The sequence below is a fragment of the Erythrolamprus reginae genome, chromosome 2 (assembly GCF_031021105.1).
Source record: "Erythrolamprus reginae isolate rEryReg1 chromosome 2, rEryReg1.hap1, whole genome shotgun sequence".
Classification (NCBI taxonomy): Eukaryota; Metazoa; Chordata; class Lepidosauria; order Squamata; family Dipsadidae; genus Erythrolamprus; species Erythrolamprus reginae.
The window spans coordinates 156,160,554-156,232,401 of NC_091951.1; the positions used below are offsets into that span (position 1 = coordinate 156,160,554).

General features: G+C 39.3%; 3 protein-coding genes across 5 annotated transcripts; all 3 read left to right on the forward strand.

Moving 5' to 3' along the window:
• Nucleotides 1-9,412: 9,412 nt before the first annotated feature.
• P4HB (prolyl 4-hydroxylase subunit beta) lies at nucleotides 9,413-28,391 on the forward strand. Its single transcript, XM_070740096.1, has 11 exons — nucleotides 9,413-9,876; nucleotides 11,220-11,426; nucleotides 14,983-15,116; nucleotides 15,481-15,618; nucleotides 19,052-19,156; nucleotides 19,349-19,474; nucleotides 20,476-20,676; nucleotides 22,424-22,544; nucleotides 22,717-22,898; nucleotides 23,206-23,292; nucleotides 27,375-28,391. The coding sequence occupies exons 1-11, from the start codon at nucleotides 9,717-9,719 to the stop codon at nucleotides 27,456-27,458; spliced, it is 1,545 nt and encodes a 514-aa protein (XP_070596197.1). The 5' UTR covers nucleotides 9,413-9,716; the 3' UTR covers nucleotides 27,459-28,391.
• Nucleotides 28,392-34,336: 5,945 nt separating this feature from the next.
• Nucleotides 34,337-36,655, forward strand: PPP1R27 (protein phosphatase 1 regulatory subunit 27). The gene is made up of 3 exons (XM_070735964.1): nucleotides 34,337-34,514; nucleotides 35,644-35,794; nucleotides 36,532-36,655. Exons 1-3 carry the CDS (start codon nucleotides 34,337-34,339, stop codon nucleotides 36,653-36,655), a joined length of 453 nt encoding a protein of 150 aa, XP_070592065.1.
• A 6,864-nt stretch (nucleotides 36,656-43,519) lies between these two features.
• On the forward strand, nucleotides 43,520-60,395 carry MCRIP1 (MAPK regulated corepressor interacting protein 1). Of its 3 annotated transcripts, none has more exons than XM_070740100.1 (6): nucleotides 43,520-43,685; nucleotides 44,810-44,870; nucleotides 45,365-45,483; nucleotides 45,894-45,995; nucleotides 47,897-48,006; nucleotides 60,311-60,395. In XM_070740100.1, exons 1-5 carry the CDS (start codon nucleotides 43,535-43,537, stop codon nucleotides 47,959-47,961), a joined length of 498 nt encoding a protein of 165 aa, XP_070596201.1. In that variant the 5' UTR covers nucleotides 43,520-43,534; the 3' UTR covers nucleotides 47,962-48,006; nucleotides 60,311-60,395. The 3 variants fall into 3 exon arrangements, with proteins under 3 accessions (XP_070596201.1, XP_070596200.1, XP_070596199.1); XM_070740099.1 differs by lacking the exon at nucleotides 60,311-60,395 and adding an exon at nucleotides 49,852-50,169; XM_070740098.1 differs by lacking the exon at nucleotides 60,311-60,395 and having other exon boundaries at nucleotides 47,897-48,904.
• Nucleotides 60,396-71,848: the final 11,453 nt, after the last annotated feature.

A 71,848-nucleotide genomic window follows, 5' to 3' on the forward strand; every position in this document is an offset into this window, starting at 1 on the left:
ATCTTAAGGTTCTGAGAAAAAGCACTATTTTCACTTACTGCCTAAAACTAGCCAATGTTGAGTCCAATAAACATCAAAAGAAAGGTATTCTGTTGCTAGGTACTACTATGGGGGCAATATGCTGACACTATAAACCACTTAGAAAAGGCTATAAAACATTGTGAAGCTACAGTAAGTGCTATTGCTATTACGAAGGCCCATTAGAAGATCCATAATATTTAGTAAGTAGAGGGTCTTCCAGGAAATCTTGTCATACTCCTGTGATCAGTTATTGATACTCCAGTTATAAAAATCATAGTGAAAATATTCGGGATCCTTCCAGCCCTTTTTAGCATCGTACATGAATTGCCAAATCTAAAAAATAATATTATAATGGGGATAGCAAAGATATTAGGTGATATTTGCTAAAATATTTTTCATTCCTATCTTATAATGCAGTGTTGTGTTATGCAGATATTGTATCTTATGCAATGCTTCTGTTAATTGTAATCGTCTTGTGCTACTTTTCATTCATTCCATTAATTTGGTCACTGAACAGCAAGCAGCAATTCTTTTTCTATATAATACAGGTAGTCCTTGAGTGATGGCCACAATTGAGCCCAAAATGCCTGTTGCTAAGTGAGGCAGTTGTTGAGTTTTGCTCATTTTGCAACTTTTCTTGCCACGGTTGTTAAATGAATTCCTGCAGTTAGTAATATGGTTGTTGTGAATTTGGCTTCCCCTTTGACTTTCCATGTCAGAAAGTCACAAAAGGTGGTCACATGACCCAGGGACAATGCAACAGTCATAAATATAAGTCAGTTGCTAAGTGTCTGAATTTTGATTATGTGACCATGGGGTTCATAAGTATGAAAAACAGTCATAAATAATTTTTTCAGTGCTGTTGTAACTTCATTTTTTATTTTATTTATTTATTTTGTCAAATATGTATTGGTAATATACATAGATATAACACTGTTTATATACATGAGATGGGTACTAACAAGAGGGAAAAAGTAGGACAGGGACAGTAGGCACACTGGTGGACTTATTACGCCTCACCCAATAGTGGATAGTCTAAGAGTAACGTTTTGGGGGTTTGGTGATGAAACCACAGAGACAGGTAGTGAGTTCCAGGCATTAACAACTCTGTTGCTAAAGTCGTATTTTCTACAATCAAGTTTGAACTGGTTCATTTTGAGTTTGTATCTGTTATGTGCTCATATATTGTTATGGTTGAAGCTGAAAAAGTCGTTGACAGGAAGGACATTGTAGCAGATAATTTTATGAGCTATGCTTAGGTCATGCTGAAGGTGATGTAGTTCTAAGCTTTCTAAGCCCACGATTTCAAGTCTGGTTGCATAAGGTATACTGTTGCGGGTAGAGGAGTGGAGGGCTCTTCACGTAAAATATCTCTGGACACTTTCTAATGTATTTATGCCTGATATGCAGTGTGGGTTCCAGACAGTTGTATTCAAGGATTGGTCTGGTGAATGTTTTGTATGCTTTGGTTAGTAGTGTGATATTACCAGAGAAGAAGCTATGTAAGATTAGGTTAATCTTTTTGGCGATGTTGCAGTGGGCTTTGGCAGACGTCAGCAGCGAGCGCAGCAAAGCCACCAGCTTGCCGCCCCATTACCCCAGCGGGTTCTGGGGGTAAGTAAAACCAGGAATGGAGGAGGGAGGGTGAGGAAGGAAGGAAGGGAGCATCTCTACTTCGCGGAAATTTGACTTTCACAAGCGGTCTTGGAACGTATCCCCCGCGAAAGTCAAGGGATCACTGTAGTACTTTCTTCCATCTTGACTTAACTTCCATCTCGATCTTCATCAATGCCTGAAGTAATATAATACAGACCCAAAGAACACAGGGAAATACTGTTTTCTCCCCAATCTATTTTCAGGACTTTTGATCTTAAATTGATTAGTTTTAATTTATCATTACAGTCATAACTGTTGACATTAGGCTACTGAGGCACTAGCCAAAATATCCTCTGTTGCTTACTGGTACTAACATTCACTGACTTAAATTCTCTGAGTTAAGTGGCATCAAATTAAATGATTACCTTCCCATGGATACAACCAAACTAGTTGGGCATTTATGCAGTGATGTCCCACAAGACATATTTCTTTTATTGTTTTTAAGCAAAAATTTTTAAAAATCACTTGAAACTTTTAGCACACTAAAATAGATTCTGCAATAGACGGAAACATACTTCCTGAGTTCAAAAGATCATTACACTTTCCACTTTCACTCTCTGTAGCTTTGCATGCTTCACTTACTAGTTCAGTGTGAGACTCAAGCAATTTTGATTTAGAATGGTTTTAATCACTTGCTTTAATAAAAAGGATAGTGATATCATTCCATGGTAAAAGGCAATGCCTTAAACTTTAATTATTTTTGTTAATGTAATTTCATTAATTGATGGGCTGATGGTGAAATAAATTATACAGAGCTATCAGAGGGGCGGCATACAAATCTAATAAATTATTATTAAATTAATATTGCTTGCTTACAGCAGCCTGGCTGTGAGGTGAGTTTACATCTGAATATTAAAAATTAAAAAGCAATACTTAAGACATTCAACCTTGAACGCCTACTTAAAAATACAGCACTGCAGTTTCTCAATTATTAGTTAAAACTAGAAACCTTTAAATAACAGAATGTGACCTATTCACATTGCTAGAAAAGATAGTTGTATGCAAATTATGGCTATTAATATCTTTTTCCTGTTACAAAGTTTAGTTGTTGACATAGCAGCATGAATAAGTTACAATGAGATTGATTTATACCTGTATTTTAATAAAATACAGTAAGACTCTTTTTTCATTATAGAATCTTCTAAAATCTCATTTAATTACCATACCTGGATTATTTTCTTATATTGTAAACAGTACAATACTGAAGTCAATCATTCTGAATGTGGATTAACATGGTTAACATCAGCATTACCTCATCATTGTTATTCTACAGATAAAATTGTTTTCGGTTGTTCAAAAGTGTGTCATACTTTTGCCTTCAAAGGATTTTTTCACTGTCAAATTATTCCAGCCACAAATTATAGATTTAAACAAGCCAGAGACAATCATGATTCAAGTAACTGACTACAGCCAAGCTTCCTACTGTACATACTTCTGTACAAATGACAATACAAATTACTGTAACATAATTTATAATTTCATATAAGAGTTTTTAATGCTTAAAGAAGACTGTTTTCATCTGTAACACTTTACAAGTGATGAAAATTTAACTTAGACGGCCAAATTTAAAAGCATGCGTGTTCTAAAATATTGCACAAATGTTTCACATTTATGGTTGTTGCAATCTTTGGAGTTGTCAGTTGACCACTGTAGTTAAACTGTTTGCTAAAAAAAAACCTCCCCATGTTTTATTAACAGTTATTGCAATACCACATGCACAGCTGTTAATTTCACCATCTCATGAACCACATAACTATTGAACTATCTTATATTGAACTATCTTATATAGAATTTTACAGGAACAGAATTTGAAAATACAGAATGTTCATAAATAATTTATAGTTATCCTGAAGAAAATATTCTCGAGACAAAAAACTAAAATATGCCTGGATTTGGTAACTTAGTGCCTGAATTCACACTGGAATAAACTATAAAACTGTCTTTTAGAATAGAATAGAATTCTTTATTGGCCAAGTGTGATAGGACAAAAAGAATTTCTCTTTGGTGCATATGCTCAGTGTACATAAAAGAAAAGATACATTTCTCAAGAATTAAGATTAATGATACTCATAGGGTACAAATAATCAATAAACAAATTTAAAAGCATGTGTGTTCTAAAATATTGCACAAATGTTTCCCATTTATGGTTGTTGCAATCTTCAGAGTTGTCAGTTGACCACTGTAGTTAAACTGTTTGTTAAAAAAACCCCATGTTTTATTAACAGTTATTGCAATACCACACGCACAGCTGTTAATTTCACCATCTCATGAACCACATAACTGTTGAACTATCTTATATAGTTGTGTCTAATATATAAAATTTTACAGGAACAGAATTTGAAAATGCAGAATGTTCATAAATAATTTATAGTTATCCTAAGAAAATATTCTCTTGAGACAAAAAACTAAAATATGTCTGGATTTGGTAACTTAGTGCTTGAATTCACACTGGAATAAACTATAGAACTGTTTTTTAGTATACAATAGAATTTGTTATTGGTGAAGTGTGATAGGACACAAAGAATTTCTCTTTGGTGCATATGCTCAGTGTACATAAAAGAAAAGATACATTTCTCAAGAATTAAGATTAATGATTGTCATAGGGTACAAATAAGCAATCAGGAAACAATCTTATTAATATAAATCGTAAGGATACAAGCAACAAGTTACAGCCATACAGTCATAAGTGGGAGGAGATGCGTGATAGGAATGATGAGAAGAGTAATAGTAATGCAATCTTAGTGAATAGTTCAACAGTGGTCAGGGAATTATTTGTTTAGCAAAGTACAGTAATGGCATTTGGGGGAAAACTGTTCTTGTGTCTACTTGTCTTGGTGTGCAGTGCTCTATAGCGTCATTTTGAGGGTAGGAGTTGAAACAATTTATGTCCAGGATGCGAGGGGGCAGTTAATATTTTCACCGCCCTTTTTTTGACTCATGCAATATACAGGTCCTCAATGGAAGGCAGGTTGGCAGTAATTGTTTTTTCCCCCTACAGTTCTGATTATCCTTTGAAGTCTGTCTGTCTTTCTTCTTCTTCTTCTTATTTATTAGATTTGTATGCCGCCCCTCTCCGCAAACTCGGGGCGGCTCACAACAACAATAAAACAATGTAGAACAAATCTAATAATTTAAAAATCACCAAAAAAACCCTTATTAAAAAGCAAACATACACACAAACATACCATGCATAAACTGTATAGGCCCGGGGGAGATGTCTCAATTCCCCCATGCCTGACAGCAGAGGTGGGTTTTAAGGAGTTTATGAAAGGCAAGGAGGGTGGGGGCAGTTCTAATCTCCAGAGGGAGATGGTTCCAGAGGGTCGGGACCGCCACAGAGAAGGCTCTTCCCCTGGGTCCCGCCAAACGACATTGTTTAGTTGACGGGACCTGGAGAAGGCCAACTCTGTGGGACCTAATCGGTCACAGGGATTTGTGCGGCAGAAGGCGGTCTTGGAGATATTCTGGTCCGATGCCATGAAGGGCTTTATAGGTCATAACCAACACTTTGAATTGTGACCGGAAACTGATCGGCAACCAATGCAGACTGTGGAGTGTTGGTGTAACATGGGCATACCTAAGGAAGCCCATGATTGCTCTCGCAGCTGCATTCTGCACGATCTGAAGTTTCCGAACATTCTTCAGAGGTAGCCCCATGTAGAGAGCATTACAGTAGTCTAACCTCGAGGTGATGAGGGCATGAGTGACTGTGAGCAGTGAGTCCCGGTCCAGACAGGGCCGCAACTGGTGCACCAGGCGAACCTGGGCAAACGCCCCCCTCACCACAGCTGAAAGATGGTTCTCTAATGTGAGCTGTGGAACGAGGAGGACGCCCAACTTGCAGACCCTCTCTGAGGGAGTCAATAATCCCCCCCAGGGTTAGGGACAGACAGATGGAATTGTCCCTGGGAGGCAAAACCCACAGCCACTCCGTTTTATCAGGATTGAGTTTGAGTCTGTTGACACCCATCCAGACCCTAACAGCTTCCAGGCGCCGGCACATCACATCCACTGCTTCATTGACTGGACATGGGGTGGAGATGTACAGCTGGGTATCATCAGCGTACTGATGATACCTCATCCCATGCCCCTGGATGATCTCACCCAGCGGTTTCATGTAGATATTGAATAGCAGGGGGGAGAGGACCAATCCCTGAGGCACCCCACAAGGGAGTAACCCCTCCAGCCGGTGCAGAAGGATACCATGGTCGATGGTATTGAAAGCCGCTGAGAGGTCAAGAAGCACCAGGACAGAGGATAAACCCCTGTCCCGGGCCCGCTAGAGATCATCCATCTACGCGACCAAAGCAGTTGGGATACAGAACCAAACCAGACAGTTATAGAGGTGCAGAAGACAAATAATTCCTCTGTAGAAGTATATTAGCAGCTCATTGAGCAGCTTGAGTTTCCTGAATTGGCGCAGAAAGAACATTCTTTGTTGTGCTTTTTTGATAACATTTGATGTTAGGTGACCATTTTAGGTCTTGAGATATGATAGAAGCTAGAAATCTGAAGGTCTCTATTGTTGATATTGTATTGTCTAGTATTGTAAGAGGTGGTAGAATAGGAGGGTTTCTCCTAAAGTCTACTACAATTTCTATAGTTTGAGTGTATTCCATATTGTTCCGGTCATACCACGAGGCTAGTTGTTCAACCTCCCGTCTGTATGTGGCTTCATAGTTGTCTTAAATGAGACCAATCACTGTTGTATTATCTGCAAACCTCAGTAGTTTAACAGAAGGATCGTTTGAGATGCAGTCATTGGTATATATAAAGAAGTGGTGAGAGTACACAGCCTTAAGGGGAGGGCTGTGCTAACTGTACAGGTATATGATGTGATTTTGCCTAGCCTCACTTGCTGCACCCTGTCTGTTAGGAAGCTTGTGATCCACTTACGAGAGTGTTCAGGTACCGCTAGCTAATTTAATTTAGTTAGAAGAATGTTCGGTACCATGGTATTTTGTTTTTTAGTACTATTAGTACAATGTATGAACCAACTCAGATTGCTTAATAGTAGATACAAAACCATTATGGCCTATTCAGAAAACTATATTACTGTACTTTACATTTAACTACCAACAAATAATTTATGTTTAGAATACAGTATGCAATCTTAGCCAATATTATTTATTTATTTATTGGATTTCTATGCCACCCCTCTCCGAGGACTTGGGACGGCTCACAACATATCAAAACAATAAACAATATACAGTAACTCTACTTGCGAATTTAATTCGTTCTGTGACCAGGTTCTTAAGTAAAAAAGTTTGTAAGAAGAAACATTTTTTCCCATAGGAATCAATGTAAAAGCAAATAATGCTTGCGATTGGGGAAACCACAGGGAGGGTGGGGGCCCTTTTTCCTCCCAGGAGATTCCTAGAGAGGCCCCACGGAGGCTTCTCCCCACCTTTTCTGGCCCTGTTTCCTCTCAGGAGATTCCTAGAGAGGCCCCATGGAGGCTTCTCCCTGCCTTTTCCGATTACAGTTTGGGAGGCTCGGGTTTGTAAGTGGAAAATGGTTCTTGAGAAGAGGCAAACATTTTTTGAACACCCGGTTCTTATCTAGAAAAGTTCATAAGTAGAAGCGTTCATAGATAGCCGTACCACTGTACATATCTAAAAAATCCAATTAATATAGCTAAAAAACTTTAAAAACTCTAATAACATATAAAATCATTCATTCCCATTCACACAGCAAGACATACTACACTTATCGGCCAGGGGGATAGGGTCTAATGGCTCCAAGCCTAGCGGTACAGATAGGTCTTTAAACTTTTACAGAAGGTGAGGAGGGTGGGGGAAGTGCAAATCTTTTGGTTATCGGGAAAAGCTGGCAGCCCAGGTTTGATAGCCGAGCACCATATAATAGGGCTAGCTCCTGCCAACCTAGCAGTATGAAAGCATGCAAATAGGTACCATTTTGGTGGGAAAATAATGACCATTGAAATGTCTCCGGAAAGTTGGCTCAATGGCCTTGAAATGGAGATGAGCTAACTTAAATAACGGGAAAAAAGAGAGGATTGGTTGAATATAACAATAAAAGAGATACTGATGTAAGACCTATGTAAAATAAAATGCATATAGTATTAAAATATTAAATTATAATATAGAAATATCATTATAGAAAATAACAAACAGGACTGCCACCCATCACCCAATGTTTTTGTTTTGTTTATGTTTGTTTTTGTATGTATACTGCTCAAAAAAAATAACGGGAACACTCAAATAACACATCCTAGACGTGAATGAATGAAATATTCTCAATGAATATTTGGAGTTATATTCTGTTGTTTAAGTGTTCCCTTTATTTTTTTGAGCAGTGTATATATATAAAAAACTTTTTGCATAAAATAAAAAAAGGAATGGAGATGAACACCATCACTCCCAGAACTGGCAATGACTAGAGAACCAACTCCCCCCGGAGATTAGGACTGCCCCTACTCTTCCTGCCTTCCGAAAACTCCTTAAAACCCACCTTTGCCGTCAGGCATGGGGGAACTGAAACATCTTCCCCTGGGCATGTTTAATTTATATATGGTATGCCTGAGTGTATGTCTGTTAGTATATGGGGTCTTTTTTAAATCGTTAAATATTTTAAATCTGTTTAGATTATTTATGATTTGTTTCCACGTGTTGTGAGCCGCCCCGAGTCTTCGGAGAGGGGCGGCATACAAATCTAAGTAATAAATAAATAAATAAATAATAAGCAAAATCCACAGGGATCTCTTTACCTTGAAAGTATGCAGTATGTTGCAATATGTATCACACCGGTTTCACATATTCATCATTTTTATGCAAGGCAGAAAAGGATTGTACTGATATGAAAAGTGCTCAGATTTTCATAAAAAATAGCCAAATACCGTTTATGCTTATTCCTTTTATTAGTTTTGTTAAATCATTTTGATTTGTACAGGTCTGTTCTGTGTATAGTAGCATACATCAGTGTTTCCCAACCTTGGCCACTTGAAGATATCTGGACTTCAACTCCCAGAATTCCCCAGACAGCAAATGCTGGCTGAGGAATTCTGGGAGTTGAAGTCCAGATATCTTCAAGTAGCCAAGGTTGGGAAATACTGTACATAATAAATGCATGATGAGCTGCTTTGGAGAATGCCCGTTCTTTTTAGGCCACACAGTAAAGTGGTTAATACGCTAATATTTTTATTCTTTCCCTGGAAGGCGAGACTTTTGAAGACTTTACTTAAGAAGCAAAGAAAAGTTCACTCTATCTTCAGCCTACATTCTTTATTCCAGGCAATTACATTACCAAGTATCCTCGACCCCGCCCCCCTGTAATTTTCCAACCAGCCCAGTTCCCGCTCGTACATTCTCTTTATAGGCAATTTTGACATACTACACAACATTGATCTCCAGAGTTCCTATTTCCCACCACTCAGCCAATTTCCTTCCTTCTAAAATCTCAACGGAATCTCCCTCAGAAAACGCCTACATGTGTTCAATTTCTTCTGACCCGGAAATACTTTTCGGTTATTATTCCGGAGCGTCTTATAAAACGCGGCCCAGTCAGAATGAAACACGAACGAGACCCCTCCAACGCGCATGCGTATTGCAAAAGGGGCAGCCTTCCGAGTTGCCACGTTCCAAAGGCGAGAGGTGAAATGCAATGGAGGAAGAGGTAAACCTCTGTTTAAGCTTCGCCAAGCGACCAATCAAAGGCGGCCGAGCAACGGAACCAGAGCGGCGCCGTTATCCAATGGCAACCAACCAAGAAGTCCGATGAGCCAATCCGAGTTGACGGAACGCAGCAAACACTCAGGGTTGTTCGGAAGTGGAAGGAAAGGTGACGTTAGGTTTCTCGGCGGCCAATCAAGAAAAGCGGGCGGGCCCGGGGCTCGACGCCGGTTCAATGAGAAGTTAACTCGGAGGAGGCCGGAAGTGGCCAATAGGCGGTAGCCAAGGGCGGGTTTATAAGTGGGAGGCGGGGTTGGACCGTTCTCTTTCGCGGTGCTTTCTTGTTGCTCGGTCTCTTTTCCTGGAGATCCCGTCCCTGTCGTCGCCTTCGCCGCCGCTGCCGTCGCCATGAAGTTCCTCCGCTTTTGCGCTCCGGTGCTGTGTTTGCTGTGGCTGGGTCAGGTCTCCCTCGCCGTAGACATCGAGGAAGAGGAGGGCGTGCTGGTGCTCAAGTCGGCCAACTTCGAGCAAGCGCTGGAGCAGCACCCGAACATCCTGGTGGAGTTCTGTGAGTGGAGGAGGGACGCGGTGGCGCCGGGGCTACCCTGGGGTGTCTGTGTGTATCTGGGAGAGGGGGGTCCCTCGGCAACCCTTGCGCGGCTTTAAGGCGAAGCCCCCTCCCGCCTCTCTATCATGGAAGGGGCTCCGACGTCTTTCCGCCAGTCTTGGCTGAAGACAGTGGGATAGCTGTCGGCCGCCGGGGGTTGGGTTGGCGTAGGCTGCAAAACGGGGCTTGCACTGATTCTGGCCTCTTGGCTGGCCCCCAAGGCGCCGGCTGAGAGTTTAGTCTGCAAATACCCCGGCAACCTTGGCCGTGAGGAGCTTTGCAAGCCCGAGATGAAAATCAATCAAAATCAAACCGGAGACAGGTGTAGCAAGGCCTGCGCGTAGTACCGTCTACAGTATGAGGAAAAGGGAGGAGAAGGGGTGTGCCGCTTGAGAAGAGGCGTCAGGCGTGTCTCGCAGAACTTTTATTGTGTGCTGTTGACGGACAAAAAATAAAATAAAATAAATTACCAGTACAACTAAATATACGACACCGGAATGTCTTTTAGAAAGAGACTTACAAATTCTGGTTTTAAAGTGTGGAGAGAGAGCAATTTCCCCCCTTATTTTCTTAATACTGACTTAGTTGCAAGAAAACTTTATTGTTGTAAGTTCCTTTGGGAGTTGGGCGGCATATAAATTAAATAAACTGCCTTTTCTTGCTGCTCTAAGCACAGGTCTTAATTTTGTGAGGCGTGACTCTCCACATGTGGAAGGCGGGAGGGGGATGGCGTAATTCCTAACTCACGCCTGCTTATTTCCTTCATAAAATAGTTTCGCTTTTTCCTGCTTACTTTTGAAAAGGGAGGCGGGGAGAGTAAAGTAGCCCATCCCCCCCCCCCCATTCACTAAAGCTCACAGTAGTTTTTAAAAGCCTAGTTTATCAAATATTTGTCACAGCCAATGATTTCTGGAATACTTTTAATTTTGGCACACAACTTTAGCAGGAATTATTTACAGTGTGAGAGCTAGAATACCAAGCGCTTTGTATTTAGGGTCTGTTGTGGCCTTCTAAAGTTGAATTAAGTACCTCAAACATTCTTTTTGGCATTATAAGGGTAATTTCCCTGTAGGAGAATAATGCACTTTTACTGTTGGAAATTCATGGTCCTAGGCAATCTTATAGGCAGTATATAAATTAAACACTTTTTGAATAAAATTCTGATATAATTCTGTCTATTGAAGAATAATTATTGAGAAATATTTAGTAATGAAGGTGCATTCTTAGGAATAGAAGGTATCAGTAGAAAATACACAATTCATTTGATGCTATGTTTTCTAGTATTTCGATTTTCTTTTCCACAGATGCACCATGGTGTGGTCACTGTAAAGCTTTGGCACCTGAATATGTGAAAGCAGCGGCAAAATTGAAAAGTGAAAACTCTGAAATCAGATTGGCTAAGGTAGATGCTACAGAAGAGTCCGAACTCGCCCAACAATTCGGTGTTCGAGGTTATCCTACTATCAAATTCTTCAAGAATGGAGATAAGTCTTCTCCTAAGGAATACACAGGTGAGAGCACCATGAAGCTATTATGAAGAATTGTAATTTTCCTTAAAAGAATAACAGTGGACAATCAAATTAAAGATTAACTGGGTTTTCTATAGTAGAACAACTAATAAACATTTGTTGCATCAGAAAAACTGTCCAGTGCTTTAGATTTGAAGGAAACGGATGCATCTTTTTCCAGGATCATGATCTAACTCCTGGGAAAAGAAACATCAAGTATAAAGAGTTGTAGATATTCTGTTTATTCCAAACATCATTTTTATTATTGAATCTGAAGGTTAACAGTGCTATAGTTTGAAACTGTGTTAAAATATTGGCTTTTAGTTTTAATTTTTTCATATCGGACTTTGGTCAGAAAGTCCCAAAAGCATGCCGTAACTTTTATGCCCTTTGTCCTTGCATGTTGAGCTTTCAAATATTTTGTCCATTAGTCATCTTCTTTACTATAATTAGTATATCTATAATTACTATCTCTTGTAGATTGCTACAGGATACTTATGCAGCTGTTTTGGGTCTCTTGTTATAATTCTGCGTTACAACCTGACATGTTATTGACAAAACGTTTGCTTCCAAAATATTTTATGTTTGGCTTTGTGTAATTAAACAAAGTATAGTCCTTTATTAGTAAGTCACTGTTGACAGTGATGGTGGCATAACTATAAAATGCTATCTATTACACTTACTGTATTAGTACACTGGTCTGCTATTGAATTTGTAATAGGTGTTCCCTAGAAACAGAATTTCAGTCACAGATTCCCTAAGAAATAGCTATCAAAATATTTGGCCCCTTGAAACAAATACAGATTTTGAATTTTGGGGCTTATAGGCAGCAAATATGGTATTCATTTAAGGAGACTTGTATATTGTTCTGATATTCAACCAACCCTGACAAATAAGATTAAATAATTGGAAACAGCAAACCATAATTAAAATGATAGCCCAGAAATGTTTAAAATATAGGTCACCTAAATGCGTCTTAGACTACAATTGAACCCAATTTTTTTTTGCTAAGAGACATTTGTTTTTCTTATTTTATGATCTTTCTGGTCAAGCTAAGTGAATACTGTAATTGAAATTAAGTTAGTAAAATGGTTGTTAGTGAATTTTGCTTCTCTATTGACTTTGTTTGTCAGAAGGTGGTCACATGACCCAGAAAACTCAACCGTCATAACTGAATTAGTTGCCAAGCATCTGAATTTTGATCACGTGACCATGGGGATGCTATAATAGTTATAAATATGAAAAGTGATGTCACTTTTTCAGTGTCATTGTAACTGGTTACTAAGCAAACTGTTGTAAGTTGAGGACTACCTGTAAAAAGATTTCTATGTTGACATTTTCACAGGTGTTTCAAGCCTGGTAAATAAATTAATCTCAACTTGTGTCCCTTTCATAAATCTTGTTTAACGCGGTTGTGAATCATTACTGTGGGAGTGATACACAGCACATATTTCAACTGTAGAGGGAGGAAAAGGCTGTAGGGAGTTGGATCACTGTTTTTCCAAGCTGTTGTAAGAACACTAGACAAACGAAATGTCATAATTTCAACTATGAACAATAATAAGAGTTTGCTTTGCCTTTAGGCTTTGAGCTTGCTTTTTTAGCTTAGGACTGGAATGGTGTGAACGATTTGAGAGCTTCTGAAATGCAGAAAGACTGGATATTCCTTCTGTGAAGTTAAGAACAAGGCACTTCTTACTTACTATTTGGAGATGCTTCCAGTTAGTTATGAAAGCTGTCATATTGTTGGCTATAAGGTCTGACTTGAAAGTACAGTACAGTATAGCATTAGCAAATTCTCTGAGAGAACTTTATTTCCTGCTACTGTAGTACACAGCACATCACTGTGAATTATTTACACACCACAGCTTCACAAGACTGTAAGATAAAGCCAATAATATTGTTTGTCTTCTAATTTATGAACATAGCTGTAGATTCATGTGTAGACGCACCTAATTTTGACTGCAGGGTTCCACTAACTGAAATAAGAGTGTTGGCCTTACGCATTTTATAGCATACTATATATTAATGGGAAAATCCTGAAAATCTCAGAATCATGGTATTTGGAAAGAACTACTTTAGTTAACCATATTCTCAGTGCAGGAATACAAATCAAAGTTTTCCCAGTAGAGGGCTGTCCTGTCTTTGCTTAAACACATCCAGTGCTGGAGTAGACACTTTTTCCAGGTGGATTGTTTGCCTGTTACCCTTAATGTTATCTGTATGTTTTTCCTAACATTGTATTAGAATCTTCCTTCCTGTGGTTAAATCTCCTGAGCTCTGGAGTGATAGAGAACATGTTTTAGCTTTCTTTTGTGTTGCATTCTCCATATACATTTTTATTTCCTGATGTAGAGTACAGGTACAACCTCTGTCTTCTATGTGAGATCGCCAATCCTGTGCTTTTGGGAGAAATAATGTAGTTGATACTTGGGTTAATCACATATACATGTAAGAATAGATTGTTACGGGCAAATAGACAGAAAATGATGTAGAAGAAAAGGACATAGTAGTTCCACCCTATTTTGCCTTTAGGTTGGAGCAGGGGTAGGTAAAGTTGGCTCTTCTATGACATGTGGACTTCAACTCCCAGAATTCCCGAGTGAGCATGATTGGCTCAGGAATTCTGGGAGTTGAAGTCCATAAGTCATAGAAGAGCCAACTTTGCCTATCCCTGGGTTGGAGGATACATAAAATGTGGCCCTTGTGGATTCTGATCACTTTGGTGACCAGAATCCACATGGGCGGGGTGGAGAAGAGGAATGAAGGTTGAGCTGAGGTCTATCACAGAACTGTATTTGAAGGGAATATTTGCAGCTCAGGGTTGAACTCTGGTCCTGGGTGCTCTCAGCTCGGAGAGCATCAAGAGACTCCAAAAGCCAGTAATGGAAGGGGTTTTGTTTTACTTTGTTTTCTGCAAAAATGGACAGAAATTCTGATCCAGACTTGTATCACAGCACTGTAAAAATGATATTTAAGTAAGTCCTATTTTGGCCTAAATTTTAAAGGATGCCCCTTGCTAGTTTTCAAAGATTTGATCATATTAGTGTGGAAGAGTACTTCCAATCTCAAGTAGAATGCCCGTAGCAAAAAAGACAAGGTAGCCTCAAACAGTAATGCTAATAGACAGACAACTCCATGTCTCAACAACTGGACAGTGTGAAGTCTTCCAGGTTTTTTTTCTAATGATATACTATTGTGCTGTTCTTACTGAGCGGAGAAAGTAGATGCTTTTCTTAATAGTGCCTCCTAGTTCTTAATGTTTCTTTTTAAAAAAGTGGCGTTATACCACTGTAAATGCCTAGACTGTTTTAATAATAAGGATTCTGTCACAACTACAGTAATCACTTACAATACAGTACCCAGTATAGAAACTTTTAATTGTTTCTGCTTTAGAGCACTTAGGGTTTGGTTTAAGGTAAGTGAAGATTACAGGGAGGATATAGGAGCACATAAGTAGAACTGAGCCTTGGGGGGGAGTTAAGATTTATTCTCTATATAGTCTTCAAAGACAAAAGAAAGTACGATGCCTGATAAGTAAGTTTTTCCTCCAATCTAGCTGGCAGAGAAGCAGATGACATTCTAAATTGGTTAAAGAAACGCACAGGACCTGCAGCCACCATCCTGGCAGGTGTAGCTGCTGCAGAAGAGCTAGTGGAATCCAGTGAAGTTGCTGTGATTGGATTCTTTAAGGTATTTTTTTCATTCATAAATTAGAGTGAAGGATTTAAAAATAAAACAATGGCAGAATTCCTGGGATGGAGGAGGAGAATGACATTATAAAACAAACACAAACTAATCAGTTGCAGAGCTATTAGGCGGTGAACAGTTTGGAATTTGGCCTTGTTGTCAAATCTGTATATGCAGATATGTGGTTATTTCTTGTAAGACTGTTTGCCTAAATAGAGGAAAAAATAATACCTAGCTACTACTTTTTTAGCTACTTGTAATTTTGAGATAGCCTTTATAGTATGCATTAAAATCACGACAAAAAGGATGGCTATACTAATTGAAATAATTATGCAGGGTTTTTTATTTTTATTTTTTTTAAATGTAGGATGCAGAATCTGATGCTGCCAAAGAGTTTCTGTTGGCAGCAGAGGCCATTGATGACGTTCCTTTCGGGATCACTTCTAACAGTGATATATTTGCCAAATATCAGCTCAAAAAAGATGGTGTTGCTCTTTTTAAGAAGGTGAGTGGGGCTATGAGGAAAATAAATCCTGATTCCTCGGAATATATTGTCATAATCTGCATGTTTTCCACTGCTTTAGAAACAGTCAAAAAGTCCTGCTGCTCACAGCACATATTGAACAAATATTTGTATAATCTGTTTTGACTTTAAAAAAAATCATGCACCATATGCCGCCAAATCCTTCCATTTTGAGCCAAACTGGTTTGAAATTAACAGGGCTTCAGCAAAAGTTTCATGAAGAATCTTGATTATAATGGCTATAACATTCTGGCGTAATTACAGATTCTTCAGTTTTACATACATTTTTTTCTGTCATGCATCAATTGCAAAATAATATTTTTCTCTCAGTAGAGAATCTGTATGACCAGTAGAGACCATGAACCAAAATATTTCCCAATTGACATTTTTAAAGTCAACATAACTGTCTGTAAAATGCTTCCCTCTTCAACCTAGTCCTCTTCCAGTGTGTTGGACTGAAGCTCACAAGGCTGGCCAATGGTTTTAAACTCTGTAACACATCCAGACAACAACATCAAGTTGAGGGAAGCCTCCTTACTTGCTTATTCATTCCTAGTGGGCTTTCCTCCTCTCTCAAATCTCTTGATTCCTCATCCCTGGTTTTCAAGAGTGTTCATATCATTAAATGAGGGCATGCAACCTTGGACTGTAGGGGGAGTAAAAGCAGAAGCTTCCAGCCTTTGAAGGGAGAACATCCAACCCCCAATAAGGCTGTAATCCTCTATGTGTTTGTTTGCTTCCCATCACCTCTCAAGGGCTTGGAAAGGTTATGAGAAAAAAGGTCAACAGTGGATGTTACTCTGCAATAAGAGACTTCCTGGTGCTAGAGCTGTACATCTGTTCCTTTGTAGCTAACAATAGCCCCGCATGGGTTCATTGTCTCTGAATAAGCTGCTCTCTGTTTAGGGCAGGGGTCGGGAACCTATGGCTCGCGAGCCAGATATGGCTCTTTTGATGGCCGTATCTGGCTCGCAGACAGGGCTCCTAGCACTGAGCTCCCGCTCGCAGCTGTCCCCTGGCTCCTGCTCGATGCCACGGTTTTCGGCGCTGTCCTGCTGGGCCCCAAAGACGGAAGGCAGGAAGAAGGAGAGCTCCATTCTTCTCGCCTTTTTCCCGCCTTCCGTCTTTGGGGCACAGCAGGACAGTGCCGAAAACCGCGGCATCGAGCAGAAGCCGGGGGACAGCTGCGAGCGGGAGCCCCAGGAGGGAAGTACCGGCAGCGCCCCGCCCAGCTGAAGCTTCACTGGCGTCGGCGGCAAATGTCCTTTGTGGCCCGGTGGGAGGGGGGGCTGTAGCGGCCGCAGGCAGTCGCAGGGAGATGGCGGCGGCGAGAGGGAGCTCCAGCTGGGCTGGGGGTTCGGGGGGGCCATGAACGCCGCCCGGAGCCAATGGCTTCTTTTGGGCTTACTTGAATTCCTGCTGCTGGTAAGCGCGCGCGGGTGGCCGGGTGGGAAGGGCGAGGCGCGAGGGGGAGGCAAGTGGAGAAGCGGAGAGAGAGAGAAGTGGACCAAAAGAAAGAAAAGGGAAAGAGAGGGAGGGAAAGAGAAATGGAGAGGAAGGAAGGAGGGAGGGAGGGGAGGGAGGGAGAGAAGGAAGGAAGAGAAAGGAGGGTAGAAAGAGAGGGAGAGAGAGAGGAGAGAGAAAGGAAGAGGAGAGATAGAAAGGAAGAGAGAGAAAGAAAGAGGGATAGAAAGAGAGAGTGAGAGATGCTCAGTGAGCCTTTCTTTGAAGTTGCCTTTCTTTCTTTCTTTCTTTCTTTCTTTCTCTCTTTCTCTCTTGCTCTCTTGCTCTTTCATTCTTTTTTCTTTCTCTTGCTTTCTTTCTTTCTCTTTCTTTCTCTCCTTCCTTCCCTCCTTCCATTTCTTTCATTCCCCCTCTCTATTTTTATTTCTCTTTCATTCTTTCTTTCTCTCTTTCTTTCTTGCTTTCTTTCTTGCTCTTTTTCTTTCTCTCTTTTACCTTCCCTTCCTCTATTTCTTCTTTTCTTTCTCCTTCCTACCTTATTCCCTCCCTCCCTTCCTTCAGTCCTTCCTCTCTTACTCTCCCCTTTCATAAGTTTCCTTGCTTCCTTCCTCTGTTCCTGTCCCTTCCCCCTTTCTTTCTTTCTTTCTTTCTTTCTTTCCTTCCTTCCCTCCCTCCATTTCTTGCTTTCCTTCTCCTTCCTCCCTTGTTTCCTCCCTCATTCCCTTCTTTCACTCCTTCTTCTCTTACTCTCCCCTTTCACACCTTTCCTTGCTTTCTTTGCACCCTTCCTCTGTTCCTGTCCCTTCCCTCTTTCCTTCCTTCCTTCCCACCCTCCGTCCATTCATTCACCCATTCCTCTCTTGATCGCCCCTTTTACCATTCCTTCCTTCCTTCCTTCCGATGTGGGCCTGGGCCAGCAGAGTAGTTTGCTTTTGCACCCCGTCTCGAGCTCCCTTGGTGCCAACCCGGCCCTCCCCACTTCAGAGAGAAGGGGGAGAAAGAGAGAGAGAGAAAGAGAAAGAGAGAGATAAAAAGAGAAAGATAGAGGGAGGGAGAGAAAGAGATAGAAAGAGACAAAGAGAGGGGGAGAGAAAGAGAGAGAGAAAGAAAGAGAGAAAGGGAGATACGTACGGCTCTCGCGGAATTATATTTCAAAATATGTGGCGTTTACGGCTCTCTTAGCCAAAAAGGTTCCTGACCCCTGGTTTAGGGGCTTAATAGTATGCAATTCTGCCTCTTAATGGTTCTATTGATTGGATACTTTTGTCCAATTCAAGCAAGCCCTATAATTTTACCTCTATAAAATAGGGAGTGTCTAACATCTACAGTGCTGAGATCTAAAGCATTCAGATTACTTTTTTAAATTTTTAAAAGAATAATAAATGGGGGCAGATCTTTTTCAGCAATATTTACTTTGAGAATCTAGCTTCTTAATGTGCTCAGGTTTCCCTTTGCTTGCTGCTTGAATCCACTTGGGTGGTAAGATAAGAATTTTGGTTGAGTTTCTACCCTGGGCATTAAGCATTTTGTGTCATGCTTGCAACTTGAAATATGTTACAGTGGGTTAAATGTTTCAATATCTACTTGCTTCTTACATTTTTAAAATCATCTGCCAGTAAAAGGTTGAATTATTGGGCACTTCACATTTACTGCATAATTTGGCTGAGCAAAGATCAAGGAATCACACTACGTTGCCCTTGTCCTTTCCTCAAGCTTTTGGCAGTTGTATTTTACCACCTTCCACTGCACACGTGTTTGCAGTGTCACATAGCCTAGAAACCTCAATGAATACTGAGGCTCTTTGGAAACTGGATACTACACTAAGAGAGTGTATACTTCTGTATCACTATGGCACAGAGGTTGACCCACTCTTGCTTTATTATTCTGCTAAAGGTCTTGCATGATTAGTCCATTTACTGGATGTAAACTGAATTCTTGTATATTTTTCCAGTTTGATGAAGGTCGTAACAATTTTGATGGGGAAATAACAAAAGAGAATCTGTTGAATTTCATCAAATCAAACCAGTTACCCTTGGTGATTGAATTTACTGAACAGGTAAAGAAATAGATCACAAATTTTACATGTTCTGAGTGATATGTAATGATAATCATTTGTTCTGCAGCTATGGCAGGGCAAATGGTAGTGAATCCCACAGGCTAGAGGCAGGAGGTGGAATGGTCTGGAAAAATAATCTTGGGTTATTACTTAATATAATTGCCTTCAATAATGCAACTGTTCCTCTTCCAGACTGCACCTAAAATTTTTGGCGGAGAGATTAAGACACACATCCTGCTATTCTTGCCTAAGAGTGTTGAGGAATACCAGGCTAAACTGGATAACTTCAAAAAGGCAGCTGAAGGCTTCAAAGGAAAGGTAAATAAAAGAAAGTAACTGAATAATTACTTGCTCCTAAGCAAACTTCCATACAGTTTATTATACACTCCATTTCTCATATGGTTACACATCATCAAGAATTAAAATGGTAAGACCAGATTGTTTGGAGCAATATGCTGACTCTGTAACCCGTTTAGATGAGCACTATAAAGTGGTATACAGTATAAGTGCTATCGCTATCTTGTTCATACAGGTATTGAACCAAGAATAGAATTGGGGTTTTCCTAATGTCTAGATTTTGTTATTGGGGTTTCCCGAGTCCCCTGGCCCTCAAAAAGTTATAGTTATGCAATTGGAATGTAAGTTATAGATTCTCATTTTTATTTCTGTTCTTTCTGTTCTGTAATGTTAAAGGGTTAAATAGGGTTCAGGAGGGAAGTGTTTTTAACAGGAAAGTGAACACAAGAACAAGGGGACACAATCTGAAGTTAGTTGGGGGAAAGATCAAAGGCAACATGAGAAAATATTATTTTACTGAAAGAGTAGTAGATCCTTGGAACAAACTTCCAGCAGACGTGGTTGGGAAATCCACAGTAACTGAATTTAAACATGCCTGGGATAAACATATATCCATCCTAAGATAAAATACAGGAAATAGTAAAAGGGCAGACTAGATGGACCAAGAGGTCTTTTTCTGCCGTCAGTCTTCTATGTTTCTATGTTTCTATGTTTAAAGGTTGATTCTTCTCTATAAAAATCTTTGAAAATTTGTGATAATAGTATAAATCCATTGTAACAAAATAAATGCAGTTCATTATAAAGAATCAGGAGTTGTAGCTGTAGAAAGTGTATTTTAAAGAGTTGCGGTGGCACACAGGATTTTAGAGATGCTTAGGTGGGGCATGGGCAAAAAAGGGTTGAAACCACTGAGTTAGAGAGATAGGATAGATCTTGGGGAAATCTTAATTCAGGGTGTCCTTCTGTATGAGATGCTTTTGTCTAAAACATACATTGTCCTATTTTCCCTCCTCTTCCCCAAGATCTTGTTCATTTACATCGACAGCGACCACGGTGACAACCAGAGGATCTTGGAGTTCTTTGGCCTCAAAAAGGAGGAATGCCCTGCCGTACGCCTTATTACTCTGGAGGAAGAAATGACCAAGTACAAACCAGAATCCGATGATCTGAGTCCAGAGAATATTAGGGACTTCTGCAACAGGTTCTTGGATGGCAAAGTGAAGGTAATTGGTTTATTTTTTTAAATGGGGTTTTTGTATCAGGTAGCCATGTGAGTTGATCCTAGTAGCACATGGAAATTGTGACCTGTTTTATGGCACAAGTTCTTAAATTCACGTTGCAGAGTAGTTTGACATTACCCTAGGCGAAGCTTTTGCTGGGAAAGCCAAAGGGCAGAGTCAGTGGAGCATGGCCCCACTGTGCTAGTAAAGTGAGCTGCACGAATTTGGGAACTGCTTTAGAGTGAGTGCGGTGCAGATCCAAGAATTACCTTTCTCAGCATGACAGAAGGAACGTGGCCTTGGCCTCACATTGCACGAATCTTTAGAAGAAGTCTATTTTAATCTGGAGAGGGAAGGGAAGCCTGTAACCAAGATCCAGCTACTGTTTGATGTGTTTTTACGCAGTGCATGTTATTCAGGGCTTTTGAATTGCCTTCTTTGCTTTTTATCATATGCTTTTTTACTTCCATTCCCACCCCCCTTCACCAATTAAGCAGGGTTCATAATGATGTAGTAAATCTGATGGCCTGAAAAAAAAATGTTAGAAATTGCTAATGGCGCTAAAAGTGTAAGAATGTTTTTTAATCAATAAAGCCCAATTCATGATGGGAAAGACATCTAAATTAAACATCTTTTGCTTTAGGTGTCCTATTGAGATTTCTGGCAGTTGGTTTTCAGAATAGATAAGACGGGATACAGGAATAATTATTTGGTTAAAAATGTAGCTTTGGAATAAAAGGCAAAATATTTTTTATCTATATTAAATATGTATTCATACTGAAGATAAACTAAAAATATATCTAGAATTAGGCAGTTATAATTGAAGACATTCAAGGTCAAGCAACACATGGAATAGTAACTTTAAAAACGTGCTTAGGGCTATGTTAAATATATGGCTTGAAAATTTTGACCTGGTCATTTTAAGAGCCTTTCCAACATATAGTTGCCTTTGATCTATATCTTCCATCAGATCTCGATAGAGTGAACAGTGATCAAGAAAAATGGAAACACATCCAAAACAATGAGGGTATTAGTGTCTTTGAAGTGTACTGTAAAAAAAAAGAAGAAAGTAACTAGACCAGTGATGGTGAACCTATGGCACGGGTGCCACAGGTGACACGCGGAGCAATATCTGCTGGCATGTGAGCCGTTGCCCTAGCTCAGCTCCAATGTGCATATGTGCACCGGCCACCTGATTTTTGGCTCGCACAGAGGCTCCAGGGGGAGCCTTTGGAGCCTGAGGAGGGCGAAATATGAGTGTACTAGGCCTACCAGAAGGTGGGAAACAGGCCATTTCCAGCCTAAAGAGGGCTTCTGGGGGAGTGGGAAAAGCTTTTTTTGCCTTCCCCAGGCATTGAATTATGGGTGTGGGCACTCATGCATGTGCGATAGCACGCACACACACTCTTTCGGCACCCGAGGAAAAAAAGGTTCACCATCACTGAACTAGACCATCATACTCACTTCATTTTTGTATCTCTGCTATGCAGTATGTTTTATAATTTTAAGAGTATTGATTGGACAGTAATGGTTTAATATACACAGACCTACTCTGTCATCCTTCATGCAAAAACTCACAGAGGATAAATTTGGGTCATGGGGTGGGGGTGTGTGACCTTGATATTAACTTGCCTTTTTATAGTCTGGCTTACCAGTTGCTTTGTACTTTGGAGCAGTGGGTGTGGGGATTTCCTATTGACACATTCCATGCAGTTGCTGTCATGTTGTTGCTTTTGTATGTATATTTTAGCCCCACCTGATGACCCAAGAGGTTTCTGATGACTGGGACAAACAACCTGTCAAAGTTCTGGTTGGAAAGAACTTTGAGGAAGTGGCTTTTGATGAAAATAAGAATGTCTTTGTGGAATTCTGTAAGTATTTTACCGATAGCAATGTATGTGCACACATAGAGGTTTATCTTGTTTGAAATTATATATGATTAATGAGAGGAAAGTTTCTCAGCAGCCAAATTAAAAAAGACAGGGGGGAGAGTTGTGGATGCTGAACAGCTGTTAAAATAATTTATCATCCTTTGTTTCACAGATGCTCCTTGGTGTGGCCACTGCAAACAGTTAGCTCCCATTTGGGATAAACTTGGAGAAACTTACAAGGACCATGAAAACATAATTATTGCTAAGATGGACTCTACAGCGAATGAAGTTGAGGTTGTGAAGGTCCACAGTTTCCCTACCCTCAAGTATTTCCCTGCTGGTCCTGATAGAACGGTTAGTGAATTTGTACATTGAAACTTGACAGAGGGGAAAATAGTTCCCCCAGCCTGCTTTGGGGTATGCTTGGCTGCATGTGTGCCTTGAAGTGTAGGAAAAAATAGTTTTAATAGAGGATGGAGCTGTATTTTTTCCTTGTAGCATTCATGAGAATTTAGTGGCTGGCTTCCTCTTTGACTCATATGGTGAAGGTGAATTTTCTAACCTCCTCTCTTCTTCTTTTGGCTGTTCAAGAGTGAATCCTTCATCCACCAAGGCCCTAGATTTGTCTCTTGATAATAATTCTTATTACTTTGTTTTATAGGTTGTAGATTACAGTGGAGAAAGGACATTGGAAGGTTTTAAGAAGTTCCTGGAAAGCGGTGGAAAAGATGGTGGTGTAGATGAGAATGTGAGTATTTTAAGATTATGATATTCTGCTTTGATGTTATATACACACACTCACACACACACTCACACACACACACGTGTGTACGTATGTATGTATGCATGCATGTATGTATGTATGTATGTATGTATGTATGTATGTATGTATGTATAGCTCCTGGACATGAGTCAGATCCCTGAGGAAGTGGCAGTTCTATCCTGTAAATGTAGTTAGGGATTATTTTGACAGCAGAGAATGTTAGTCCCATAGCAACCTATAAACAAAACACAGCTGGTAATATCCAGAATGAGCTGGGACGGCGGTATGGGTGTTCAGAATAACTGCAATTCCATGTAGACTGAGGCTATGTAAAATGCAAGAGCCTATAAAAACATTTCTGTGTTCAGAAAAATGCTGGAAAAAACATTGTTTGCATTCCCCTCGGCCTTGGCCCAACCACCTATAGTTGTTGTGAGATTGAATCTTCAGTGGGCAGACAAAATCCCATCAGCAAGTGTGGACGTCCTCTTTCAGTCACAGAGTTGTTGCTTTTAGCCTCCATAACTAGTCTCTGCTTAATGGACTAGCTCTGCTACTATGCTGCTATACTTTTGAGCCTTATTTAAAAGTTAAATATGAAAGGACAAAATTAGAAATGCTGTGTATTTTCTGTTTCTCTTGGCAAGTGAGAATCTGGCAACTCGCTCATGGCATATTGTATCTGACGGTCCTATAGAACAGTGTTTCCCAACCTTGGCAACTTGAAGATATTTGAACTTCAACTCCCAGAATTCCCAGCCAGTGAATGCTGGTTGGGGAATTCTGGGAGTTGAAGTCCAAATATCTTCAAGTTGCCAAGGTTGGGAAACACTGCTATAGAATTCCTGTACATACCCTGTTTCCCCAAAAATAAGACATCCCCTAATGATAAGCCCAATTGGGCTTTTGAGTGCATGGCACACAAAACCACTATCTCAGGGTTCAAAAAAAATATAAGACAGGGTCTTATTTTCGGGGAAACACGGTAGTGGATTCTGTAGTGATTTTAAATTGCTTACTAGGTCTGGGGATATAGGTATCTGTAGTTGATGGAAGACATTAGAGCACATTCTTTACCATTCTTATATGTGTATGGAAACTCCTGGTTTGGTTTGTTATCTACTGTTTTGAGCTCTTTACACCAGTGGCCCCCAGCCTTTGGGGAACCAGGGACCAGAGGGGGTATGGTTTCACATGCTGTCTGCATCCTGCAGATAGAGCTTCACTTGTTTGCGTGGCCCGACTTCTGGCATGCTCTGCAGCCCAGTGTCAGTCCACAGACTATGGGGGTTGGGGATGCCTGCTTTACACCATTAGGGGAAATTAGGAGGGGAAATACTTAGTTCAACTATTGTTTGCTTACTGTATGATTTGGGGGTGCTATTCCTGGCATGATACATAGCTATAGTAAAGCAAAATACCTCCTCCGTGTTTCATTTCAGTTTAGCTTGCTCTCTTTTTCCTTGGTGATAATTGCTTTATTTAAAAAATAGTAATAATAACAATGGACAGCGACTTTGCTTCATATAAAAGCAGTTATAGGTTGTATATATTACTCAGAGTTATTTATCATTCCGATTCCTTGGCTGTTCTCAAAATGGTTACCCCAATTTCCAGTGAGCAACATTTAAATGGCTTAGTGATATAAGGAAGGGTAAATAGCACCATTTCACGTATTTGATTTCAGAGAATCTAGGGCTGGGATGGCAAACCTATGGCAAGCATGCAACAGATGGCATGCGGAGCCGTATTGGAGGGAACACAATGTATTGCTCTATGCCAGCTCCATCACACGTGCATGCTAGCCAGCTGATTTTCTGCCTTGGATGGCCGTTTCGCCCTATAGAGGCTTTAGGAAATCTTTCCTGAAGTCCCGGAGTGCAAAAAAATGCCCAACAGGCAAACATGAAGTTTGGAAAAATGGACTTCCAGTTTGCCCATTGTACTGTTTTTTGCAATCTGGAGGATTCAGGGAAGTTTCCTCAAGTCCCAGAGTGCGAAAAACAGCACAATAGGAAAACCGGAAGTCCATTTTTCCTTTTTTTTTTTTAACCGTCCCAGGCTTTAGTGAGATTGTGCGGATGCGTGGGGGACAAGAGAATTGTGCCCATGTGCAGGGGCAGCATGGGGTGTATATGCATGTGGGAGGGATTGGGTGTGAGCATGTGCACGTGTGCTAGGACAGGCACACACCCCCTTTTGGTGCGTGAACCAAAAAAGGTTTGCTATCACTGATCTAGGGAGAGGGAAAGAGATGAGGCTGGACCATAGAGCTTAGAAAGTGTTATTCAATTTTTCCATTTTATCTCATTCTCTAGGAAGCAGAGTATTTTCTGAAGATAGCTGAAGGAGAACCACTGCTAGTTAAAATCATAGGGTTTTATAAGTTTCATGTAATCTGATAACATTTCTGAAGGCATACACAGGGTGTCCAACAAACCTGAAAAACAGGGAAATCAGGGAATTATTAGGGAAATCGGCAGTTTGGGAAATATCACGGAATTTGTGAAAAAAACAGAATAAATCAGGGGGGGAAACTAAAATGTTCAAAAGTCAGGGGAAAATCATGTTTTTCAAAAACTGGATCGCGCTTCCTGGCAGAGTCAAGCAAAAATGAGCATAACTGTGCTACAACTTGCTTCCTTAGCTACCAACATTTCTCCATGGCTTAGCTGTTTGGTATGACTCAACTACGACCGTGCCTTAACTAGATAGCAAGTTACAGGAAAATGTCAGGGAAATATCAGGGAATTTCAAAAAGCTTTCTCCCTGGACACCCTGCATGCAATTCTTAACCTGTGTTTTGTGAGACTGAATTCAAAACAGCATTAACCAAAAAAGAAAAGTTAATCCAAACACTTCCGTTATTGGGTTATTAGATCCAAGTTGATGATGATCAGTAGTTTAGAGTAGATCCTAAAGCATTGACTACCAGTTTTATTTCTGAATGGTTTGACTAAACAAAGGATTGGGTAGGATCAATCTTGCGATTGAAGTATATGCAGTGGAAATCTTCTTTAAACAAGGGGATATTTGTTTCTTTTTTTTTCTGAGTTCACATTTTGTATGAGATGCTACTTGTTGACCAGTATTCTGCCATATTTATTGACTTCAGTTAGAATGGAGATGAAGAAATCATTTTATGATCAATCTTTGCATTTCAGACCTTCAAGGTCTGTAAACTAAATGAAAGCTGAAGTGAGATAAGAATTATAATCAATGTGATCCTTTAAACCCATCCTCTGAATAGGACTTTATTTTTTTCATTTCTCTGTATGCATAGTTTTCTTGGCAAGATTACAGAAGTGACTTGCCATTGCCTGCTTCCTATGGCTGAGAGAAAGTGGCTGGTCCAATGCTGCCCAGCTAACTCGCACACTTCCTGCTTCTAAACTAGTGCCTTAAGCACCATATCAGAGTGGCTCTTTGTCTATTATTCAGAAATTTTAATGTTGATTTATTATATAAAATATGTTTATTATTTTTATTAGTGTGGCATTATTGAGTGGATCAGAAGTTTTAATCTAGATTTTACTTTCTTTACTATAACCGGTGGGTCACATTCTTGAGTTTAGATGCAAGAAGCAACCTTTTTTTCTGGCTATAATATCTGTTTGGAAATCCTCTGTTTATTGACTGAACCTTACATCACATCTGGAGGATAACAGTTTAGTATGTTTGATATCTGACCTGTGATGGTAGATACTTTAAGAAGGCTGTAACTTGATAGAAGATGTGGGAAATCTAACTGTACCCTACTGCCTTGAAATCCCTTCTATCTGCTGTATGGAAATGCTTATGGACAATGTGCTTTTGGCGTTTCGTTACCCATTGTTTTTTTTTATGTGGCTTCTTGTAATGCATGGGATTTTCCTGGTCTTGCATGTTTTAGCAGAAGACCCATTGAGTTAGTTACATTTCGAGCATAATGGCAGATCCTGAATTGCCATAGTGGTAAGGGCTCTATAGCAACTCCTCTCACAATACCCTATTGTATTGTCTAGAGAATCAAACTAGAGAGACAAGCATCTCCAAACAATTGACTAGTCCTTTTTTCATTGAAACAGGATCTGGAAGATCTAGAGGATGCAGAAGAGGAACCAGATGTTGAAGAGGAAGAAGAAACTACAGCTCAAAAAGATGAACTGTAAACAGAAATCCAATCTGCATATCCCCAGACACTATGCTGTGGCTGCCAACTCAAACAAGTCAGCAAACAAATTCTAACCAGAAGACTGAAACTGGTTGGGAGTCCAGGGAAATTAACTCATTCCTCTAACCTATCAAACAAATCTAGTTTTATTCTATGCTGAAGAAGGATCTGACTAGTTGGCAAACTGCTGGGTCTTTTTTCTTGTCTTTTTTCTCTTCTTTCATTTGCAAACTGTGATGTACATTTCCTTAGACTATTGCGGCCTGGGTAGAAGCAGATTGAAATGATAATATGTCCTATTGCCTAACTAACTAGGGAAATTCTTGAATAAGGCATCCTTAAACATTAATCACACTTTGTCTAAATGACATATGCTGCTGTTGACCCAGCAGGCTCTTGGTTATTGTCCCAGCTTTTCTCCCTTATGCTTTACTGTTGTTTTTTCCTTGCCCCGGACCATTCCAATGTGGAAGAAATCACTAGGCAGACCAAGGGAATAAGTGGGGTATGGTAGATCCTCTTAACTCATTGCATAGTCTCATGTCCTCTTTATATTGTACCATTGATTTATGTCATCCAAAGATCTGGAAGGGTAGGAAACCGTTGCTGAGGAATGAGAGTCCAATTGCCTCTTTACCTAAAGTGAAATCTAACTTGAGTTGCTCTCGCCTGCAATGAAACAAAAGCCTTGCTATCTACACATTATTTTGCAAATGGGTTTTATGGGGATTGTTGGGAAATAACTTCTCTGAATGCAACAAAAAAGGACACTTGATAACTGATAACTAAGGAGTTTTGTGGGATACTTGAGAGCCATGGAAAAGTCTGTATTACAAACAGAATGATGTGTTTCAATGGAATTCATTTTAAGCATCCATGATGCTCAAAGAAATGGAACTCATTGGCCAAATAAAAGTTAATTTTAATACTCTTCTGAATCTTGCTTTTTTCTTTAAATTTGGAGGTTATCTTAAGAAGGATTATAAGTGAGGCAGACTGGATTGATAAATTTTTGCTAGTATCATAGTTTCCATCCAGACAGAAACATTAAACAACCCTAGATTATATGGATACAGAAAAGGCATTTCTATAGAGGAAAATCTATGTACAAATATTCAAATTAAAGTACAGTATAGTCAAAATAGTTTTTTCCTAAATGTTTGTTCAAACAGCATGGAGGTGGTATCTGAATCAAACTCTGGTAAAGAGTCAATGTTTGAAAAACAGGAAATACAAAAAGAGTAATACATTACATAACTTGGTGTCTTTAACAACAGGAACTCATACTATTTGCTCTAGGGCCATTACTTCACTAAATTCCTTTTGTGGTGTCATAGAACTTGCCCAGGTTTTCAATGAGTAATGCAGGGTTTCAATGAATACATAAAGAAACAATCAAAGATACATCAATTCTGATCTTCCGTCCAATTTACTATATACTATAATTTCAAAACACTTAGTCTATATATCATATGGATAAAGTAGTATGTTGGGCTTTACTATACTACTATCCTTGCTACTCCATTATTCTTGCATCGAAGTGTCTCACCGTCCTTTTAAGGTGAAAGGATAATTGAGCTGGATGAAACTGAATCTTATTTTAATTACCGTATACTGTATTGTGTCTTAGTTAGGAAACTCAACTTTAAAAAGCACCAAAAATACCAACAGACAAATGGGAAGATGGTTTTTATAGCAGATTGGTTTTTAAGAAATGTAGGGTCTGAGGAATAAGCCTAATATAGTATGTTAAATACCACAAATTCTTGTCATGACCAGTATTTTTAATTGCACACAGAATAGGAAAGTTTTGGTGTATTAGCTCTCTGTGAGTTGGACCTTAATGCTTTGGGAAGGAGTATAAATATCTTCCCTTGAGGGAAAGATCATTACATCTGAGATTACATCAGATACTGCACTTTTGCTTGGGGCATTGAGAATTGGGAAATTTAATTGCATTAGATTAAATCATGTAGCTTATCTGACAGTAATGATTATGATAAACTAGGACTAGCAAGACCTGAGTTCCTATTTCCCTTTTCTTTAGCTCACTGTAATTGTAGATAACACTGCTTCAAAAGGTGAAAGGAAAGGAAATGGGAGGGGATTTACCATCTTCACACTTTGAAGCTACTGAGGGGAAAGTGTTAGACATGCTTTTACTCCACCCCATGTTGCATGTGCCAATTCCTAGGTCTAAAGGGGACAATAAAGCCAACCAGTGAGAAGGCTGGTTGACTTTATTGTTGAGAAAATGTGTGTGTGTGTGTGTTAATTGTGCCTCTGAATGTGATGCATGGATTAAAAAAAAAGACAGCAATAGAACAGCTTTTTATTAAGTAAAGTTGGGAATGAACTTTTAGTAGAGTACTTGAAGTCAATACGATCCAAACTGCAAAATTGTAAACTGGAAAAAAGGGTAACCAGAAAAATACCACATTTAGATTTATAAAAGCATGCAATCTCTTTTAAAAATATGTCGGTTGGTATTCCTCAGCTGTAGGACTTTGCTGTTTTTAGTGGCATGTAGGTTTGAAGGACTCTATCAAATTATGCAAGGGGCATATAACCTTTAAGGATCATTCTGTACCCTAGCCTCCCCTTGAAAAGATACTTCTAAAATGAACTGTCGAATCACCCTGGTATACCCAAATATGGGAGGAGCATACAGCTTCCTTTTTGCCTCTCGGCCCCTCCAGGGGCCATATCCAAGACAGTTAAACTCTTATAGCCAACAAACTATAATCCATATGTGTAGCATATTGTTGATAATGAAAAAGAAGGGACACCAGTATAGATTGATTTTGAGCTTATTATGTTCTCATCAACTAGCCATACCCTTACTGGAATTTGAACCTGCAGCCCTTTTAATGATATTTTGCCCCAAGGCAAAGTATCATTAAAAGCAATTTAAAACAATAGCTGCTTCCTGGAGTGCTTGTCTTGAATCTAGCATATACTGTATAGATATTTCTTGGATAGAATTTTGAACTTCGGTGAAGTTCCAGTTGGCTACAGCCTATATTTTTGTCTATCTTTTCTGAATCGGAGTAGATGGTTTAGTCCTGTACACTATCCCAGTATCTTTATATCAAAATTTGTCACAAGGTATTCCAGATAACAATATTAGTTTTATTCTAACTAACACTTAAAGGACAAATCTGTGTATGTCAGAGAGAGAAATCCTTGCCATTACGTTCAGGATCATCAAAGTACAAATCGTTTCTAAAGGTCATCAAGCTTTGAATTCCTTCTAATTCGGAGAAATGTCCCGAGAAGTATGTAATGTGCAACTATTACCTGCTTTATGGCTGAAGTCCTGAACTGTTGGTCACCTCAATTGAACAATATTTTGGTAAGCAACTATGTCATTCTGTCATATGACGAGAGTGGACATGCCTCATTACTTGTAGCCGAGGAAAACAAGCTGCTGCCGCTTGTTGAAGAGCAGGAGAGCTTGCTGACAATTTATTTTCAGTTGTGGCAGAAGAAGCAGTTTTTGTTGCTTAGTTTATTTTAAATAGCATTTTACAATCAAAACTATTCATGCCTGTATACATCAATTTAGAATTTCCACAGCAATAGCCCTGCATTATGCATATGTGCTGTTTTGGTGTTTACATGCCAGATCATGCCTCTCCCTGCAACCCTGTAACCTTTTTAATTTCTTAAAATGGATCTACACTGTGACTTTCTTGCTTGTGGAGTATGTAAGGTGGAAATATTCCTGGTGGTTGCGTGGCTGTTTTAAGTTCATTTCCCTCTGTGGAAGATTATAGGAAAGTAATTTTTTTCCTGTGGGTCTATGATGTTTATCAGTACGGGCCAGACAGCACTTAATGTGCAACATTATCTTTTCATACCAACAGCTGGACAATCTGTGATTCTTGGGTTTTTTGGTAGTGTGGGCCCTGAAGGGAAGTCTTTGAGAAAGAACTTAGATTAGGGTGGGGAATGTATGGCCCTCCTAATATTGATGAACTTTAACTAAGCAATCCTTTTAATTGGATAGTTATGGCTGAGGAGAGCTATGATTGAGTAATAATTGCAGCAGGAATAAGTAACTTGCTGTCCTTCAACTATTTTGGTCTTCCTTGCTTCTATAACACACAGGTGAGGGATTGTTCACAAGTCCACTTTCTGCCTTGAGTGCTGTAGGTTCCCAGATTTTTAACTTGAGATAACGTAAAATGTCCCTAGCATCCAGATGCTTAAGACAATAAATTGGAATAATCAGTACCAAGCCAGACATTTTTCTGGTATTAGGATGGGAAGGCTAGCAGCACTTTCTAATTTTAATAGTCTAATAGCACTTGATAGTGGTATGAAAAGTTAGAACAAATGCCATATTTCTTGTTTCAAATGGGAATACCTTCATCCTGCACAACCCAGATTAATTCATGACTGAAAGTTGTGGGAAGTATCAGAACTTTTTGCTCCACTTGCTGCACTACTCTATGGGGCCTGCTGAGATGCCACCAAGAAAAGATGATGACAAGTTTTCCTTTTACAAAAGTAGCTTGGCTTCCTTTTTTTTCCAAGAGAAGAATGAGAGCTAATGTACATCTCACCAAGTACAGTATCTCTATTGGAGGGGTGATGTTTTGCTGGTGGTATTCAACAGTTAAAAGTAAAGAAATAGTAGTAGAAATTATAACATTCTCCATTGGTTACTTCTAGATTTAATAGCCTGCTACAAAAATGTCAACAAGGACTCCAGGAGTTAAATATGATTTGGTGTTTATAGAGGTTCAGTTGTGTTCTATAAAAAGAAGTTAAATGAAGAGCACTGTTGTGAAATTTTAAAATTAGATAGGTCAGATTGGAAATTTCAATGGAAAATATATAACGAAAAAATAGTCTGTTTTAAAATCTAATATATACAATCAAGAAATTGTAGTATTATTTCAGTGTTCTGAAAACCTCTGTTGCTTTGACTAGCTAAATTTGATTTGACCCGTTCTGAATTTCTTTTTAAAAATAGTTTTCTTCTGAATCAAAATAATAAAATTAATAATTCAAAATTTTAACTCCTTGGAGGTACTAAAAATAATGCAAAAGACAAATATACTGTATTTTTGCAGATGGCTGTTGATATCTGAAATATCTCCAGAGCTGCAAATATAAGGCCCTTACTTAGAACTTTTGGATGTGTAACAAAATTGATAGAGTCTTTAATATGGATTGTAACATAAAATGTACATTATAGTTGAGGTGGTGAATGAGATTTTAGATATAAGTGTAGACTAGAAGAATTCATCACTAGAAAATTGATCACAACTCACTATTAAAATTTCTTTTCACATCTTTTTGGTAACTAGTCAAAGAAACCACTTAGTGGAGGCTTCCCTGAATTCACATGGATTCACCTATTTCCCACCAAAATTGGAGGGTTTTCCTTTTATTTTGTTTCTGATGCTATTTTGGCAACACAACTTCCCCAGGTCCAATTTATGTACCCAGGCACTCTCTGGATATGTGGAACAGGCAGAAAAGCTCCAGCTGATCATTTCTTCCAGTTTCAATTCTTCCCAAAAATGAATATCTTGCAACTCTCAAAAGTCACATTCATATAGTGCAACTTAGATTCAGTTACTCTTCCAGTTCCAGTGCAATTAAGTGGCCATAACTATGAAAGCAGGTGAATGGAATAAAAATCACAAAATAACGTCTTTCATATTCTCTCTTCCTGTTGCATACCTGAAATTCCTAAAAATTAGTTTCCTTTATTTTTCGTATAAGAAGTATATAAGTGCTTAAATCAAATAAAAATACATTTACATTCATATACAGAGATGAGCTCTGAATTCACACTGCTGTATGTATAGTGTATGCTGCAGCACATTAACATAGAAACATAGAAGACTGATGGCAGAAAAAGACCTCGTGGTCCATCTAGTCTGCCCTTATACTATTTCCTGTATTTTATCTTACAATGGATATATGTTTATCCCAGGCATGTTTAAATTCAGTTACTGTGGATTTACCAACCACGTCTGCTGGAAGTTTGTTCCAAGGATCTACTACTCTTTCAGTGAAATAATATTTTCTTACTAATCTTAACAATGAAAGAATTGATAACCGACATGAGCAAGCATGATTCCTTGGATTGTTCCGCTTGGCCACTTTCTTACCCATATCTTTGGCAAATATTTTTGCAAAAGTTTTCAAGTTACAAGTAGCAAATTAAAAGCATGGACTCTTAAGAAAATGGCTAGCTACCTTAAATATTGCAAAATACTGATTGCTATTCATGTAATAAAATTCTTCACTGTAGAAGCTTTTCACTTCTATAGTTCTTGTTTTTGAACCTTTCGCTATAATGATAGCCATGAACTAGTTTTGGGGAAAGCACAAATGGCTGCCAACAGATTCCAGAAAGTATTGTAGAGTATTGCAAATGGTGGCTTGCAAAATCGGAGGCTGTTGGTTGCAGATTGCGGTCCAAACTGGATCTGCTGACTACCACTCATCGACAGGTGGGCTGTAAGCTGAGCTTCTAATTTATGTTCAAAAGGGGTGGGATGCAGGCAAGGCATCTCAATTACAAGATCTCATGGCAACAAGTATGAGCTGAGTGTCCTCAAAATAGCCACGGGCAGACTATATAACAAGAAACTCTGAGGAAACCATCAGTCCTCCACAGATCTTCACGTGTTGTGCTGTCAAAAAAACCCCCCAAACCTGAAAGGGAACAGAAAATCATCGCTGGGGTCCTCTTCACCATTTCTTTGCAAGATTTTGGGAGGAGATACTCCTTTGCATCTCAAGACATCATTGTAGTTTTGCACCTCAGCTTTGTGAGGCAGCTCTTCTACTTTCTAAGTCTCTTCATTTCCTCACCTCGTCTGTGGGCTTCCTTTGCCCTCTGTGACCATGAAATACTACTACCCAACCTCACTTCCTAGGTACAGGCGATATGCAAGGCACCTCAAGACTGTGCGTTTCCCCAATGACGTTCTCTTCCAGGACTACATTCGACAGGGTGACTTGGAGCAAGTAGGACGTTTCATCCGGGCCAGGAAAGTCACCTTGGATACCATCTATCCTTCTGGTACGTGGAAGACGATTGGAGGGTGGCTGAGTAGGAAGTTGTATGAACCCGTTTTCACTGCATTTTCAGTGGGTGATTTAAGGAAACAACAGGGGGCTTCTTCCTGTCTCTCAGTTGCCATATAGACCACATTATTGGAATAGAATAATGCAAGAAGGGAATAAGCCTAAAATATTAGAACTTCTTGTAGTACTCTCACCAGCTTGTTTCCCTTATGTGCCTAGTAGTTTGCTTCAGTATAGCAAAACAAAAAAACCAAAGCAGAATGAGCAATTAAATACATAAAATAAAAGTATATGCTTCTCAGAAATAGTTCGAAGTCTTATGCCAAACTCTAAGTTTGAAGTGTTTTGATGTCTTTGAAGCATTAACTCTTATTATTATCTCAGTGCATGGAAACCTTTGCAAGAAAAAAGGTGCACAGAAACAATGATCATTATAATTTGCAAAATCCCAAGTAAAATTGTGGCAGGATGAGCTTAATCTTTCTAAAAGACATTGTTTATTATTATTATTATTATTAATTATTATTATTATTATTATTAATTAGATTTGTATGCCTCCCCTCTCCATAGACTCGGGGTGGCTTACAGCAATGATAAAAACAATACATAATGACAAATCTAATAGAATCTAAAATAACAATAACACATTTAAAAAATCTAAAAAAACAACTTCTTAGTTTGATACATTTGTGATTTTGTTGGGACTATAACTCCCAGAATTTCCCAATGGGTTTTGGCTATGGTAGGAATGCCATGGGCTCTAGCCCTAAGTCGTGTGGAAGGTGCCAAGTTGGAGAAAACTGGTTTAGATTATTTTAGCGGCATATAAATCCAATTAATAAATAATAAACTCCTTTTGTTAATCAAATAATTCTCAAAGAACCTTAGAAAACATACTCAGGACTCCTGATTGAACTTCTACTTCCTTTTTGCCTAAAGTGAACAATCTTAAAAACACCAACAGTTCTATGTGGATGCATGTTAATTGATCAGTTTTAGTTATCTTCCTTTGATTGAAAGGTTTTTCTTGTGCTAAGATAAAAAAAATGTGGTAGGAGTCCCGCTCAGTTTATAGTGCCCATTTGTCACAGACTAGAGTTTGATATATCCTCTTCTCCAATTAGGAATGGCTGCCATCCATGAAGCTGTGCTTGCTGGGAATCTCGAGTGCGTCAAGCTCTTGATAAAATACGGCGCCGACATAAATCAGACAGATGATGAGGGCTGGACGCCTCTGCATATGGCCTGTAGTGATGGCTATGCTGACATTGCAAGGTCAGAGATGCTAAACTGTTTACCTCATTCACCCTTAGCCAGTTGTGCCACTCTCTCAATAAACAGGAATTACATGGCCAAGGAAAACAACAAGGGGAAAGTGATTGCACTATTGAATTTCTGGGTATGAACTTTGAAGTGACAAGAAATGCCTGCTGGCTTATCCCAAGAGATGGATGAATCCTCTCTTTTTCTCACAGTGCTCTTATCCTAACACCAGCAGTGCTGATACTGTAGTATTTATTGACAGATTAACGAATTGTGGTATTGCCAAAATGCCAAGCAAAAAAAAAAATGGAACCCTTATATTTAAAAGTTGGTTGTTTTTATGGAAACAAAAAAAATATTTTGAGTCATTTCATAACATCATAAAGTCCTCTATATCACTTTAAATATAATGTATAAGAGAAGTTGGTATATGTCCATTGGACAATACATGTGGAGAAACGTGTATTATTTGATTCCGGCTGCAATTCTTAGTAGCAGAAATAGCTCAAGACTTTTGTGTACCACTATATTCTCCAGGTGTGAATAATATAAAGGGATGAGCCTGCCTTAAGGAAATTTGAGAAAGAGATGATTGAAATTGCAAATTCTTATTGCAACTGAAGGATATCTAAACCATATTATACAGTGAACTACTTAAATAGACTGAATATTTTAAAACAGAAGTAGGTTAATCCAGACCCTTTCAACCTTTTCTGCATTTCACGACTTTCTCTTTTCTGATCTTCCAGGCACCTCATCTCTCTTGGGGTCCAGTGTGATGCCACCAACAATGAGGGAGATAAGCCATCTGACCTTATTGACCCAGAATGCAAGGATCTTGTGGAGCTTTTTCAAGCAGCTCATGTAAACTAACTTATGTAAGCATATATCTTCTGGTTCTGCAATTATTAATTTTGAATGATGACCTCAGCAACATTCATATCATTTTCCTGAAGAATCCTCACAAAATAACCATGAAAATATCTACCTTCAAAACATCTTTATGTACATATGGATTATTCTAATCTAAAACATAGTGTATAATGTTCTATTTTTAATGTGTTGCCAATTCTAGATTTGCTTTTATACTGTATTTTTTAAGTGATTCCAAAACAGCTTTTTATTTTTTCAATAAAGGAATTCCTAAATCTTGGTGTATTTTTCTCCCTTCTCTTCTCACATTAATGGTAGCCAAGCTTTTGTTAAATCATTTGGTTTTGGTTATGATGGAATAAAACTTTTCTCGTAGAATCAAAATCCATATGGGGAGAAGAGCATTTGGATTTGAAATAAGCAAATTCCAGTGTCCAAAGCAACATGGGTTGTCCAAAAAGCAATATGAAAATGAAACTTCATCCAAGTTTGAATTGTATGCATTCCACAACAGTTTAAACCTCGGGACCTGCCTGTAATATCTGAAAAAAACATTTCTACATTGCATCCAGTTAAGTAAACTTCATTGAAATTAAGCTCCTTGGATATTTTTATAGCATCAACTTACTTTTTCAATGGGAAGAGGGTAAACGATGCAAGAAGTCATGTAAAACCCTGTATGCAGGGGTCATGATGTAATATAACAGCTTAAAAGGTGGTTTATACCATTCTAATAGATTTTATATATTCCTTCCTGCAACTACTGAGCATGGAGGCGTCTGTAATATGGTAAATGATTTAGCTTTACTAGATAAATGGTCAAAGCAATGGAAACTGCAGTTTAATGTTTCCAAATGTAAAATAATGCACTTGGGGAAAAGGAATCCTCAATCTGAGTATTGTATTGGCAGTTCTGTGTTAGCAAATACTTCAAAAGAAAAGGATTTAGGGGTAGTGATTTCTGACAGTCTCAAAATGGGTGAACAGTGCAGTCAGGCGGTAGGGAAAGCAAGTAGGATGCTTGGCTGCATAGCTAGAGGTACAACAAGCAGGAAGAGGGAGATTATGATCCCGCTATATAGAATGCTGGTGAGACCACATTTGGAATACTGTACTGTGTTCAGTTCTGGAGACCTCACCTACAAAAAGATATTGACAAAATTGAACGGGTCCAAAGACGGGCTACAAGAATGGTGGAAGGCCTTAAGCATAAAACGTATCAGGAAAGACTTCATGAACTCAATCTGTATAGTCTGGAGGACAGAAGGAAAAGGGGGGACATGATCGAAACATTTAAATATATTAAAGGGTTAAATAAGGTCCAGGAGGGAAGTGTTTTTAATAGGAAAGTATACACAAGAACAAGGGGACACAATCTGAAGTTAGTTGGGGGAAAGATCAAGAGCAACATGAGAAAATATTATTTTACTGAAAGAGTAGTAGATCCTTGGAACAAACTTCCAGCAGACGTGGTAGATAAATCCACAGTAACTGAATTTAAACATGCCTGGGATAAACATATATCCATCCTAAGATAAAATACAGAAAATAGTATAAGGGCAGACTCGATGGGCCATGAGGTCTTTTTCTGCCGTCAGACTTCTATGTTTCTATGTTTCTATGGATAACTGTTGAAGCTAATGCACTGTATAGGCAATATCATCTAGCATAAAGGACTGCGAGTACAATTCTCTATAGAGGGTTTGAAGCCCATAGAAAGAGTCCCAAATAGAATAGAAATGGTCATACAATGCCTGCGTTTTGATGATCAGTGTAACTGAGAATGCCACACCATGTCAAATAGAGAAATTGTTATGACCGACCTGTCTGAAAGTTATGCAAAACCCCACACATGGATGCATAACATAAAACTATATTTGTCTGCTCTGAAAGCGTAAGGGAAGATAGACTGTACTGTATATACTATTCTAATATAAAGATTAGTGACGGAGGAAAAATATAGGGGTCAGGTGTGGTAATTAAAATTATTGCTGTTTTTACTATGATACATAGTGCCCAAGAATATGCTGTTATTGGGCTTCTTAGTTCTGCTAGATTTCAGATGCTGGAATGTTGATTCTGCAAATACACTTGGTATGGAGTAAGAGGGCATGTTATATGTTCTTTTTCCCTGAATAACTTTGTTTTAATGATTCAGTCCAGAATTAGGCCCAGAAGAAATTAGATATGAGATGAAATTAAACATGACTTATCTTAGAAAAACAATGTTTTATGGCTGGGTCTCCCTCAAAACACACATAATGCATGGTATTATCTTAAAATTGGGCAGTGTGCCACATAAGTCAGCATGTTTTGACAAAATTTAGAGCAGTTAGGCTAAGTACAAACTCATCACGCTATCTAAACATTTTTCTATCTCCAAAATGTTTGTTTATTTAGAAGCAATTTTAAACAATGATTTTGATAAATAAAAATGTTTATGAAAGTCCTGAGTAGAATTCTCCAAGGTGAAGCTTGTATGTCCTATACAGGTAGTCCTATATTCATTTAGTGACTATTCAAAGTTACTACGGCAATGGAAAAAAGTGATTTATGATCATTTTTCTATTACCACCTTTGCAGCATCCTCATGACATGTGATCAAAATTCAAATGCTAGGCAACTGGTTCATATTTATGATTGTTGCTGTGTCCCAAAGTCATATGATCACCCTTTGCAACGTTTTGACAAGCAAAGTCAAAGAGAAGTCAGATTCAATTAACAACCAGTTTATTCACTTATCAACTACAGTGATTTACTTAACAACTGAGACAAGAAAGATCATAAAATGGAGCAAAACTCACTTAACAATTTTCCCACTTAAACAAAATTTGGGGCTCAATTGTGGTTGTAAATCTAGAACTACCTGTATTTACATTTGCTCTTCTTAAGAAAAATAGAAAATTAAGCAAAAACAAGCACCCACCCACCCTCAACTCAGGTAAGTTGTAATTGATATAAAAGTTGAACATTAGCACAACTACCTGTCTAGCTTTTCTTATGAATATAAGTATTAGGTTATAGTGTGACATGTTGCTTGAAGTGATCACAACTTTCCTCTGATGAAGTCTGAAGAGCTTCAAAATAATTAACTGAATCCTCAATTATAAGTTTTTCATTCCCCCACCCTGTAAATCCCTTTTAGTCAGTCCCAAAATATTATGCAGAATTATGAATGAGAATTAAATTCATGCACTGCATTCAGTGGGACAATTCAGCCTAAACCCCAGGTGAAAGATGTTCCTTCCTATTATATTATGATTGGTCTCAAGGTCAGCCAATTATTCAGAATGGATTTGGCAGTTTACTCACCTAGCAAATCCTTCCCAAGGATCTGGGATAGATAGATAGTATTGCTGATGGTGTTAAAGGTATTGTTGCAGGATGCAAGTTGTTCAAGTAAAGCTGCATTTTGTAGTTGACTGATAATGATTTTGTCAATGCCAATGATATTCAAATATTATAATTATAAGTGATTCACAGAATGAAGTCACAGCTGCCAGTTTTTTAAGCTGATATTGATCTTCATACACATTGAAGTTTCCCCAAACCTATAATGCTGTAATGTATCGATGAATATCACAGTGGGGCGTTACAATTGACAGATGGAAATTTTGTCAATGTGCAGCTATCCATTGGGATACTACATTTATGCCATAATCTTTTGATTTTCAGCTCTTGATACTTTGTGATCTTCAATTTGTGAAACTACAGGTGGTTCTTTAGCTGATGTTCTTTAGCTGGTGTTGACTTTTATTCACCAAGTTATTTCCAAGAACCCAGGATGTTGTAACAAATTGGCACATTATATGAGCAGATCCAAGCAAAATGGCCTTTTTGTAATCAATAGATGGAAATTCTGTCCATGTGAAAATTTTCTAAATTTTGGTATGGCACCCACAAATAATGACTGGGATCACCATGGCCAGTTTATGTCACAATTTTTCAACTTTAGTTTTCAGATTTTGATGCTTTGTCATCTCCAATTAGTGAAATCACAGTTGCCAGGTCTTAGGTTGGTACTGGCTTTCATTCTCATTGAGTTCTTCCCAAGAACCTAAGATGTCATAATTATATGTGCAGATTCAAGCAGTATGGCTTATAACTGACAGATGGAAAATTTGTCAATAAGTAGATTTTTAAAATGTTGCCTACGCCTTTTTGCTATGGCACTAACCAATAACCAATGGGACTACTCCATGGGTGATTTATGCCATCTTTCAATTTCAATTTTTCAATTTTGATATTTTGTGACTTTCTCCAATTCTTTGTCTTCTCTTCTAGTATCCCCTGGCATTGCCACATCACTTATCCACAATTTATTTTCAATTAGTTAAATCTGATATGTCAAGGTTTTATTAGTTTGTATTTGAAGATGTCAAAATATTTTAATCTGCTCATTTTCAACTATATTTTCAATTATATGTTTCCACCAATTTTTCGTTATTGGCACATAACTTTTCAGTGAATCATTTTGGCAACTGTGTTGTATTGCTGTTTTTAATCAGTTTGTGGAATCTTTTTGCATGAGTTGAGTATATGATCTGTCTCTTCTGCTTCTTTGCGTCACCTGCACTTTGAATCATTTGATTATTTTTAAAAAAATTCTGGCCTTGACTCCATTAATTTAGATGGCTGCCAAAATCAAGCATTCAGTCCCTTTCTGAATGTTCCAATTGTAAGCCATTGTCTGATTTTATTTTTATCCACTTTTATTTTGATCTTTTGTAGAAATTAGCCATGTAATGCTTTTCCTTACCAGCATACTATTTGGGTGTTATTACATTTTTTAAAACATTCATGTTATGTTTCCTGTATATTTAATAAATTGTGATTTTTACCTTACATAGATAGAAACATAGAAACATAGAAGACTGACGGCAGAAAAAGACCTCATGGTCCATCTAGTCTGCCCTTGTACTATTTTCTGTATTTTATCTTAGGATGGATATATGTTTATCCCAGGCATGTTTAAATTCAATTACTGTGGATTTACCAACCACGTCTGCTGGAAGTTTGTTCCAAGGATCTACTATTCTTTCAGTAAAATAATATTTTCTCATGTTGCCTTTGATCTTTCCCCCAACTAACTTCAGATTGTGTCCCCTTATTCTTGTGTTCACTTTCCTATTAAAAACACTTCCCTCCTGAACCCTATTTAACCCTTTAACATATTTAAATGTTTCGATCATGTCCCCCCTTTTCCTTCTGTCTTCCAGACTATACAGATTGAGTTCATTAAGTCTTTCCTGATACGTTTTATACTTAAGACCTTCCACCATTCTTGTAGCCCGTCTTTGGACCCGTTCAATTTTGTCAATATCTTTTTATAGGTGAGGTCTCCAGAACTGAACACAGTACAGTACTCCAAATGTGGTCTCACCAGCGCTAAGGGGATCACAATCTCCCTCTTCCTGCTTGTTACACCTCTAGCTATGCAGCCAAGCATCCTACTTGCTTTTCCTACCGCCCGACCACACTGCTCACCCATTACTACTTCTTGGCTGCCTTGTACATAATCAGCCATTGCACACTATTTGTTCTTCAACTTTGACCTGAAGTAAACCTTTCCCTCCATTTCTACAGACCAAGTATAATCTATTAATATCACTACAGGAATCTTAATGCATAGTTAATAATCATAAGTTTTCTTGGTTTTTTGGTCCAAACTGTCCAATGCAGCTTGTACTCAGTTAAATAATTTCTGTCGTTTATCATATTGCCGGTATTGCCCCAGGGTACTGATGACTTTGATGGTGCTTCCACTATTCAAATTTGGTGTTAGCCATTTTCTCACTACAGTATTACTACTACTACTATTATATATACTGCTCAAAAAAAAATAAAGGGAACATTTAAACAACACAACATAACTTAAAGTAAATCAAACTTCTGTGAAATCAAACTGTCAACTGAGGAAGCAACATTGATTCACAATCAATTTCACATGTTGGCAGCACATTCAACTTTGTACAGAACAAAGTATTCAATGAGAATATTTCATTCATTCATATCTAGGATGTGTTCTTTGAGTGTTCCCTTTATTGTTTTTGAGCAGTGTATATTTATATATAACTCAAGTCAGTTAACATATATAAAATTCCCAACTCCTATTTTCCCCAACACAACCTTGAGTTGGGCTGAGTGAATTATGTACATAATTGATTTAATGTAATGTAATAATTTAAGAGCTATGGTGGCCCAGTGGTTAAGAGTGCAGTACTACAAGTTACTTCTGCTGATCACCAGCTGCCACCAGTTTGGCAGATCGAATCTCACCAGTCTCAAGGTTGGCTCAGCCTTCTGTCTTTCCGAGGTAGGTAAAATAAGGACCCAGATTGTTGGGGGCGATACAGTATATGCTGACTCTGTAAACCGCTTAGAGAGGGCTGTAAAAATGTGAAGCGGTATATAAATCTAAATGCTATTGCTATATTGCTACATGTGGAAACTCACTTCTCATCCTCCTGATGCCTTGGTCAGCACTAAGGTTGATCACCTACCCAGCATCCAATTATGTTTACACCGCACCTTACCCGCACCACAAACTCCTCTAGAGACAAGCTGCAAAGCGGAGACACACCTTAACACATGGAATGCAGTCTTCCTTATTCCAAATGGCCCTAGTGAATTGATCCGCCTCGTATACTATCTATATCTGTGCGCGTCCGGCTCGCCCCCAACCCCTCCTGCCCTCCTCGATTTGACCCTGGGCACCCTCCCGGTGCTGCTACTTAAGCCAAACCGCCCCTCTCCGCGAGCTTCCCCCTACCACCCCCCCCCCCCATCGACTCCCCATTTCTCCTTCCCCGGAGCTTGCCTCGGACTCCCGTTTCCATGGCTACCCTTCCCCGCGCCCTGCCCCGCCGCTCCGTTTCCATGGAAATACTCTCCCGCGGCTACGCGGGGCAGGGGCTCTCCTGGACCCACTCGCCCTCAGTGCGCAGGCGCAGCCCCGGCCTAGGCGCTCTCTTCCGCCCGGGCCTGGCAGCAGCGAGCGGAGTCAGGGCCGGGATCTCCCCGGGCCCAGGTGAAGCAGTGGGACGGGGAGTTGGGGGGGGGGGGGGTGAGGTGGGGACGACCCCAAAAAAAGAGGGTGGGGGAGAAAGGCAAGGGAGACGCTTTGGCTGATTGTTCTCGGTGCCGATCCGGCTGCAGTGCTGAACTGGACCCCCCCCCCCCCCCCCGCACAGGTCCCGCTTGTGGGTCCAGTGGGCCTAGCGCCGGGCCAGCTCCAGATTGGACTGGCTGTTCGTAGCAGGCGGCGGGGAGAGGGAGAAAAGTCGGCCTCCTACAGAGCCTCCTTCCCTTCTGGGGAGCAGCAGCTGGCATCCCATTTCCAAGGCTCGATCTTTTCTCTGAGGGTCCGGTGGGCGAAGCGAAGAGATGCAGAGATTGAGGGAGCAACAGAACTCTTGCATGGAAGGATTCTTATATTGGGATGATGATGATGATGATGATGATGATGATGATGATGTCATTCTTTGTCAAGTGGACCAGGTAAAATTGAAGCCTTATTTGAAAAGAAGCCATCACAAAAAACAACATATATGATAGGAAAAAAACATGCGCTTTCTAATGAAATAAAAATGAAGATGATTGAAGGTGAGAAAACAGAGCTATAGGAAAAAAGTGCTCTTTCAATGAAGATGATTGAAGGTGATGAAACAGCTCTCTCTTTTCTCACCTTCAGTCATCTTCATTTTTATTTCATTACAAAGAGCACGTTTTTTTCTGTCATATGTGTTGTTTTGTGATGGTTTCTTTTCAAATAAGGCTGCAAAAATCAGTCAAGTGGACACCTGGTCCACTTGACAAAGAATGACCCTATTATTTTTTTATTATTATTATTTTATTACTATTGTTGTTATTATTTTGGGAGCTGGGAGACTTGGGGCTTTGCACGATTGGGGATTTGGGTGATAGTGTCATACTATCAATGCGATCAAAACAATGGCTGAAATGGTCCTTTGGCCTGTCAAGCAAAGCAATTCCTGAAAATCCAGCCTGCCTTAGGATGACAGGGCTGAGCATGGATTTTTATCCCCGCTCAGTTACTAAAGTAATTTTGCTCCTTCGTTGGAGCTAATGGGGCATCATCCTTAGTCAGCTCTGCCTTTGTTCTAGCCTTTGTCTTTTTTTCTTTTCTTTTAGTGTCACCAACCTATCCTTCCAATACCTGGGCCAGGGTTGGGCAAGAGGCAGCCATGACAAGGTGAGAAGGATGAACGTTGAATTTGTACTGAATACTTGGTAGAATACATGATTATTTCTTTAGGGCTTTTAGTTAGCTGCTCTTTATAGGTGAAGACGGGGAAATAAATGGTTGAGCTAGATGTGTTCTGTGTAAGTTACCTGGCGGTGATGGATAATTGTTTGAATCTTGGATTGATTATTAACTTGGTTTTGGAAAGCCTGTATTCCCACAGCACATTGAAAAGGGGAAAGTGACATGTAACCGACATAGTCAAGAAAATAATGTGTTGCTTATCCTGGTGTGTGTTTTTTTAAAATTTGAAAAGACCTGAATGGTCTTAACTTTTGGAACCTAATGCTTGAATTACAATTCCTTTCCATTCAGACCATTGGCCACAGAGACTGAGGGGAATTGTAATCAGATTTGGGGAAAAGTGGCTGAAGTTAACAATGTCCTGCTTTATAAATTTTGCCAAAGATCAAAATTTTGTCGCCTATCTCCTTTTTTTCTAGCTCCCCTGTTTCCAGAGTAGTTTACAATGGCAAGAGGAACAGCAGTCCTCGCTCCCCAAGCAACAGTAGTGAGATCTTCACTCCTGCACATGAGGAGAATGTGCGCTTCATCTATGAAGGTGCAGAGTGGGAAGCGTTTGCTGCATTTCCGCTAAATCATGGCATATTATGCCGCCTTCTATCATGTATTTTACTTATGTACCACATACAATTTAACAAATATTGGTGTCATTTCCCCCCCATATCTATGGTTTTTTTTAAACATAGGCATGAGTAAGTGGAGAAGAATTACTGAAAATGAGAGTCTTTAAAACTCAAAATATTTATACATGGGTCTAATGTTTGGGATTGACAGACAATTCTGTATAGTGGGTCCTCTAATTGCAAACAGTATGCTTTCTTTGTTTTTAAAAACATTTCTCATTGCATAGAATTACTGTTAGTGTTTAGGTGGCTGATTCAGTCAGAAAGAGCTTCCTTACTCTGCATATGAAATACTTTCCTATCTTAATATTCTCCTTTTCTGCAGCATGGCAATCTGTGGAGCGGGATCTTCGCAGTCAAATGGCAGGTGGTGAACGAGTTCTTGTAGAGGAATATGTGGAGAAGGTACCAAATCCCAGTTTGAAGGGTGAGTTTCATAGTGTCAGATACTTTCTTTTTCAATGACATCCAGTGTAAATTACACATTGTTTTATGTGAGTATACAATTGAAGATAATTCGGAAGTTTCAATGTGTCAGGTTCATTGCTTATAATATATGTTTTCAATACTTTGTAATACTGTATTAATGGGCTTCTATTTCCTGGGATTAATTTTGTGTGTTTTAGTTGTCTTTGAAATGTCCAGATAGTCCAGAGTCATGATACTTTGGCATCTATTATTTTTCAGTTTCAGTTAACTCCTTTTCTTCCATGAATTGTATGCTCCTTATTCTCTCAACTACATCCAAATCAAAGTTTTTTCTAGTAATTAACATTACTAGCAGTAGCATCAGTAGTGAGGCAAATTAACAAATGGCAACATAAAACAACATTTTTAATATACTTTTCCTAGACTTTGACATTTCCTTTTGTCTTAACTTGGACTTTGGCAAATGGTGAAAACCATTGTTCACAATGAAATTAATTTGTCTGTTGCTATTCATTGATTATAGTTTCATATTATATAATCTATTATCTAGTATTACTAGTAGCTGGGTTAGTTGTCTTAGTAAAAGAATGGTGGAGTAGAAATGTTTTTTAAAAATAAATGATGTTTGGGGGAACACTTCTGTGGAAATATGCTTATACAAAAATTGAAGATTCTTTAGGATCTTAAAATCAATTTATTGAATACACGATATTGGTATTTCTCTTTCTAGGAATAAATAGACTATTATATGCAAATGTATGAGACCCTAGACAAAATTTACAGAACTTGAAAATTGCCAATTTACCTTTCCTTTTGACCTTGTCCTGCTATCTTCCTTTAAAAAATATTCATTTTGTGGTGGTTTTCAATGTTTTTCACCATCAGCAAAATACTGCACAAAGTTTCCAAGGGAATGGAGAGAATTTTAAAAATATATATACTATAATAGCAGAGTGTCTCTTGTTAGGTCAGAAAAATTCTACCTAGGAATCATAACCTATACACGGCGTCCTCAAACTTGACAACTTTAATACTTGTGGATTTCAACTCCCAGAATACTCCAGCCAACTCTGCTGGCTAGAGAATTCTGGAGTTGAAGTCCACAAGTCTTAAAGTTGCCAAGTTTGAAGACCTCAGATCTAAACCATGCAGCTAGAAAATCTCTTTCTAGCAAGATTAAATGCATTGTCTTTCAAATGCATATTTGAATTTATGCAATCATCAAATTAATAGAGGTTAGAATTAATGGCTATTAATCATAAGCAAGAACAAATAACTGTTTTAGAATAGAAAGTTAGAGTTGATGGCTAAAGTAGTAGTATCTGTTAGTATTATGATTCTAGTCCAACATTTTGTTTATAGTAATGATCAAATTAATGCATTTAGGAAATTCAGAGGAAAAGGATAAAGAATGGCATTTTTCTATATATAAACTTTTACTGGCACTGGACATCTTTTGTTCTTGCTTATGATTAACAGCCATTAATTCTAACCTTAAAAATTTGATAATTGCATAAATTCAGATATGCATTTTGAAGACACTGCATTCAACTTTGTTCAGTTTTATGTTAGATATTTTCTAGTTGCATGGTTTAGATTAAGATTCCAATGTAGAATTTTCAACTCTTTAAATATGTAGTTGGTTGCATTGTTGTGAAGACAGCTATGAATTCTTATACTGAATAGAACATATAGTGAAAAATATACAAATATTTTATTTAGATGTCTCAGTTATCTATATGCCAAATTAGAATTTAGAGTATTATTAATTAAGTGATGGTATGGAATATATCTTAGCAATTTTCTTCTTGCTAAAGTCAGTAAGAATGTTGAAGAAAATAACATGGGGAATATATGGAATTTTATCCTAAATTTTCTTCCTTTTTTTTTTTTTGACAGCATTCAAACCTGTTGACTTGAGCGACCTAAAGCGACGGAACACACAGGACTCTAAGAAATCCTAAAGTGGCTTGGGCTGGCCCAGCCCCAATGCTGGCATGTGACCACTGGTACATGAATTTGATAACTTTGTGTTGGTTTCCTCCTTAGGTCTGGATTGTGCCTGGGGCTGGCTCTGAATTTCCTAGGAAGGATTGGCTTTCTGCCTCTTCTTCTCAGCATTCCCTGGCCTGGGTTGCCTGTCTTCATTCTAGAATCGAGCCCAGGAGTTCCTTTTCCTTAGTAAATGACATTTTAATCTGACGATAGCCAAGTGGCTGGCATGTGTCCTGTCTGTCTACATGTGAAATAAGACAGAAGCATCGGGAACCACCAGGCCTAGACTCTCCCTAAAGTCCTCTCAAAACCCAGCTCTTCTTAGGGAAAAGCTGAGAGACTGATGGGAAAGAAGCAGCAGTGATTATGTAGTCTATTCTGCCAATACAACCCAGGAGATTTAGACTGCTAATACTTGAGCTTTTGGTCTGAATAATGGAACAGTATTGCTCAGCCCGTTGGTACAATGATGATGATGAAGAAGAAGAATTGAAACAATAGAAGCATCAAGCCCAGGACAGTTTCCCAAGTGCAAACCTTTTGAGATTCAACTGTATCTGGATAAATCTGACTGGTCTCCCTTTCCACGTGCTGAAAAGATGCACCAGATTCTGTGGTTTTTACACCTTGACTAGTAGCCCCAGCCAGGGGGGGAGGTGGCATTTCTGAGCTAGCCCCAGAGCCCAGCCCCCGTGCCCCAGCTGGGCTGGGGACAGCCTTAGTGTATGCTGTTCACTAGCAAGTGGCAGAAGTACCCATGCGTGTGCCTAGCCCAGGCATTGGTGTTGGGGACCCTACCTAAAATAGGTAGGCAAGGGCATGGTGGCTGTTTTATTTCCCTTTGTTATGTCCCCCTTTTAATTGTGTCTGTCTTTAAGGGGTGTTGTAAATAAAACTGGTTAGTCATTTTGACCATCTGGTGTGTGATTTTATCTTGCCTTTTAGTTGCATTCTTATAGTGGAAGTCACTTAGTTATCAACTACTATATTCTTTTCTATGGCCAATAATCAGTCTCTCCTGACCTAGTACCACCTTTCTCAGAAAAAGGTGAATATCTTTTTTTTTTCTAGTCACTGTAGTGATAACATTTCAATTAATCTTCCTAATCATTATTTTGTGTTGACCCTGCCAAGTGGCAAATTAAAGTGACGGTTAGCTTGTTCTTTAGCTAGCTGGCTCACCCTGGCCTTGTTTGTTGCATCTTTGGTTCTGATGTGGCGTACTCCTAAAAAGGGTATGGAAGCTATGGACGTTTGAGCAAAGATGCTTAATATTCTAAAAGGATATTAAGCATCTTTGCTCAAACTTCCCTAGCTTTGGATAAAGGAACCTAGCAAGTACAGTATCTGCTTTGAAGGAAGAATCTTCAGAAGTATTTCAAATATGTAATGAACAGAACAAAGTTGCTTCTACTTTGAAAGGAACTTGATTTTGTTCTGTTCATTACCTATTTTGTATTCTTTTGTGTAAGTATGTAAGTATATTTTGTATACTTGTTTATATCCTGAAGTGAAAATATATGTGCTTATGTTAAGAATCAAATGCTTATGGGTGCTTATGTTAACAAAGGCTCTTACACAGAGAATATATTATTTCAGCAATAGAGTATTTTGTGCCCTTTGAATATGAAGAGTTTAGTACAGGTAATCCTTGTTTAATAATAGCAAATGGAATTGGCAGTTCTGTCAAAATAATGTGGTCATAAAGGGTGACATCATGTGACTGCACCAATTTATGACAGCAGTTGTTACCCTTCAGGTTGCTGTCATTAACAAATTCTGCATGGCCATTAACATTGCAGTTACATGGTTACCATTTGTGACTGCCTGATGGCTTCCCCATTGATTTTCCTTGTCAGAGTCTAGCAGTGAAGGTTACAAATGGTGACAACAGGACTATGGGACACTGTGACCATCAAATGCTCGAACTACCTTGATGTGACCGCAGGGACGCTGCAGCGGCTGCAACTATGAGGACCAACCATTTCATTCAATGCAACTTTGAAAGGTCACTGAGCAAGGGATCTTTAAGCAAGGACCACCCATATACTAGCTGAGTGTTCAAATTAAGGGATCCTAATTGGTGTCTTAAGAGAGTGAATTGTGTACAAATACTATGGATTAAAATCATACATGCTTCGCAGCAAAATGGTGTCAACACATGCATACATTTTTGAGAAATAATTATTTTAAAGCCTTGTCAGTTACAAGTCAATGTATTATTGTCCTAAATAGAAAAGAGTATACCTCAATTCAGGGGACTTTTTTTATTTTACTGATAATAGTTAAGTTTTTCCTTCGTCTCCAAACTGAAACAGATTACTAAAATAAGATGGAACTCTCTGAATTTATTTACTGTAGTGTAGATTTTTTTCTGCTCACTTCACTTTCCTGTCAGTATCTTCCTAGGAAGTTTGACATTTTATTCGGTTTACTTAAGCCTTTTATGTTTGCTTTAGTTGGGCAATAATTGCTTTAGTCAAATAACAACGTAATCAGATGGATGAGAAACCTGAATATATTCCAGCAAACAAATCTTACACATACAAGTAGCATGAAGAATTCTAGATCAAGACTCCATTCAGACATTTGAAAACATGAATTTTGGATCATTAGATGAACATTTTTCATCTGATCTCAATAGTAAATGTAACCTCAATAGGCCATTGAAAATCAATTGGTGGTAAAGGCTTTCCACTACTGGGGAGAGTATTATTGGAGGTAAAATGTAGATTTTACATTGAATCCAAACAGTGAATGTTCCAAGATTAGACCTGCTTTATTATGATATATCATAATGCAACCTCTCATTTGAATAATTTTATGTGTGGAGTAGACTAGAATGGTGTAATGTTTGGGAAGTTCTTCAAAGCTTAGGTTAAATCACAATGGTGAAAACTCTAAAATCACACCAAAAAAGCTCTTGATTGTTCATCATATGTTTAGTTACATGAATGGGTTCTGAATCTCTCAGTCTGATGAGCAAATTTAACAACAGCCCTTGGAATTTAAGTTGAATTCTATGCACATATCCGTACTATTTGCATTTTTAAAAACCTTAATGTTCAGAAGTTGTACAAACAGAGAAGGAAGACTGTGCCTCAAAGTACTAAAAACAATAGATATTTAAAAGCATTAGTCCATTGGAGGAATCTACCCTGAAGATTTTCAAATATTATGGTAACTTAGAAAGTTCTAATATTTGCTTTCTGGACATGCAGTTCTATAGTTTTTAACTGCTTGATTGATCTTTGTTTTTATGTTGTTGTTTTTTTTAATTACATTCCCTTTCCTCCCCTAACAAAGGTGCTCAGATTCTTACATGGAATGACTTGATTCTTGATTACAGAGATTACAATCTGACCAGAATTCAGTGTGCCTTTACTAGGACAACAGTTTTAAGAAGAGTCATATTTTCAGTGACTGAACAATGTTGGCCCTGCCCAATGGATTTATTTTCACATAAGCCCACATATCAGCAATGAACTCTTGAACGCTTTATCCTTCTATTCTGAAGGAGAAACCATTCAAGAGTTCATTGCTGATATGTGGGCTTATTTAGGCTTTCTCTTTCATTTAAGCATCTTGAATGTTCATTAACTTCTCAGAACCTTAACTCCTGGATGTGAATGAGCCAGTGCAGTGCATATGCTGGCTGGGGAATTCTGGGAGTTGAAGTCCAGATACAGTCATACCTTGTCTTACGAACCTAATTGGTTCCAGGGGGAGGTTCGTAAGACGAAAGGTTCGTAAGACGAAACATTGTTTCCCATAGGAAACAATGTAAAGTCAATTAATCCGTGCAACCAAAAACCCCCCCGCAAAAAACCAGCGTTCGGCGACTGCTGGGAAGCCGCGCGGCTGTTTTAAAAGGTGACAGCCGGCCTGGGGGGCTTCCCAGCAACCTCCCGAACCCCGAACCCGGAAGTTTGGCAAAAGTTTGGGGTTCGGGGGGGTGCTGGGAAGCCCCCCAGCCCGGCTGTGACCTTTTAAAACAGCCACGTGGCTTCCCAGCTGTCTCCCGAAGCCGAACGCCAAACCCGAACTTCCACATTTGGCGTTCGGAGACAGCTGGGAAGCCGCGCGGCTGTTTTAAAAGGTGACAGCCGGCCTGGGGGGCTTCCCAGCAACCTCCCAAACCCCGAACCCGGAAGTTCGGCAAAAGTTTGGGATTCGGGGGGGTGCTGGGAAGCCCCCCAGCCCGGCTGTCACCTTTTAAAACAGCCGCGCGGCTTCCCAGCTGTCTCCCGAAGCCGAACGCCAAACCTGAACTTCCACGTTCGGCGTTCGGAGACAGCTGGGAAGCCGCGCGGGCTGTTTTAAAAGGTGACAGCCGGGCTGGGGGGCTTCCCAGCAACCTCCCGAACCGAACCCGGGGTTCAGAAAAATTTTGCCTCTTCTTACGAACTTTTTTCGAGTTACGAACCGGCGTTCGGGAGGCTGCTGGGAAACCCCGCCGCCCGGCTGTCACCTTTTAAAACAGCCGCGCGGCTTCCCAGCAGTCTCCGAACGCCGGTTCGTAACTAGAAAAAAGTTCGTAAGAAGAGGCAAAATTTTTCTGAACCCCGGGTTCGTATCACGAGTTGTTCGTAAGACGAGGGGTTCGTATCTTGAGCTACCACTGTATCTTCAAGTTGCCAAGGTTGGGAAACACTGTTGTAGCGCACATCAAAAAGGTAAATGCTTCCTAAGGCTATTGTGGGAAAGGGGAGTGAACAAAGTTTCAAAAGCTGTGCTATGCATGTTTCCTATGTTTTTAAATATAACAAATAAAAAATGAGCAAGAATGAAACCTGACAGTGGTTGATTGAACTTCATCTGCATCTTTTAAGTTCCAGCAAAGGGAGATCATCCAAATCAAACTGGTTACAAGTGATTTTTATTTCAAAGTATCTCACAAATTTATCCCAGAAAGCCACAAGTTCCATTAGAGTTATTAACAATTGGAAGTATTAACTTGATCGTCGTTGGGTGTGTAACAGATGTTTTAATAGCACACATGAGACTTATTTCTATCTCCGAGCCTGAACAAAACAAGTTCAGTTTTCATATGTCTATGGGGCACTTATATACCTACCAGGTCTTCCCTAATAGGAAGTGTTCCAATTTAAGACAAAGTAAAATCTCCTTTATGGAGCATATAAAATGTTACAGAAATATAGTAGGGACTAGGGAGGCGGAGTGATTGTGCTTTAAAAGCATATATTACAAAAGGTGGTCCCAAATCCTTTGCTTTAGTTCACCCAATATTTTATTAAGGCCCAAGGCAGATAATGCTGAGAAGGTAATACTGCAATATTCCAAATATTCATTAGCCTTTGTTTGGGAGAGAAACTACCCAGTAAGCTAAGGAACTAAGGTAGTTCCCCACAAAGATTGGCTTCAGCCAATGGAAAACTTTTAATGGAGCCCCTATGATTTTCAACAATTTAGACCAACAGGTAAAAGACACAAGATAAAGACAGATATTTAAAGCCATTTATCTCCTCCATGAGTTTGCTATTAATTGTCTTTCTAACTCATCTTAAGTACTTTTGTTTTGGAGTAATTTATTTTAAGGTGTTGCCTACAGAATAGAATAGAGGGATTCAAATATATAGATGAGAGGGACTATGGAATTATATAAGTAAATGAACAATAAGCAGATAAACTATGATGAATGTAAAAAGAAAAAGCATGGAAATAGAAAACATTCTTAATGATATTTGCTGATTTTTTTTTTAAAGTTAAAGAAAAGGGAATAATGATAACTAGAAATGTTGATTATATTTTTAATTTGGAATATGATTATTTAATTTAATGATCCTCTTTTCCCCTCCCTCTTTTTTCTTTTTCTTCTCTTTTTTTCAGAATGGGGTATGTTGATTTTATTGGTTTGAAAGTGTTATAATCAGAGTAGGGCAGATGATTCCACTGGGTTTACAATGACATATTTTTTCTTTTTAGAATAGGGCATGATGATGTTTTGGAAGTGTTATAATTAGTATAGGGAAGATGATTACACTAACTATACAGTGACTTTTTTTCTTTTTAGAATAGGGCACGATGATGGAACTGAAAGTGTTATAATTAGTATAGGGAAGATGATTACACTGGCTATACAGTGACTTTTTTTCTTTTTTAGAATAGGGCATGATGATGGATTGAAAGTGTTATAATTAGTATAGGGAAGATGATTACACTGGCTATACAGTGATAATTAGTATAGGGAAGATATTCTCACTGTTTTTTTTCAGTATCTTTTTCTTTTCTTTAGAATAGGGTATGATGATTCTATTGGCCTGAAAGTGTTTTAATTAGAGCAGGGAAGATGATTCCATTGGCTATACAGTGATTTTCTTTTTCTTTTTAAAGAATAGGGTATGATGATAGACTGAAAATGTTATAATTAGAGTAGGGAAGATGATTTCACTGGAAATACAGCGACTTTTTTTCTCTTAGAATAGGGTAGGATGACTCTATTGGATTGAAAGTGTTATGGATTGAAAGCCTTATAACCAGAGTAGGGTATGTATGGAGTATTTAGTTTTGTTTTTATTCTCCCTTTTTCTTATCTTCTTTCTTATTTTTTTCCTGCTATCTTCTAATCTTCTTTAATTTCTATTTTTATTTTGTATTTTTATTCATGAAAGGGAATTATTTTTAATTAGGTTCTTTTTTAACTTGGCTTATTAATCTGATGATATTTGGGATATACTATATGGTGGGTTCTCCTTTTTTGTCCCCTTTATATATATATTAACTATTTTTGGCAATGGTTGGTTTTAATTTAAATACTGTGTTGGAGGTAATTGGAAATTTTTGTTCCTTTTCTTTTCTCTTAATGTCCTTTTTCTTTTATTCTAAAGAGCATTTATTATGGAAGAGGGTTTAAAGTACATATAGGAAAATTGATATGGAGGAGATTTTGAGAAAATTGAAACATTATGATCTAATTAATTTGATGTGATTAAGAATAGTAACAGCCTAAAATGTGTATTGGCTAACACTTTTAAAAAAAAATTCTTATCATATAAGGAATTGGAATAATTATTTTTTTGGTTCAGATGTCAAATGGTAAGGAGGTGGTATTGGTTAATGTATGTGTACCGAAACTGTAAAAATGATATATTGTAAATTAATTTAAAATTAATGGTATCTTTTTTTCTGTACACGTGATTGGAGAAGAAAAATTTTAAAAAAAATTACCCCCCAAAAAAACAATAGAATAGAATAGATCTATCTATCTATCTATCTATCTATCTATCTATCTATCTATCTATCTATCTATCTATCTATCTATCTATCTATCTATCTATCTATCTATCTATCTTTATCTATCTATCTATCTATCTATCTATCTATCTATCTACCTATCTACCTACCTACCTACCTACCTACCTACCTACCTACCTGTCAAAGCATATACAAGATAATAGGTGTGGTATAAACATAAACAAAAGCAAGTAGGTATAGGTAAATTTGGACAATAGGACAGTAGGAGAGGGAAGGTAGACCTCTTACCGACCTCTTAGGAATGGGATGAGGTCGACTGTAGACAGTATAAGGTTAATGTAAACATTGAATAGTAGTGTTTGGGAGGGTACAGTTTTGCTTTAAAAGGGCTTCAACTAAGTCAACAAGAAATATTACCCTTTCTTTACTTGAATGGTTCTACCTTGGTGTAATAGCATAATTAGCCTAAGAAGACAACTGTCTAGTATTGTAATGGCTAATTTCTTCCAGAGTCATTCTTACAGATTAGAATCAAAAAATGCTTTAAATGGATTTACATTCATACATACATACATTTACCCCCAGCCATTCTGAGAAGGTGGATTTAGATAAATAGATGCCAATATTGGCAGATCATGTTTTGCACTCTTATCGCAAGCTTTTGAGGGTTGAATTATAATTTCCTTTGAGAGAGAGAATTAACAAATCTTTTCCATCCAAAGACCTAACAGTTTTCTATCTGAATTTCCACAAGCATTATGGTAAAGTGTTCTTTATCTGTGTAGAGTTGGATTTTGTCTGTTTTCCTTCGGTGGCATTCTAGCCATAATAAGCTAAGCTTCATTACTTTTATCTCCAATGGACCAAGCACCTAATCTGGTTCTGCTAGACAGCCAGTCTCAATTGCCTGCATGACCCGCAGCATCGCAAGATCTTTGACAGTCATACACATTTCATTGGCTTCTGCTGGTGAGTTGTTTAATAAGCCTCTTTTACGAATAAAAAGAACATTAATCTTAGCAGATAACATTAATCCTGAGATGACAGGGAAATGTTCATTACTGTCATCATCTTTAACAACTAACAAACCACACCCAGTGTATAAGCTGCTACCTTATGAGGATGTGACATTTTGGGATGGTTCCATGATCAGCAGGGCATCCCAAAAAAAAAAAAATAGACATACCAGTGGGCATGCTGAGCCATGCACAAGATTGTCCTTTAAGCTCACCAATCTGAGACTCTTCAACATCAAGTCCACATATGCTAGCTCAGGTAAGAACACTATTTTTCATCAGAGGGAGCAATATCCCTGCAGAATCCTAAAATGTCCCAAATGCAAAGATTCAAAATCAGCACTCTGGTGCACTGGAAATCTGAGAGAATGGTCAAGTTCTTACTGATCATTGCAACCTTCCTCCCCACCTCTGTCCTTCAATCTTTGTCAATGTAATATTGGCTGCATAGCTAGAGGTATAACAAGCAGGAAGAGGGAGATTGTGATCCCCTTATATAGAGTGCTGGTGAGACCACATTTGGAATACTGTGTTCAGTTCTGGAGACCTCACCTACAAAAAGATATTGATAAAATTGAACGGGTCCAAAGACGGGCTACAAGAATGGTAGAAGGTCTTAAGCATAAAACGTATCAGGAAAGACTTCATGAACTCAATCTGTATAGTCTGGAGGACAGAAGGAAAAGGGGGGACATGATCGAAACATTTAAATATGTTAAAGGGTTAAATAAGGTTCAGGAGGGAAGTGTTTAGAAAGTGAACACAAGAACAAGGGGACACAATCTGAAGTTAGTTGGGGGAAAGATCAGAAGCAACGTGAGAAAATATTATTTTACTGAAAGAGTAGTACATCCTTGGAACAAACTTCCAGCAGACGTGGTTGGTAAATCCACAGTAACTGAATTTAAACATGCCTGGGATAAACATAGATCCATCCTAAGATAAAATACAGGAAATAGTATAAGGGCAGACTAGATGGACCATGCGGTCTTTTTCTGCCGTCAGTCTTCTATGTTTCTAATATAGAATATACCAGGCAGGATAGTAACTAAAATGCCATCTCTGTCAATGGTCCCCTTGTCCAAATTTAGATCATGGATGAAAGATCTAATTATGGACTTCCTGGGGTTTAGCAACAGCACGACAAGGTCAAATTAATAAAGCACCCAAGGAGAAAATGGAACAGAAAAAGGGCAGGTCTAAAGTGTCTGTTCTCAGCTGGCATGTTCATAGCAACATGAATATTTTCACAGGGGGTATTCCGATACTTCTCAGAAGAAAACTTTTCACATATAAAACACACTGTGCTACTGTCCTGGATTGTTCTGCGTCCCACAAGATACATTTTGCACATACTTACATCCTACCATTATCTTGCTGAAGGGCACAGGAAGTACACACAAAAATGCAGAAGATTAACCAATTCATTGGTCACTTCTCAGTTATTTTTTTTTAAAAGATAGCCAGACAGTTCAGTTAGCCTGATGGCTGCCTAGAGAGGTACTCAAAGACAATAGATTAGTCACCCCATTTGTTAAGAAGAGATTTTAGGCACCCCGTCCCCATACTGTCTCATAGCGTACATGCATAGGACCCTGGAGGTCATCCTAATAGCTCTAACAGTCTTTGCAAGGAGTTTTTACTACATGATGTGATAGCACAGTCCTGTGATGGAGCATGAAATGCCTTCTTGGTATATGGGGCAATAGAGGGAGTGTAGGATTTAAAGGCTACCTCTATTAATATACTCGGATCTGTTTTCCTCTTTTGACCCTGAGGGCTTAATGCCATCTAAAGTTAAACTTGCTAGAGATGTTATTCCTCTTTTTACTTTGCTGAGACTAAACCCAGTTACCTCTGAATCTTTAAAGGCCTTCCCAGTTTCCCAATATGAACCGCATAGTTCAACTGCTTTCTCCCGTGCATTTTAGCAATCAATCTTTTTACACTGCACCGATTTTCAATTTTGTCAAAACAATTATTCCTAACTGAAAAGGTTTGTTGTTTTTTTAAAAAAATACTTTATACACAAGCAATTTTTACCCAGATGACAAATATTTCTGCATTCTTATTTTGCATACTGCACTGTTGATAATATTAAATCAGTGGACTTGATATCCTGTCCTGTTACAGGAAATACTTCTTTTTAAAAAGTGTGTCCATTTTTCTTTTAAAGGATGTGGGAAATGGAAATGGAAAAAAATATTGAAAAGAATGAGACTAAGAAAATAAACAAATGCTACTGAAAAAGGAAGTTATTCAAACAAGGACTAGACTTGTTTGACATATGTTTTGGAATCTAAAAGTAGTTGGTTTTGAGGGCTTCTCTATAGTTGTCATGGATGAAGCTCTTTTTAGTTTTATTAGCCACTTTTCCACCATGAGTCTAGGGCAGAATGGGCAGCACTTGCTTTTCCGATATTTCTCCAAAAGTACAACTTGGTGAGGTAGGCTAGGCTGACTCCCATAGTCATTTAGTGGACGTCCATGATGGAAAGAGAACTGGATACAGGATTCTTAATTCAGCATAGTTAACCATTAGGTAGTTAACTATGCCAAAACGGAATGCAATTATACTGCATTCGGTTTTAGTTGCCACAATGTAAAAAGGATGTTGAGACTCTAGAAAAAATGCAGAGAAGAGCAACAAAGATGATTAGGGGACTGGAGGTTAAAACGCACAATGAATGGTTGCAGGAACTTGGCATGGCTAATTTAATGCAAAGAAGGACCAGGGGAGACATGATAGCAGTGTTCCAATATCTCAGGAGTTGCCACAAAGAAGAGGGAATCAGGCTATTCTCCAAAGCTGATGGTAGAACAAGACCTCGACTTGCTCTCAGACTGGTCTAACACCTGGCAACTTCAAATATCAAACAACAAATGCTCTACCCTCCACATCGGCAAAAAGAATCCAAACTTCATATACGAACTGAATAAACAAACTCTCACAGCCAACCCACACTCAGTAAAAGACCTTGGAATACTAATATCAAATGATCTAAGTATTAAAGCCCACTGCAATAATATTGCCAAAAAAGCTTCTAGAGTTGTTAACCTGATCCTACGTAGCTTCTGCTCCGGCAATCTCACACTACTCACAAGAACCTACAAAACTTTTGCCAGACCCACCCTTGACTACTGCTCATCTGTCTGGAACCCAGACCACATCTCAGACATTAACACCCTTGAAAACGTCCAAAGATATATCACCATAAGAGCCCTTCATTCCTCCACTCGAAACAGAATATCCTACAAAAATAGACTAACAATCCTGGGTCTCGAAAGTCTAGAACTACGGCGCCTAAAACACGACTTAAGCATTGCCCACAAGATCATATGCTGCAACGTCCTACCGGTCAATGACTATTTCAGCTTCAACCGCAACAACACAAGAGCACGCAACAGATTCAAACTTAATATGAACCGCTCCAAACTTGACTGTAAAAAATATGACTTTAACAATCGAGTTGTCGAAGCGTGGAACTCATTACCGGACTCAATAGTGTCAACCCCTAACCCCCAACATTTCTCCCTTAGACTATCCATGATTGACCTCTCCAGGTTCCTAAGAGGCCAGTAAGGGGCGTACATAAGTGCACTAGTATGCCTTTCGTCCCCTGTCCAATTGTCTTTCCTTTATCTCATATATTATATATATTTTCTTCCTTTCATATATCTTCTCTTCTATTTTCACTTGTATCCTTATATATATTACTTCATGTTATTTTCTTCCTATGTATTTGTGTATTGGACAAACGAATAAATAAATAAAAATAAATAAATAAAGCAATGGGTGGAAACTAAACAAGGAAAGAAACAACCTAGAACCAAGGAAATTTTTTCTGACCATTAGAACAATTAATTAGTGGAACAGCTTGACTCCAGAACTTGTGAATGCTCCAACACTGGAAGTTTTTAAGCAGATATTGGATAACCATTTGCCTGAAGTAATGCAGGATTTCCTGCCTAAGCAGGGGGTTGTACTAGAAAATCTCCAAGGTCCCTTCCAACTCTGTTGTTGTTGTGATGATGATAAAGATGATGTAAAGATAAAGTTTTCCTTGTCAATTGTGTCCATCTCTAGGGCCTAGTGCTCATCTCCATTTTCTGTCAGAGGGAGCCAGAGTTGTTTGAAGACAATTTTCATGGTCATGTCATCAGCTTGGTTAGACAATACACTAAAGATGCACAGAACACGGTTACCATTCTACCAAAGTGATACCTAGTAATCTACTCATATTTCCATGCTTTCAAACTGCTAGATGGGCAAGAGCTGGGGTGAGTAATGGGAACTGACCCGTTACACAGAGCTTGGGTCTCAAATCTCCCTGTCATCTCTTCAGCTGACAGACAGGCTCAGTGTCTTTAATGGCTGAGCCATCATGTCCCAATTTAACCACTATATTGCATTATATTCTCTCTCTTGATGAGGAACATAATACTGTATATTATCAACTGCTCTCCTACTGTAATATGTTCTTAGAATTGTACTCTCTACCAGAGAACTTGAAAATGAATACTATTTTTAAATTGATCCAGAAAATTATAAGACAAGTGGCTTAATTATTTTCTTCTAGATAAACTGGTACAATAACACAATTAGATTTCCAAGGTTTGACCTGTAAGTGAAAAATTAAGATAACTCTGCAAGGAGAAATCTTAACATGTTATTTGTTTAGGGAGGCACAGAGATGTGTTCCTACTTACCTCGCTGCCGTTTTGCTTCCTAACACGCTACATGGGCGCGTGCATGCTTCACACATGTGCACAGGTGTAGTAGCATTATTATTTTTTTAAAGCTGAAAACAAAATGGCGCCCACATGCACAGTGCCAGAAAGAAGAAAAGTGCTGGAAAGAAGGAAAAAATCAGAAAAAAAGTAGATTTTTTTAAAAAGATGGTGGTTCCCACAGACTAGCACCAACTGAACCAGATTGTTGATGTCATTGTGATGTCACCAGCAGGTCACTACCATTTTGCCCAAACCAGGCTGAACCCGGAGGAAGACACCCCTGGTGATACAAGAATGTCAACAGTTGAAGGGTGATCTAATACACATGATTAGAACTTTCAACAGCAAGGGGTAGGATCATACACACAGTGGATTCTCTTAAAGATCTGTGTTTTCCAGTATCTTCATCAATGTTCTGAAGTTTGGAATGAACATTGAAGTGGCTATGTTTTCTAATATGGCACCAACCTGATTTAAGGGTTAAAACATGTTCTGTGGGGCTCTCTGGTAGACTCCTCCCAAAAATTCACAGGTATAAATTTCAGACACACACACGTTTGAAAATTCAAAACAATGTTCTTTATAATGAAAATTCACTTAACCTAAGCCCTCTTTTGGTATAGCAAAGAGCACTCGTCTCCAAACAAACTGGTAATTTGTACAAGTCCCTTATCAGTTCTGTGATACTTATCTTGCAGCTGTGAGGTAATTCACAGTCCTTCTTCTTTCACAAAGTGAAACACACTTTACCCTGGTTTAGTTTCAAAGCGGGGAAAAAGCAGCACACAAAAGGTCAAAGTCAGTAAAGTAGTCACAAAACACCACAATCAGACTGAGCCAGGACCTTCCGGAGGTGATGGTTATTAAAGTACAGACAGAGCATGTTCGAATGAACTAAACTTTTATTAGAAAAAGTAGAAAAATAAAGATTGTCTGAAGAGACATAAAATGGCACATCTACATTGCTAATGAAGATAATGCATAATGTCACGCTGTGATTGACAGCCTCCAAAGACATTGAGAAACATCCAGTAGTTAGATAGTTAACTCTGTTTATTAATGTAGCTCCTCCTTTGTGATGTAACCTGTTTGCTCACATCCTCCTCCTTGCAGGAAGAAGATCTCTAGTTTTAGAGAATCTCCATTATGCATTATCTTCATTAGCAATGTAGATGTGCCATTTTATGTCTCTTCAGACAATCTTTATTTTTCTACTTTTTCTAATAAAAGTTTAGTTCATTCGAACATGCTCTGTCTGTACTTTAATAACCATCACCTCCGGAAGGTCCTGGCTCAGTCCCAGCGGGCTGAGCACCTTGCAAAGGTAAGGACCCTCTAGATCCAACATGGTAAGCAGAGAGACGGTTACTATTAAAGAAACAGATGCTTACTCTCCGTAAGCTTCACTGGCTGTTCTCCAGATGCCAGCCAAACGGAAGAAAAATCCACTCACGCAATCCTACATTGATTCAATCTCCAGCCAGCAGCTTGCTGAGCTAAAAGAAATTATCCGTGCTACGGATACGAAAAGGGAGTGCATCATGTCTTTGCAACGTGAGACGGAACTTTCCGACGCTGGCGAATCTCAACAAATCGTAAGTCACTCTTATCTAATTGATGATCAAATTGGGATTCGGGAGGAAGAAATAAAATCTGTCCAAGGGTGTCCCTCAGGCAGTATTTCAAATCAGCCTAGTGACGAAGAAGCAGAGGAAGAAACTTTAACTCCTTTTCAATCTCAAACTTTCCAGTCATCAGATTTGCCCTGTAAGGCTTCTGCCAAGAGAAAGCATCTTGACGATCTGGTCTCTCTCACTTCTGCTAGAATAAAGGGGACCACCTCTAATTTACAACAAATTGAGGAAATAATGGAAAAACATGAGAGAGAAATTCATTACTTAGAAAAAGCAAATGAAGCTAGAACTGATCATTGAAGAAACTCCAACTAAAGTTGATAACTCAAAAAATGGAGTCGGTGTCCCTGGCAGATGCCACGTATGTCCAGTCTCAGAAAGCAGATAGTGTAGGAATATACTACTCCTATCCAGCCGAAGACACACATGCGCAAAAGGGTCACGCTTCAGTGGTCACACATTTCTACCCTGCCGCCTTATCTCACATAGAGGCCCTTCCAGGGGGAGAAGGGAGGGCAGAACTGCCCACAGAAAAAAAAATGGAACATTTGCCTTTTGCAGCTACGAGCCGCGGGGGGGGGGGGTTAATTCACCCACTGCAGCAACTTACGCAGCAGCGGCCACTAGTGGATGGAATGCCCGAAAGGCACAAACTTTTCCTGAAGCCAATGTGTATGATGTGAAGTCTAATGTATCTAGAGCTTCTCTCGCCGCACAGATGCAAAGGGACCCAATCCCTCAAATTCCAGGCATTTCTGTTTCACCACAGAGGCCACCAGTCCTTACTCCACAGATGCCAACGCAGCTTCCCCAGATGGCTCAGCCACCAGGTTTGTCAGCAGGTGTTGGGGCCCAACCCCAGCAAATGCAAGCAGTTCAGATGACTGCATCTACAAGGCAAACCATCACCTCTTCTGCATTGAAAGGTGAGTTCGTGCTGATGCCCAATGGACACAACTACAGGAAGTGGCTTCACAGGATTAATTTGCACCTACTGGCTCACGACATAGATGGGATTGCTCACAATCCCCCAGTAAGGCGCTGGACTGAAGAAGAAAGAGAAGCTGACATAAAAGCCAAGCTACTCATTCTTATGAGCATGGACTCACAATTGTCAATGATGTACACTCATGACATCACTTCTGCTGAGCTGTTAGAGTCACTTGACGGCATGTTTAGGCCAGTATCAGATGAAGGCAACTACATCCTGATATCCAAGTTTACCAATACTAAACTTCCAACTGGGAGTGAACTTGCTCCACACTTATCTAAGATGCTAACCATGCACAAAGATTTAGAGGAGAGAGGATATCGCTATGACAATAATCAAGTCAATGCTGCTATCATAACTTCCCTTGGTCCTGAATGGAGGGAAGTCATTTACAAGTTCAGTATACTTCCATTGGCCCAAAAGACCACACAGAGACTCTGTAACATGCTAACTGAAGAAGAAGAGTTGCTGTGCACTAGCCTTAGGCCTATGTCAGCAGCATTCAAACCTAACTTGGCAAAGAGCGGTCAACAGAAAACCAGTACTCCATAGTACCCACGCCAGAAACAACCTAAGAAGGATGACACTCACAAGTCTGCTGATTTGCAAAGTGTCCATTCTGGCACATCTGACCCTCCACCATACCCAACTCAACCAAAGGGGGCACAGAAGAAAGGATCCCAAGGAAAGAGTTCTGGGACTGCAAAGACAACTCCCAAAGACTCCAAAGATGAGAAAGCTACTTACGTTAGTACCATCTTCCTCAACACTGTTCCTGAGAAGAGTCCACTCTACGACATACGTGAGTTATGGACCCTAGACAGCGGAGCAGCGGTGCACGTCGCGTACCGGAAGGAATCCTTCACTGAGCTACACCAGACAGATGTCAAGGAATTGATTGGATTTGGGGATCTACACTCCAAGGTGGAAGGAAAAGGAAAAGTCTTCGTCAAAGAACTGGACTCCCTTATCTCAAATGTTTTCTACGTTCCAACTGCCAAGAACAACATTCTTAGTGGTTATTGCCTGAGAGAAGAATTAAAGGTTGTAATAAACTTTGAACTCACAGACACTAACATCATCAAGGATGGCAAACGTCTTGCTACTGCCATTCCCATTAAAGGTGTTTTTTATTTAAAACCTAAACCTCCAATGAAAGGTGGTGTAAGTATAAGCGTTCCAATGGGCGAAAGCACAGGTCCAGGGAGAAAACCTGGTGCAACTACTAGTTCGGAGGCTTCTAAAGCCAATGAAATCCATGAGGTTCCTAATACTGTTACAAATGTTAAACATATATTAACAAACAAATCTTTTCATTCCAGGTGTGTCCACAGATGGCATTGTCGCTTGGGGCATGCTTCTTACCCCGTCTTAGCAAAGATGTCTGAATATGTTGATGGTTTTAAAATTGATGGGACTTGCCAAGTTTACTTAGACTGCAAAATTTGTAACTCAGCCAAGTCCAAAAATTCACCCATACCTAAGGTTGCTGTCCGATTGTGTTCACGCATTTTTGAATTGGTCCACACCGATGTTGTCGGTCCATTTCGGCCTACTGTTGGTAAACGTAAGTATTTCTTAACTGTAGTTGACAGTTACTCACGATTTGGCTATGTTTTTCTTTTAAAACAAAAATCAGAGGCGTTTGAGGTCTTTAAAGACTTTGCTGCAGAGATACTCACCCAACACGACGTCTGGATCAAGCGAATTCAAAGTGACCATGGAGGCGAATTCATGTCGCAACAGTTCCAAGGATGGATGACCAGGAATGGAATCCGCCAGCAGACCTCAGCACCTGCGACTCCCCAACACAACGGTATTTGTGAACGGAGGAACGGGATCTTGCAGACGATGTTTTGTTGTCTCCTTGAGGATGCAGGCTTGGACTTTTCATACTGGGGCGAAGCAGTAAGGTATGCTAATTACATTGTTAACAGAACATGGAGTAGCGTCATACAAGACACTCCTTATCACTTGCTTCATGCCAAGAAGCCTGATGTTCAAAACATCTACATTTTTGGTTGTTATGCCATTGTTAACATTCCACTTGAACAAAGAAGGAAAGGAGGTCCTGTGTCAGAAAGAATGAGATTCATCGGTTTTGATGAAGTCTCCAAGTACCACAAATTTGCTGACTCTCATCACAGAGTTTATATTTCTAATTCAGCCAAATTTGAGGAAGACACAAATTGGTCCAGTATACATAGTAATGATACTTCAGTTTATTTTCCTAAGGAAGGTGTGGCGATACCTGATGCCCAGGGAGCTGTGCCAGATATTCCGAATGTTCCAGACGATGAACAGCCTTCGACAGTCACAGAGGAAATCCCTGGCGATGAACTTGAAGGCGGAGATGATGATGAAGGATGGACCAGCGTTCCAAGACGTTCAAAGAGAACCACTAAAGGAACTCCTCCAAAGAGATTTGCACAGCAAGTATCTGAATTTCCTTTTCTTTTCATGTGTAATAATCTTACACTTCCACCTGATCATTTTTACCAGATCAAACTTTTGCCTGAATCTGAACAAGAAAAATGGTATGAGGCTATGGAACGCGAAGTGGACTGCCTAAAGAAACTTAAGGTGTTCCAACAGGTGGAGCCTCCCAAACAGAAGAAAGTCATTGGCACACGCTGGGTGTATAAGCTAAAACAGAAACCTAATGAAGGAAAACTGTATAAAGCTAGACTTGTAGCTCAAGGATTCTCTCAAGTTTATCCGGATGACTACACTGACACATATTCACCCACAGTCAAAAATGAGAGTGTCAAGATTGCCCTAATCACTGCTATTGCTTTGGACTTAGAGGTTTTTCAGTTTGATGTAGAGACTGCCTATTTGAACGCTGATCTGAATGAAGAGATCTACGTCAAGGGTGCTCCCGGGTTCCAGGACCGAGAAGGTGAAGTCTGGTCTCTGAGCAAGTCTTTATACGGCCTCAAACAGAGTGCCCTTATGTGGTACAAGTTATTATCCCAAAAGCTAAATTCAATGGGCTTTATTAAGTCCATCCCTGATGAATGCGTGTTCACAAAAGGGCAAGGTAAGACTTATGAAATTGTTCTTGTTTATGTTGATGATATTGTTTACATAGGTCCAAATGAAAGCACCAGTGAAACTTTTGCTAAGGGTCTTGAGAAACATTTCACCTTAAAAAGCCTAGGGCATATTAATGATTATCTAGGTGTTCAGTTTGAGAAAACTGAGAAGGGGTTCTCTCTTTCACAAGAAAGTAAGGTTGACCAGCTCTTGCAGAATTGTAATATGTCTGATGCGAAAACTTGTCGTTCTCCTATGCAGACTGATTTTTACAGGTTAACCCGAGAAGAGTATCCTGCTTTTGACAACAAAACACTGTACCGGTCAGTGATTGGATCGCTATTGTACATCAGCAGTTGGACAAGACCTGACATTTCGCTGAGTGTGAATCTACTGTCCAGATACGTTGGCAACGCAACCACGTTTCACTGGTCTTGCATAAAGAGACTGTTGAGATACATGAAGCTCACAAAGGACAAGAAGTTGTACCTCGAGCCGAATCATGTTGAGTACCCTGAAGTGATTTGTTATGCAGATGCTGACTGGGCATGTGACACAGCAACACGAAAAAGTACTTCTGGTTATGTACTGTTTTTAAATGGTTGTCCTTTCTTTTGGAAAGTTAGGCAGCAGAAGTTTATTTCTTGCTCTTCAACTGAGTCTGAATATGCATGTGTTTCTGATTGCTGTAATGAGTTAACCTCTCTTTTTAATCTCATTGATAGTATTTGGGAAAGTCCAAAGAAACCAATTGTTATTATGGAGGATAACATTTCAGTCACATATATTGCTGAAGCTGAATTTGTTGGAGCTCGTTCACGGCACATTGACATCCGGTATCAAAATACCAGAGAGAAGGTGAAAGAAGGATTCGTAAAACTTCAGTATATACCTACTACTGAGCAGATCGCTGACTTGCCGAATAAGCCGTTGCCAGCTGATCAACATGAATACCTCACCAACAAGATGTGCCTTAAGTGAACTGATGACTTGATGTCCTGATGTCCCTTATGTCTCTGATGACTGACAAAGAAGGGGTGTCACGCTGTGATTGACAGCCTCCAAAGACATTGAGAAACATCCAGTAGTTAGATAGTTAACTCTGTTTATTAATGTAGCTCCTCCTTTGTGATGTAACCTGTTTGCTCACATCCTTCTCCTTGCAGGAAGAAGAAGATCTCTAGTTTTAGAGAATCTCCATTATGCATTATCTTCATTAGCAATGTAGATGTGCCATTTTATGTCTCTTCAGACAATCTTTATTTTTCTACTTTTTCTAATAAAAGTTTAGTTCATTCGAACATGCTCTGTCTGTACTTTAATAACCATCACCTCCGGAAGGTCCTGGCTCAGTCCCAGCGGGCTGAGCACCTTGCAAAGGTAAGGACCCTCTAGACCCAACACACTTTACCCTGGTTTAGTTTCAAAGCGGGGAAAAAGCAGCACACAAAAGGTCAAAGTCAGTAAAGTAGTCACGAAACACCACAATCAGATAAGCCTCCACAATGGCCAAACCCACAAGCTGCTATTTATAGCAGCCTCACGAATTACCACAGCCCCACCCAACCACAGGTGGCCTCATTTTCTTTGATAATAATCTCTCAGTTGTTGTTGCCTATGCATCGCTCTCCACATGCGTGGCTGTATCATTAACTCTTGTTCCGAATCCAAGGAGGAGCTAGATAATTGATCTCCTTCTGAGCTGTCTGCCACACTCTCCTCCTCCCTGTCACTCATGTCTTCTTGGTCAGAGGAGCCTTCATCAGCAGATTCCACCGGGGGGGGGGGCAAAACAGGCCTGCAGCATGTGGATGTCTCCCTCACATGCACAGTCCTTGGGGCAGGAGCTCGGCCAGAGCTAACCACAACAAAACAGAAACAATAAAGAACATTTGTTGTGCTCTTTGAAAGGCATCTGATTGAACTCTGCAGGAACAGCAGTATAATTCTGTTTTGATCTAACAATCTTATTTTAAATCAAAGTTTCCAAAAAAGATGGTCTGCAGACCCTGTGGATAGGATAAGTCCTCTCTAGAGCGTCCTTTTTTTAAAGCCATATTTTAAAACAATTGTAGTGGAATAGCTGAATCCAAAGGGTGGAATGCTGGAGAGGTGCTGCCTTCTTTTAGGCACCACTTCCTGACTCTACCTTCTGCTTTAACAGATTTAACAGATTAACAGAGTTGGAAGGGACCTTGTAGGTCATCTAGTCCAATGCCCCACCTAAGCAGGAGATCCTATGACATTTATTTATTTATTTATTTGTTTGTTTATTTATTTATTTATTTATTTATTTATTTATTTATTTATTTATTAATAGAGTTGAAAGGGACCGTTAGGTCATCGAGTCCAACCCCCTGCCTGAGCAGGAAACCCTACAGCACCCCAGCCAAATGGAAGTCCAATCTCCTCTTGAAGGTGTCCAGAGTTGGAGAGTTCACCACCTCCCCTGGCAGGCAGTTCCATTGGTTGATCACTCTGACCGTCAGGAAGTTCTTCCTTATTTCCAGGTTGAATCTCTCCTTGGTCAGCTTCCAACCATTGTTCCTCGTCCGGCCCTCTGGTGCCCTGGGGAATAAAGAGACCCCCTCCTCACCGTGGCAACCCCTCAAGTATCTGTAAACTGCTATCATGTCCCCTCTAGACCTTCTTTTTTCTAGGCTGTCCATGCCCAGTTCTCTCAATCTCTCTTCGTAAGTCTTGGTTTCGAGTCCCCTAATAATTTTGGTTGCTCTTTTTTGCACCTTCTCCAGAGTTTCGATGTCTTTTTTGTAGTGAGGTGACCAAAATTGGATGCAGTACTCCAGGTGGGGTCTGACCAGGGCATAGTAGAGTGGTATTAGTACTTCCCTGGTCTTGGAGCGTATTCCTCTATTGATGCAGCTTAGGATTGAGTTGGCTTTTTTGGCTGCTGCTGCACATTGCTGACTCATGTTTAGTTGATTGTCCACCAAGACTCCAAGATCTCTTTCGCAGTCACTACTGCTGAGTGGGGTATCTCCCAGGCTGTATGTATGTCTAGGGTTCTTTTTGCCGAGGTGGAGGACTCTGCATTTGTCGGTGTTGAACCTCATTTTGTTGGTATGGGCCCACTGTGATAGTCTGTCTAGGTCTTCTTGTACTCTGAGCCTGTCCTCAAGGGTATTGGCTACCCCCACCAGCTTGGTGTCATCTGCAAATTTTATTAGTTCCCCTTTTATTCCCTCGTCCAGGTCGTTGATGAAGATGTTAAAGAGTACAGGACCCAGGACAGAGCCCTGTGGTACTCCACTGTCTACTTTTTTCCATGTGGATTTGGTGCCGTTGAGGACAACTCGTTGGGTGCGGTTGGTCAGCCAACTGTTTATCCATCTACATGTGTAGTAGTCTACTCCATTTTTTTCTAGTTTGTGGATTAGGAGATTGTGGTCGACTTTATCAAAAGCCTTACTGAAGTCCAAGTATATGAGGTCCACTGAGTTGCGTTGGTCAACTGACTTGGTTATGGTGTTGAAAAATGATATGAGATTGGTTTGGCATGATTTGTTTCTGATGAATCCGTGCTGGCTATTGGATATGATCTTGTTTGTTTCTAGGAAGTGGGTAAGTTGTTTTTTGATTATTTTCTCCAGTATTTTTCCAGGTATAGAGGTCAGACTGATTGGTCTGTAGTTACCTGGGTCGGTCTTTTTGCCTTTTTTGTGGATGGGGACTACGTCAGCTCGCTTCCAGTCCTCCGGTAGGTCTCCAGTGATCCAGAATATTTGGTAGATGAGGAGGAGTGGTTCCGCTATGGTGTCTGCCAATTCTTTTAGGACTTTGGGGTGAAGTCCGTCTGGCCCTGGTGATTTGTATTTGTTGCGTTCCCTCAGGTAGTCCCTCACTGTGCTTTTGTCTATGTTGAGTTCAGTTCTGGGGCAGTTTGTTGCAGTTAAATTGCAGATTGGTTGGAGGGAGGTTCCCTTTTGTGTGAAGACTGATGCAAAGTAGGCGTTGAGTAGCTGTGCTTGGTCATTGCTGTCTGTGATTTCTCTACCCTCTTCGTTTTTTAGTGTGACGATTGTTTCTTTGATTTTCTTCTTATTGTTGATGTGTTGGAAGAATTTTTTTTGTTGTCTTTGACTTCTGCTGCAAGGTGTTGTTCATATTGTGCCTTTGCTGTTTTTATTTTTTGTTTGCAGGAACTGGCTGTTTGCTGATATTCCGCTTTGGTTATGAGTCCTTCTTTCCATTGTTTGTACTTAGCTTTTTTTCCTTTTATGTCATCTGCGAGGGCTTTGTTTAGCCATGCAGGTTTAGTTTTGGTTTTCCTGTTTTTCCTTTTCATGGGGATTGCGTTGTTTTGGGCATCTATGATGCTGTTTTTTAGGATCGCCCAGGCTTCCTGAGTGGTTTTTCCTTCTAAGAGTTCGTTCCAGGGGCATTGTTCAAGGTTCGCTCTGAGCTTGTTAAAGTCCGCTTTTCTGAAGTCTAGGACTGTGGTGGTGTTGGGTATAGTAGCTAGTGATTGCACTATGTTGAATTTGAGGATGACGTGGTCGCTCTCTCCCAGTTTCCCTTCTTCTTCTGTTCCCTCTATTGTTTCTTCCCTGTTTGTTAGTATTAGGTCTAATATGCATTCCCTCTGGTTCCTGTTTCAACTTTTTGGGTTAGAAAGTTGTCAGCTAGACTGGAAAGAAATTTGGCAAATTTCTGACAGATGGCAGTCCAGTCTCTTCTTGAAACCTTCCATTGACAAAGCTCTCACAACTTCCGAAGGCAAGTTGTTACATTGGTTGAGTGTTCTCTACTGTCAGAAAATTTCTCCTTATTTTCAAGTTGAATTTCTCTTTGTTCAGTTTCCATCCATTCATTGTTCCTTGTCTGGCCTTCAGATGCTTTGGAAAATAGGTTGACCCCTTACTCTCTATGGCTGCCCCTTAAATATTGGAACGCTGCTATCATGTCTCCCCTGGTCCTTCTCTTCACTAGACGAGCCATGCCCAAATCCTGCAACCATATGTTTGGCTACTCTTCTATGCACTCTTGCTAAACTCTCAACATCTTTCTTTGGTGTGTGTCTGTGTTTGTGTGAGAGAGAGGGGGGAAAGAGAGGCCAAAGCTGGATGCAGTATTCTTACTAAAGTTTTATAGTATGGTATTAGTACCTCACTTGATCTTGATTTAGGAGCTCCTGATGCCACCACTACCTTCCAAAATGTACCAGTGTACACTTTGGGGAGAGGATTCTTCAACCTATGCTTTGGGG

Bases quoted from the DNA above. Each gene is read 5' to 3' on its own strand.
- P4HB (XM_070740096.1), top strand. From the start codon at position 9,717: ATGAAGTTCCTCCGCTTTTGCGCTCCGGTGCTGTGTTTGCTGTGGCTG. The intron at 9,877-11,219 runs GTGAGTGGAGGA...TCTTTTCCACAG, and splicing joins GAACATCCTGGTGGAGTTCT to ATGCACCATGGTGTGGTCAC. The intron at 15,619-19,051 runs GTGAGTGGGGCT...ATATTTTTCCAG, and splicing joins GTGTTGCTCTTTTTAAGAAG to TTTGATGAAGGTCGTAACAA.
- MCRIP1 (XM_070740100.1), top strand. From the start codon at position 43,535: ATGGAAATACTCTCCCGCGGCTACGCGGGGCAGGGGCTCTCCTGGACC. The intron at 44,871-45,364 runs GTGAGAAGGATG...CTTTTTTTCTAG, and splicing joins CAAGAGGCAGCCATGACAAG to CTCCCCTGTTTCCAGAGTAG. The intron at 45,484-45,893 runs GTGCAGAGTGGG...CCTTTTCTGCAG, and splicing joins TGTGCGCTTCATCTATGAAG to CATGGCAATCTGTGGAGCGG.
- PPP1R27 (XM_070735964.1), top strand. From the start codon at position 34,337: ATGAAATACTACTACCCAACCTCACTTCCTAGGTACAGGCGATATGCA. The intron at 34,515-35,643 runs GTACGTGGAAGA...TTCTCCAATTAG, and splicing joins GGATACCATCTATCCTTCTG to GAATGGCTGCCATCCATGAA. The intron at 35,795-36,531 runs GTCAGAGATGCT...CTGATCTTCCAG, and splicing joins GGCTATGCTGACATTGCAAG to GCACCTCATCTCTCTTGGGG.